The sequence below is a fragment of the Nicotiana sylvestris genome, chromosome 10 (genome assembly GCF_000393655.2).
Source record: "Nicotiana sylvestris chromosome 10, ASM39365v2, whole genome shotgun sequence".
In the NCBI taxonomy this organism is placed as follows: Eukaryota; Viridiplantae; Streptophyta; class Magnoliopsida; order Solanales; family Solanaceae; genus Nicotiana; species Nicotiana sylvestris.
Window position 1 is genome coordinate 92,677,850 of NC_091066.1, and position 72,089 is coordinate 92,749,938.

At 39.9% G+C, this 72,089-nt stretch overlaps 2 protein-coding genes across 4 annotated transcripts; one reads left to right on the top strand and one right to left on the bottom strand.

Annotated features, from left to right (window-relative positions):
• Window positions 1-19,753: 19,753 nt before the first annotated feature.
• LOC104245028 (pentatricopeptide repeat-containing protein At1g74600, chloroplastic) lies at window positions 19,754-25,083 on the top strand. 3 transcript variants are annotated; one of them, XM_009800581.2, is made up of 3 exons: window positions 19,754-23,322; window positions 23,477-23,592; window positions 24,369-25,083. In XM_009800581.2, exon 1 carries the CDS (start codon window positions 20,026-20,028, stop codon window positions 22,678-22,680), a length of 2,655 nt encoding a protein of 884 aa, XP_009798883.1. In that variant the 5' UTR covers window positions 19,754-20,025; the 3' UTR covers window positions 22,681-23,322; window positions 23,477-23,592; window positions 24,369-25,083. The 3 variants fall into 3 exon arrangements, with proteins under 3 accessions (XP_009798883.1, XP_009798882.1, XP_009798881.1); XM_009800580.2 differs by having other exon boundaries at window positions 23,540-23,592; XM_009800579.2 differs by having other exon boundaries at window positions 19,754-23,592.
• A 1,531-nt stretch (window positions 25,084-26,614) lies between these two features.
• Window positions 26,615-39,519, bottom strand: LOC104245026 (putative pentatricopeptide repeat-containing protein At1g74580). Its single transcript, XM_009800574.2, has 3 exons — window positions 37,164-39,519; window positions 35,873-36,223; window positions 26,615-26,993 (listed from the first exon to the last, which is right to left on the bottom strand). The coding sequence occupies exons 1-2, from the start codon at window positions 39,438-39,440 to the stop codon at window positions 36,206-36,208; spliced, it is 2,295 nt and encodes a 764-aa protein (XP_009798876.1). The 5' UTR covers window positions 39,441-39,519; the 3' UTR covers window positions 26,615-26,993; window positions 35,873-36,205.
• Window positions 39,520-72,089: the final 32,570 nt, after the last annotated feature.

Sequence of the window (72,089 nt, forward strand, 5' to 3'; positions counted from 1 at the left end):
GCAATCCAAGCGCACTATTCAGATATTGGAGGACATGTTACGTGCTTGTGTCATTGATTTCGGAGGGTCATGGGATCAGTTTTTACCACTCGCAGAGGTTGCTTATAACAACAGCTACCAGTCGAGTATTCAGATGGCTCTGTATGAGGCTTTGTATGGGAGGCGGTGTAGATCTCCAGTTGGTTGGTTTAAGCTGGGTGAGTCTAGGCTATTGGGTAAAAATTTGGTGCAGGATGCTTTAGACAAGGTGAAGGTGATTTAGGAGAGGCTTCGTACAGCGCAGTCGAGACAAAAGAGTTATGCTAACAGGAAGGTTCGGGATGTGTCCTACATGGTTGGTGAGAAGGTTCTGTTGAAGGTTTCACCCATGAAGGGTGTTATGAGATTTGGGAAGAAGGGTAAATTGAGTCCTCGGTTCATTGGGCCTTTTGAGGTGCTTCGGAGGATTGGGGAGGTGGATAATGAGCTTGCCTTTCCGCCCAGCTTGTCGAGTGTGCATCTGATATTTCATGTTTCTATACTTAGAAAGTATATTGGGGATCCGTCTCATGTTCTGGATTTCAGCACGGTTCAGTTGGATGGTGATTTGACTTATGATGTGGAGCCAGTAGCTATTTTGGAGCGTCAGGTCCGAAAGTTGAGGTTAAAGGATATAGCTTCAGTGAAAATGCAGTGGAGAGGTCGGCCCCGGAGGAGGCTACCTGGGAGACTGAGCCGGAGATGCGGAGCAGATATCCTCACTTATTTGAGGCTTCAGCTATGTTTCTTGACCCGTTCGAGGACGAACGTTTGTTTAAGAGGGGGAGGATGTAACGACCCGGCCGGTCATTTCATGAATTACCACTCAATTTTCCCCATTTTTGCTTCTTATTGTCTTGTTCAGCAGTATTATGTGTTATCGGGTTGGTTGGCTCAGGTTTCGGAGAGGTTTTAGTAAGGTTTGAGACACTTAGTCTCTTTTGAGTAAGCTTAAGTTGGAAAAGTCAACCGGATGTTGACTTATGTGAAAAAGGGCTCAGATGTGAATTCTGATGGTTCGGGTAGCTGCGGGAGATGATTTGGGACTTAAGAATGTGATCAGAACGTGTTTTGGAGGTCCGGAGTAGATTTAGGCTTGAATTAGTGAAATTGGAATTTTGGCATTTTCCGGTTGATAGGTGAGATATTGATATAGGGGTCGAAATGGAATTCTGGGAGTTGCAGTAGGTCTGCTATGTCATTCGGGATGTGTGTGCAAAATTTCAGGTCATTCGGACGTGGTTTGATAGACTTTTTGATCAAAAGCGGAATTTGGAAGTTTTTAGAGTTCTTAGGCTTAAATCCGATTGTGATTTGGTTGTTTCGATATTGTTTGAGGTGTTTTGAAGATTGGTATAAGTTTGGATGGTAATATATGACTTGTTTGTGCTTTTGGTTGAGGTCCCGGGGGCATCGGGGTGATTTCGGATGGTTGACGGAAAGTTAGGAGTTGGGAGTTTGCAGTTGAAGTTTTAGGACTGCTGTCATAATCGCATCTGCGGTTGGGAGGCCGCAGATGCGACCCCCGCAGATGCGGAAGAAAGCTGCAGAAGCGGCCAAGGATGGTATCAACTGGAGCCACAGAAGTGATTAAGGAAGCGCACCTGCGCTGTCTTTGCATCGATGATGCAGAAATTAGGGCATAAGTGAAAACCGCAGATGTGGTGTCTTGGACCGCAGAAGCAGGCCCGCAGATGCGGTGTATGGACGGCAGGTGCGAAAAGCCTGGGTCAGAAAGTATAAAAGATTTCTTTCGCGATTTTTGTGTTATTCTTCACCATTTTCATGCGGGTTTGATCTTGAGGGAGCTATTTGAAGAGGGATTTCAAAGAGATAAGGTTTTCGGACACTAAACACTTTTCTATGGTGTTATTTCACTGATTTGACTTGAAATTAATAGAAATTAAGGGTTAAAAATTTGGAAACTAGGGCTTGTAATTAGAGACCTAAAAATAGGGATTTTAGGGGTCATTTGTGGTTGGTTTTGGTGCTTTTAATATGGATGAACTCGTAGGAGGATAAGGAGTTCATTGATGAAATTTTATCGGATTCTGAGATGTGGGTTTGGGGTCGGGTTTGGTCAATTTCGGGATTTGTGTTGTAATTTGATTTCTTTCGAGTGGGCTTTGTTCCCTTAGCATATTTTGATGGTTATGTACTGATTTTGGCTAGATTTGGAACATCCGGAGGCCGATTCGAGAGGCAAAGTCATTGCGGTCTAGAGTTTGGACCGGATAGAGGTGAGCAATGATAGTAAATGTTGTCTTGAGGGTATGAAACCCTGGATTTCACATCGTTGTGTATTTTGAGGTGACGCACACTCTAGATGACGAGTGTGGGGTCGTGCACTATTGGGGATTGTGACTTAGTCCGTCCCAAATGACCGTTTTACTATGTATTTGATTGAAAACTGTTTGTTATCATCATGTTTTGGGCTGAATGCCATATTTGGGCCTCGAGCCAATTGTTTTGGACCCTTAGGGGACTTTTACTACTATTCCTCACTCTTTTGACTTTATACTTGTACTCAGTCATGCTATATTCCACTGCTTTTATAATTCAACCATGTTAACTTTGTTTTGACATCTTAAGTGATATTTTGAGCTTAGCATCATATTTAACTGTGCCCAAGTGAATTTTAGAGACTTTCTGACTGAGTAGGGCCAAGGGCCTGTGTTGTGAGGTTATTTTGGGATCAGGCTACACGTTGCAGCAGTGTTGTACAGACTTATGATTATGAGGCCGAGGGCCTGAGTTGTTATGCCACAAGGTGGCTTGATATGAGGCCGAGAGCATATTTATTATGCCACGAGATGGCTTGATAGCGCTTGGGTCATAAGGGTCCCCTCCCGGACACCCCCAGTGAGCGCGGGTACCCAATGTGATATGTGATATAGCCCGAGGGCCTGATGTTGTTCCATGTTATTGCCCGATGGGCTAATTTCTGTTGATATTGTGCCCGAGGGGCTAGTTTTAAGTGTTTATCTTTTCTCGCTGCTTTTCATTCACTTTTTTAACTGTTAAAAGAGGTTTTACTAAACTGAGGTGTTTTTACAAGTTTTCACTGTTCTATTGCATTGTATTGATTTTATACTGCCTCTTTATAGCATTTTGCTGTGTTTTACGTGTTTTCTTATCTCTCAGCTTCTTTTACTTTTATTACTCACTGAGTTGGCATACTCACATTACTCCCTACACCCTGTGTGCAGATTCAAGAGCCTCAGGTCCTGCTAGCAAGGGCTGAGATCTTCCAGCGGGCTATTTGGAGTTCACTAGGTAGCTACTCGGCATTCGCAACCTAGTGTTTCTCCCTCTTATCTTTATTTCCCTTGTACTTGATTTTGTTATAGACTGTGTAGTCCTTTTCCATACTATTAGACTTATGTTATATCCTCATGACTAGTGACACCCCGATGTCGGGCTGTTTATTTCTGCGTTGTTCTATTTCACCTTATTTTGGGATTTATCACCTGTTAATGATTTAAATTGAACTATTATAACTGTTAAAATGAATTGGGAGTTGTGTCGACTGGCCTTCTTTCATGATAGGTGCCATCACAATCGGGTCTGAATTTAGGGTCGTGACAGCGGTGTCGGTCGTTGGTTGGGTGGTTTGAGCCGGGTGAGGCTCGGTTGTTGGGTACGGATCTAGTACAGGATGCCTTAAACAAGGTTAAGATCATTCAGGATAGGCTTCGTACAGCTCAGTCCAGGCAAAAGAGTTATGTCGACCATAAGGTTCGTGATGTTGCATTCATGGTCGGCGAGCATGTGTTGCTTCGGGTGTCGCCTATGAAGGGCGTGATGAGATTTGGAAAGAAAGGCAAGCTAAGCCCTAGATTCATTGGTCCTTTTGAGATCTTTGATCGAGTGGGAGAGGTGGCTTATAGACTTCGTTGCTGCCGAGTTTATCAGTCGTGCATCCAGTGTTTCATGTGTCCATGCTTCGGAAGTATCACGGCGATCCATCCCACGTGTTAGACTTTAGCACTGTCCAGCTGGACAAGAACTTGTCCTATGAGGAGGAGCCGGTAGCTATTCTAGACCGGCAAGTTCGTCAGTTGAGATCGAAGAGTTTCCCTTCTGTTTGTGTTCAGTGGAGAGGTCAGCCTACCGAGGTAGCTACCTGGTAATCCGAGTCTGACATGCGGAGCCAATATCCCCATCTTTTCTCCGACTCAGGTACTTTTCTTATGTCCGTTCGAGAAAGAACGGTTGTTTTAGAGGTGGAGAATGTGATGACCTTTTGTCATCACTCGTTTTGAAAGTAAATTCTGTGTTTCGAGGCCTTAAAAATCTCTTTTTGTTTCACCACAAATTGTGTGTGCAATCCGGGCGCGTTTTCGAAAAGCTTTTATGTGAAAACTAAGTAAAATAAGGAAATTGGCTTTTAAAATTGATTAAAGTTGACTTTGGTCAACATTCTTGGTAAAAGGACCCGGACCCATGATCTAACGGTCTCATAGGGTCCGTAGTAAAATATGGGACTTGGGCGTATGGCTGGAATCAAATTCTGAAGTCCCAAGCCCGAGAAATGAACTTTTGAAAGAAATTATTTAACTGAAATTATAAGAGTTTTTAGAAAAGAAAAGATGTTTGAAATTGATGGTATCGGGCCCGTATTTTGGTTCCGGAGCCCGGTACAGGTCTTACATAATAATTAGGTTGAATCTATGAAGTTTGGTAAGAATCGGAGTTCGTTTAGTATAAATCGGACCTTATTTGAGAAAATGGAAATTTTGATGTTCTTGAGTGATTTCATTAATTTGAGGTTTAATTCATAGTTATTAATGTTATTTTGATGATTTGGTTTCACGAGCAAGTCCGTATGATGTTTTTGGACTTGTGTGCATGTTTGGTTTGGAGCCTCGAGGGCTCGGGTAAGTTTTGGATAGGCCAGGGAGTGAATTTGGACTTAGAGAAATGGCTGTTACAGGTTCAGCTGTGTTGCAGGCTCTGATCTTGCAATTACGAGGTCAGGCTTCGCAATTGCGAGCCAAACAGGCTTGGCAATTGTGAGGGCTTGATCGCATTTGCGAACAAAGGCCAGGCATGCCTGTGTTCGCAATTGCGAACCATCCTTCGCAAATGCGAAGTCATCAGGGGAGGGCTAGTATCACAATTGCGACGATTTGTTCGCAATTGCAAGGTTAGCAGACAATGCACAGGTTCGCAAATGCAAGGCCTGGTTTGCATTTGCGAGCTTCGCAATTGCGACATCTGCGACCAGTTAATTGGGATTTTGACGGGATTTCATTCATTTTTACAACTCTTTCGAACCCTAAAACATCTTGGGTGATTTTTCAAAGGCACAACTTCTCCAAATCATTAGTAAGTCATTTCCAACTCATTTTCTTCAATCAATAATATCTTTTCACATGATTTCAATTCAAAATCAAGGGTTTTCCATGGGAAAATGGATGATTTTGGGTAGAACTTAGGATTTTCCAATTTTGGGGATTTGGACCTCGATTTGAGGTCAGATTTCAAAACAAATTATATATTTGAGTTCGTGGGTAAATGGGTAATCGAATTTTGGTTCGAACCTTGAGTTTGACCATGTGGGCTCGGGGTCGATTTTTTACTTTTTGGGGAAATCATTAGAAAACCTATTTTCATGCATTAGAATTGATTCATTTAGTATTTATTGATATCGTTAAATAAATTGTGGCTAGATATAAGCGAATTGGTGGTGGAATCGAGGGGTAAAGCAGTAGTTGAGGCTTGATTGTGTTCGTGGCTTTGAGGTAAGTGTTTGGTCTAACCTTAGCTTGAGGGATTATGAGTTGTATCTTATTTGCTATGTGTTAATTGTTGAGTATGACGTATAGGTGTGGTGACGAGTATCTATACGTCGGTGTCAAGCATGCTCGTGAGTATTGTACTATGATTGATGTGACTCCTTTTTGTATTGTCCATGATCAGTATGATGATTTCTAATGTTAAACAAGGCTTATGGAAGTATTCTTGGTAATTGAACATTGTAGAGCATTGGCTCAAGTTGAGAATTGAATTGCGATGTAATTGTGGAAAAGAGAAGAGATTTATGATATTGTCTCCCTTGCCGGGATATTATTGCTTTGATATTGTTTCCCTTGTCGGGATGTTATTGCTCATGATATTGTTTTCCTTGCCGGGATATTATTGATATTCTATTTCTCCCTTGTCGGGATTCTATTATGATTTTATTGATTCCCTTGCCCGCATTGCTTTGTGATTGTTGCTTGGGTAAGGAAGAGTGTAAAAGCACGAAGGGTGATGTCGTGTGTGATATTTGTGAGAGAGTGTTAATGCACGAAGGGTGATGTCATGCCGATATTGTAAGTGTAAAAGCACGAAGGGTGATGTCGTGCCATGATTATGTGAGGTAAAACCACAAAGGGTGATGTCGTGCCGAATATATTTATTCTTATGGTGAGAACGAGAGTAAAAGCACGAAGGTGATGCCGTGCACTTGTCATTGATTTCCTTATTCTTGTTTATAGTTGAATTTTGGTGTTCCGTATGCTTTTACTGAACTTCTGTTTTTATATGATATTCCCCCGAGCATGTTTCCCATCCCATCTTTAACTGCTAGTTTCTGTCATTATTACTTGTTGTATATGATATAACTGCACAGGTTTATTTGGTAGTCTTGTCCTAGCCTCGTCACTACTTCGCCGAGGTTAGGCTCGACACTTACCAGCATATGGGGTCGGTTGTACTGATACTATACTCTACACTGTGTGCAGATCCCGGTGCTGGAGCTTTTGGACCATAGTGAGGTTGCTGCCTTCAGTCTATCAGGAGACCCGAGGTAGTCCTGTAGGTGTCCACATGTCTTGGTGTCCACTTCTATCTTTTCATTCTATTTTTATGTATTTCATAGACAGATCTGTATTATTTTCCTTCAGACCACTGGTTGTAATATTCGTAGATAGTCCGTGACATGTGATACCAAATTCTAGGTAGAGTTGTATGTTGGATTCTATACTAATATATGGATAAACTATTAGTTTTCGTTTTCTATATTTCTGTTTATTATAATTATTCCGTTGTTGATCACCTGTTATATTGAACTTTTAAAAAGGCTAAGTAAAAGGGTTAATAAATCTATAATACTTGGCTTGCCTAGCTTTCACGAGTAGGCGTCATCGCGACTCCCGAGGGTGAAAAATCCGGGTCGTGACACTAATGGACTTTATTTTAGTTGGAGTATAACATTTTGCTTTGGGTCAACAAAAGCCCCTGGTAATATTTTACTATTGAATTATCACTTGAACTTCAAGTTCACATTTTCTTTTATGAGGATTTAGATGTACTCATAATAATTCATTTCACGCATTACTTTTTTAGCTGCCCATTTTCTCCCCCTAATATTGGAGTCACCAACACATTTTCCAAAATTTTTTGGGAATCTATTTTTGTACATTGTGGTGTGATAATTAAATCATATAGCACATTTATATTTCTAGATATAAATTATTTGATTTCTGACCTTGAACCAATTGGGATAGAGAAAAATTATCATAACTAGTTGGCTAGATGCGTACAAGTGCTGCTGTATATTAAAAAATACATCTCATACCAAATTTTCCTTTTTTGGAAATGTTTATTCTTATAACTAATGGTTTAGCTATAATTGGAGGCATACAGTTTTCTGCTAAACCAACTTGGAGTTAAACCAGCATTATTAAGATAAATCATCATAATTTACATTCTGGAATTGCGCTCTAATAATTTGAGCAAGCAACCTTACAAAAGCCAAACTGCAAGTTGATAACAAACGCACATGTGACCATACAATAGATGCATCTGCTAAAATCATATAATAGTAAACAGTTCACATGGAAAGTGACTGGACCCAGATATATCACCTTTTGTTTGTTCTGGAAATCAAGGGATTCAATCCGAACATTAACTGGTATATCATGAGAATAAGCAACACAAGAGAATTCTTGAAGAATCTTTCATTTCTTCAGTATATGCCAATGTGAATTCTCAATTAATTTTCTCGCATCATAATTGAACCGGGATGGCCAACCGGTCATGCCAACTAATATTTGTTACAGTAAACCTCTAGTTTACTTGTGGCATGTAATTCCAACATCATGCTTATACTTGTGTAGTACAAATAGAATAAAAGATGGGTAACCGTTTATATTTACTCGGTATTATTATAGTAATATAAAGATATTCAATCTTCCTTTTATTTATAGTTTCAATATGCCAACCACTTTGGCTTATACATTTGAAACTCAAAAAATTTATTTTGAGACTTACTACAATATCAATGTCAAGAACAATTTTATTCATCCGGATAGCAACAAATTAGTTCTTCCCGGAGTTCTTAATTGATTTTGTACTACAAGATCTTTTATCATACCATCCATATGGTGAATATTCCTTTACAGAGAAAATCATATTATAATAATTATCATAGTCAAAATCATCATAAGCAAAATCATTTCTTGCTTTAAATTTGCCTTTAATAACCTTTTATAAGGCACGACAAAATATATTTTTTTGGCGTATCACATGTACGCGACCAACGACATATTCATGTAACCATAACATTCATTATCCTTCTTTATGTCAAACCTCCCGTAGAGGTGAGTTATAGTATTTATTCAACCATGCATAAGCATATTCTTATGCATAATTTGTATCAAATATATATTTCCATATTCACTTTCATGAATGAGTCTGTATTTACAACGCTTATCACAAGCCACATTTTCAAGGAATGAACTATAATCATCTGAACGTGCCTCATATTTATAGACCACATTGATAAACATTTCCTTCACCTTTGAAGGATTATTTTGAGAACTCTTATTGTTCTCCATTTTATAATTATCATAATGATGACTATTATCATTTTGGTCTTTGGTACGTCCGTGTTTATTGGTCAATCACTTGTCTTCATTTTGACTAACTATGCACTGATATCACATTCGCTTCAAGAATGGAGCAAATCAAGTGGGACAAGCTTCACGCATTTTTATGAAAACTACATTATTTTTCTTTAGTCATTATTATATCATTAATATGGTGCATTGGGACTCAAACCCAATGCTTTACCCATATAAAGACTGTTAGGCCATAATGAGTTGGGACTTGGACCCAACTCTTACCATCATGGTGTACCAGAACTCAAACCTTATGCTTTATTCTCATACAATGGCATAATAAGCCAAAGTGGACTCACCCTTGAGCCTTTCATGATTTACTACTTTCTAATGAATAGTTATTTTTGCTCGTACTTTAGTAAGAGTTCGCATGGATCTTTTTCACGAACAACTACATGATCAAATATAACGGGAATAGAACTATCTTAGTCCTACAAATTTATTTTGACCACAACACAAAATTGAAATTCTTTTTACTTTTAAGATTAATTAGAAATCTTCTCAATAACTAACAATTCCATAATTTTGGCTTGCAAACTATCGGAGTAGTATATATAGGAGATGATATCAAGGCATCGAAATATGCTTTTGTTTGCAACTCGAAAGTAGAGGTACTCCGTATATGTCACGACCCAGATTTCCCACCCTCGGGAGTCGTGATGGAGCCTACTAGTGAAAGCTAGGCAAGCCAACTATTCCGATTAATTTACCCTTTTCATTTTTAACCTCTTAACAATTGCAAGTTAACATATTATAAACATCGGAAATAATAATGCGGAAGAACGAAATTTAACGATTAAGCTAATACCAATTCGAATCCATAAACATAACCACCCAGAACTGGTGTCACAATCTCACGGACTATCTAAGAATACTACAAATAGGGTCTGAACAAAATAAATACATGTTTGTCTCTAAAATAGAAAGAACAGAGAAACAAGATAGGAAGGGGACGCCAAGTCCTACGGACGCCTGCAGGACTACCTGGGGTCTCCGATGGATTGAAGGCAGCAACCCCTAGCTAAGGTTAGTATGCTCCAGTACCGAGATCTGCACAAAAGAGTGCAAAGTATAGTATCAGTACAACCAACCCCATGTACCGAGTAAGTGTCGAGCCTAACCTCGGCGAAGTAGTGACGAGGCTAGGACACAACAAAAAACATAACCTGCAGTTAAATAATATCTAGTAGAATAACAGTAATAGAAGCAATTCAAAGGTAACGGGGAGGGGTAGCATGCTATGGGGGAAATACCAACATAAAAAATCACAGTAACAATGTCATAACAAACAAGCAAAAAGTGCACGGCATCACCCTTTGTGTTTTTACTCTCAATACTCACCAATGCAATCAATAATGAAAATGTGCACGGCATCACCCTTCGTGATTTATCTCTCTTCCTCACCACATAAATATTAGAAATATGCACGGCATCATCATTCATGCTTTATCACTCTTTCCTCACCAAATGCATAAGTATGAATGTGCACGGCATCACCCTTCCTGCTTTATCTCTCTTTCCTCCCAAACAATAGCAACAACAACATCCCGGCAAGAGAATCAACAATAAGAATAATCACATCCCGGCAAGGGAATCAACAATAAGAATTAAATACGTCCCGACAAAGGAATCAGCTATAACCAAACTTGTACCAATAATTAACTTCACAAATGAACCTCAACTGGAGCCAATGCTCAATAATAAACAAATACCAAGAAGATAATCATAAGTCTTGCTCAACATGGATAATCAACAATTTATGCATTTGTAGTACTTATTAAGAAACACAACGATCACAATTTAAGACTCACGGGCATGCTTGAAACCAATGTATAGATACTCGTCACCACACCTATACGTCGTACACTACAGTAGCACATATCAAATAAGGCACAATACCTATTCCCTCAAGCTAAGGTTAGACCAAACAGTTACCTCGAACTTCCAAGGCCAAACTCAAGCCTCAAACACCGCTTTCCCTTTAGAATTCTCCTCTAATTTACTTGTATCTAACCCAAATTAATTTAACAATATCAATAAATACTAAAGAATTCATACTCAACGCTTAATTATAGGTTTTCTATCATTTTTCCCAAAAAGCCAAAAATCGACCCCGGGTCCGTTTGGTCAAAACTCGAGGTTCGGACCAAAACCCGATCATCTATTCACCCATGAGCCCGAATATGCAATTAGTTTTGAAATCCGACCCCAAAACGAGGTTTAAATTCCAATTATTCAAAAAGCCCTAACTCTACCCAAATTCACAGTTTTTACCATAAAAGCCCTAGATTTTTGGATAAAGATTGATGAAATGCAATGGAAAATTGAAAGAAAAAGGTTTAGAATCATATACCAATACTTTGGGGAAGAACTTGCCTCTTGAAAATCTCCTCAATGCTCTCTAGTTTTGAAAATATGAAAATGTGGGCTAAATCTCGTTTCTACTACTGTTTTAAGAGGACTGGGCAGGCCTTCTTCGCGTTCGTGAAGGGCCTGCCGCGTTCGCGAAGGGCCGCCTTCCTCAGGCTTACGCGATTGTGAGTTCTCCTACACGTTCGTGAGGGTTAAGCCCCCCCCCTCCGACCTTCGCATTCGCGGACCAAGGTACGCGTTCGTGTAAAAGAAATGATGAATCCCAGCCCACCTCCAATTTACTATACGCGTTCGCGTGACACAGGTCGTGTTCGCGTAGAGCAGCCCCCCAGTGCTCCACGTTCGCAATCCAGGTTACGCGTTCGCGTAGAAAAAATCCACCCCCAGTCCCAGTTTCCCTTTCGCGGTCGTGAGAGTGACTACGCGATCGCGAAGCATGGTGCATCAGACACCAGATACAGCAAAACCTACAACTTTTTCTAAGTTAAAACCACCCCGAAGCCTACCCAAAACTCACCCAAGCCCTCGGGGCTCCAAACCAAACATGCACATAATCTTAAAAACATCATACGGACTTGTTCATGCAATCAAATCGCCAAAATAATATCTCGAACTACAAGTTTAGCATCAAAATCAAAGAAAAATCTCAATAACTCTTAAGTTCAAATTTTCACAACCGAGGGTCCGATTCACATCATATGAAGTTCGTTTCTTTCCAAATTTTACAGGCTCAACTTAAATACCATATAAGACCTGTACCAGGTTCCGGAACCAAAATACGGGCCTAATACCATCAAATTCAAATATTTTTAAATTTTCAAAAACTCTTATAATTTCAGTTAAATAATTTTCTTCAAAAATTCATTTCTGGGGCTTGGGATCTCGGAATTCAATTCCGAGCATACGCCCAAGTCCTATATTTTCCTACGGACCCTCCAGGATTGTCAAATCACGGGTCTGGGTCCGTTTACCCAAAATATTGACCGAAGTCAACTTAAATTTAATTTTAAAGGCAAAATTAGCATTTTTATCAAATTTTCCCATAAAAGCATTCTGGATATACGTTCGGACCGTGCACGCAAATCGAGGTGAGATAAAAGGAGATTTTTAAGGCCTTGAAATACAGAATTGACTTGTAAAACAAGTGATGACCTTTTGGGTCATCATATCCTCCACCTCTAAAATAACTCTTCGTCCTCGAACAGATATAAAAAAGAAGTACCTCAGTCGGTGAAAAAATGGGGATATCAGCCCCGCATATCGGACTCGGACTCCCAGGTAGCTGACACGGCAAGCTGACCTCTCCACTGAACACGAACAGAAGGGTTACTCTTCGATCTCAACTGACGAACCTGCCGGTCCAGAATGGCCACCGGCTCCTCCTCATAGGTCAGATCCTTGTCCAACTGGACAGTGCTGAAATCTAACATGTGGGATGGATCGCCATGATACTTCTGAAGCATGGACACATGAAACACTGGGTGCACAGCTAATAAACTTGGCGGCAACGCAAGTCTGTAAGCCACCTCTCCCACTCGATCCAGAATCTCAAAAGGACCAATGAATCTAGGGCTTCGCTTGCCCATCTTCCCAAATCTCATCACGCCCTTCATGGGCGACACCCGAAGCAACACTCGATCTCCGACCATGAATTCCACATCACGAACCTTGCGGTCGTTATAACTCTTCTTCCAGGACTGAGCGGTACGAAGCCTATCCTGAATGATCTTCACCTTATCCAAGGCATCTTGAACTAAATCTATACCCAACAACCAAGCCTCTCCCGACTCAAACTACCCAACTGGCGACCGACACTGCCTACCATATAATGCCTCATAGGGAGCCATCTGAATGCTTGACTAGTAGCTGTTGTTGTAGGCAAACTCTGCTAAAGGCAAGAACTGATCCCAAGAACCTCAAAAGTCAACAACACATGCTTGGAGCATGTCCTCCAAAATCTGAATAGTACGCTCGGACTGTCCGTCCGTCTGAGGATGAAATGATGTGCTCAACTCGACCCGCGTACCCAAATCACACTATACTGCCCTTTAGAAATGCGAGGTAAACTGCGTACCCCGATCAAAAATGATAGATACGGACACACCATAAAGACGAACGATCTCCTAGATATAAATCTCTGCCAACCTCTTAGAAGAATAGGAAATTGCCACAGGAATGAAATGCACTGACTTGGTCAGCCTATACACTATAACCCACATTGCATCGAACTTTCTCTGAGTCTGTGGGAGTCCAACAACGAAATCCATAGTGATCCGCTCCCACTTTCACTCAGGAATCTTAAACTTCTAAAACAAACCACCAGGTCTTTGATGCTCATACTTTACCTGCTGATAATTCAAATACCGAGCTACATACGCAACAATATCCTTCTTCATTCTCCTCCACCAATAATGCTACCTCAAGTACTGATACATATTAGTAGCGCCCGGATGAATAGAGTACCGGGAACTATGGGGCCCCTCTAGAATCAACTCATGAAGTCCATCCACATTAGGCACACAAATACGACCCTGTATCCTCAAAACTCCATCATCTCCAACTGTAACCTGCTTGGCACCTCCATGCTGCACTATGTCTCTAAGGATAAGTAAATGAGGATCATCATACTGTTGATCTCAGATACGCTCGAATAATGAAGAACGAGCGACTGTGCAAGCTAGAACACGGCTAGGCTCAGAAATATCCAACCTCACGAACTGATTGGCTAAAGTCTAAACATCCAAATCAAGCAACCTCTCACCGACCGGAATATATGCAAGGCTGCCTGTACTGGATGACTTCCTACTCAAAGCATCGGCCACTATATTGGCCTTCCCCGGATGATACAAGATGGTGATATCATAGTCTTTCAATAGTTCCAACCACCTCCTCTGCCTCAAATTTAGCTCCTTCTGCTTGAACAAGTATTGCAAACTCTTGTGATCCATGAACACCTCATATTACATGCCATATAAATAATGCCTCCAAATCTTCAACGCGTGAACAATGGTTGTTAGCTCCAAATCATGAACTGGATAATTCTTCTCGTGAATCTTCAGCTGCCACGAAGCATATGCAATAACCTTGTCATTCTATATCAATACCGCACCAAGTCCAATACGAGATGCATCACAATATACTGTATATGGCCCTGAACCTGTGGGCAAAACCAACACAGGCGACGTAGTCAAAACTGTCTTGAGCTTCTGAAAGCTCGCCTCACACTCGTCCGACCACCTGAACTGGGCACCCTTCTGGGTCAGCGTGGTCATGGGGGATGCAATAGATGAAAACCCCTCTACAAACCGACGGTAATAACCCGCCAAACCCAAGAAACTCCGGATCTCTGTAGCTGATGTATGTCTAGACCAGTCCTTGACTACCGCAATCTTCTTAGGATCCACCTGAATACCCTCTACTGATACAACATGACCCAAGAATGCAACCAAACTCAACCAAAACTCACACTTCGAAAACTTAGCATACAACTGACTATCCCTCAAAGTCTGAAGTACGACTCGAAGTTGCTGCTCGTGCTCCTCCCGGCTGCAGGAATAAATCAAAATATCATCAATGAAGACAATCACGAAGGAATCCAAATAAGGCTTGAACACTCGGTTCATCAAATCCATGAAAGCTGCTGGGGGCATTTGTCAACCCGAATGACATCACTAAGAACTCATAATGCCCGTACTGAGTACGAAAAGCTGTCTTAGGGACATCGGATGCCCTAATCCTCAACTGATGGTAGCCAAATCTCAAATCAATCTTCGAAAATACCTTGGCACCCTGAAGCTGATCAAACAAATCATCAATCCTCGGCAATGGATACTTGTTCTTGATGGTGACTTTGTTCAACTGCCGATAATCTATGCACATCCTCATCGACCCATCCTTCTTCTTAACAAACAACATAGGCGCACCCCAAGGCAAGACACTCGGTCTAATAAAGACTTTATCTAGCAAGTCCTGCAACTGTTCTTTTAATTCTTTCAACTCTGGTGGGGCCGTACGATATGGCGAAATAGCAATAGGCTGAGTGTCCGGAGCCAAATCAATGCAAAAGTCAACGTCCCTGTCGGGTGGCATCCCCGGCAGGTCTGAAGGAAATACCTATAGAAACTCAAGAACAACGGACACAGAATCCATAGAAGGAACCTCAGCACTAGAATCACGAATATACGCCAAATAAGCCAAACATCTCTTATCAACCATACGCCGAGTTTTCATTTATGAGACAACCCTACTAGTAGAATGACCAGGAGTCCCTCTCCACTCCAAAGAGGCAACCCCGATAGTGCTAAGGTCATGATCTTGGCATGACAATCCAATATAGCATGATAAGGGGATAACTAATCCATCCCCAGAATGACATCGAAATCTACCATATCGAGAAGTACGAGATCTACATGGGTCTTAAGACCCCCAATAACGACCACGCAAGCACGATAAACATGATCTACCACAATAGAATTACCCAGCGGTGTAGACACATATACAGGAGCACTCAAAGAATCACGAGGCACAACCAGATAAGGGGCAAAATAAGATGATACATAAGAATATGTGGACCTTATATTAAATAGAACTGAGACATCTCTAATGCACACCAAAATCGTACCTGTAACAACTGCATCGGAGGCCTCAGCCTCAGGTCTGGCTAGAATAGCATAACATCGGGGTTGGGCCCCACCACTATGAACTGCATCCCTAGGACGGCCTCCTGCTGGCTGGCCTCCACCTCTAACACCTCTACCCCTACCTCTAGCTGGCTGAGCGGGCGGTGGAACACCTAGTGCTGGAACCATAGCACGAGAACCATGGTGTTGAGAACTGCTTGAGGCTCAAGGGCAACACCTAGAAATGTGCCTCGTATCGCCGTGAGTATAGTAAGACTTCGGCTTCTAAGACTGTTGACCCTGAAACTGACCCTAACAGCTTGGATAACCACCCTAAAAACTTTGGAGTGGAGGTGCACTAATAGGAGCTAGTGATGCATTGTAGGGCAACTGATCAGAATATTGCATATGAGAACCACGGCCATCTGGAGCATCGTGAGAAGCCTGAAGTGCTGACTGAAATGTCCTAGGAGGATGGCCTCTACCAAAAGAATCACTGCCTCCAGACGAGGTACCACTGAATCTGCTAGAATGACAAGGCCTCTTATCAGATCCCTGACCGCTCCCCTGAGCTAAATCCATCTCAACCCGCCTGTCCACATTGGCCGCATCTAGGAAAGAAATCTCTCTACCTGTCTCCTTAGCCATCTGCAGTCTAATAGGCTAAACAAATCCCTCAATAAACCTTCTCGCCCTCTCTCTCTCAGTGGGGAGTATCAGAAGAGCATGACGAACCAAATCAATAACCTCATCTCATATTGGGTGACAGTCATAGAACCCTGCTGGAGACGCTCGAACTGCCTGCGGTACTCCTCTCTCTAAGTGACGGGAAGAAACTTCTCGAGAAATAGCTACAAGAACTGGTCCCAAGTGAGAGCTGGTGATCCAGCTGGTCTGGCCAAACAATAATCTCTCCACCATTTCTTGGTGGAACCTGATAGGCGAAAAGTAGCAAAGTCGACCCCATTAGTCTCCACTATCCTCATGTTCCGAAGAACCTCATGACAGCTGTCTAAGTAATCTTGGGGATCCTCTGAAGGTGTACCACCATAAGTAGTAGTGAACAGCTTGGTGAACCTGTCTAAACTCCACAAAGCATCGGCAGGCATAGCTGCTTCATCACCGGTCTGAGCTACTACACCCAGCTGAACTGCTCCAACTAGCTGAGCTGCTAGAGTTTGAAACTGGGGAGCCATCTGCTCCGAAGTACGGGTAGCAGGGGTCTGTGCTCCTCCCCCAGCCTGAGAGATGGCTGGTGCTACAGGAAGTAAGCTTGCCTGGGTAACACTCTCCATAAGGCCCACTAGACGGACCAGAGCATCCTGGAGTACTCGGGTAGCGATGAACCCCTCTAGGACCTGATCTGGGCCCACTAGAACTGTTTGGGCCGGAACCTCATCATCAAACTCAACCTGAGGCTCCGACGCTAGAGCTGCTGCTCTAGGCTGAGCTCTGCCCCTGCCTCGGCCCCTAGCACAGCCTCGGCCTTATCCTCTGCCCCTCATAGAAGTTGCCACTGGGGGCTCGGGCTACTGATCAGCGGATGAAGAATCACGTGTTCTCGCCATCTGTGAAAGAACAAAGTAGAAGTTCAATTAGCATTGAGAAACCAAATCGCACGACAAAGAAGAATAGAAGTGAAATTGTTCCTAACTCTGTAGCCTCTGGGGGATAAGCACAGACGTCTCCGTACCGATCCCTCAGACTCTACCAAGCTTGTCCGTGAATTATGAGACCTAAGCAACCTAGGGCTCTAATACCAACTTGTTACGATCCGGATTTTTTACCCTCGGGAGTCGTGATGGTGCCTACTAGTGAAAGCTAGGAAAGCCAATTATTCCAATTAATTTACCCTTTTCGTTTTTAACCTCTTAACAATTGCAAGTTAACATATTATAAACAGCGGAAATAATAATGCGGAAGAACAAAATTTAGCGATTAAGCTAATACCAATTCGAATCCATAAACATAAACCACCCAGAACTGGTGTCACAATCTCATGGACTATCTAAGAATACTACAAATAGGGTATGAACAAAATAAATACATATCTCTCTTTGAAATAGAAAAGAACAGAGAAACAAGATAGGAAGGGGACGTCAAGGCCTGCAGACGCCTGCAGGACTACCTCGGGTCTCTGATGGACTGAAGGCAGCAACCCCTAACTAAGGTCCCTATGCTCCAGTACTGGGATCTGCACAAAAGAGTGCAGAGTGTAGTATCAGTACAACCGACCCCATGTACTGAGTAAGTGTCGAGCCTAACCTCGGCGAAGTAGTGACGAGTCTAGGACACAACAAACAACATAACCTGCAGTTAAACTATACGCGTAGAAGAAATGATGAATCCCAACCCACCTCCAATTTACTATACGCGTTTGCATGACACAGGTCGCGTTCGCGTAGAGCAGCCCCCTAGTGCTCCGCATTCCCGATCCAGGTTACGTGGTCGCGTAGAACAAATCCACTCCCAGTTTCCTTTTCGCGATCGCGAGAGTGACTACACGATCGCGAAGCATGGTGCATCAGACACCAGATACAGCAAAGCCTGCAACTTTTTCTAGGTTAAAACCACCCCGAAGCCTACCCCAAAACTCACCCGAGCCCTCGGGGATCCAAACCAAACATGCACACAACCCTAAGAATATCATACGGACTTGTTCGTAAGATCAAATCGCCAAAATAATACCTCGAACTACAAGTTTAGCATCAAAATCAAAGAAAAATCTCAATAACTCTTAAGTTCAAATTTTCACAACCGAGGGTCCGATTCACGTCATATGAAGTCCGTTTCTTTCCAAATTTTACAGGCTCAACTTAAATACCATATAAGACCTGTACCGGGCTCCGAAACTAAAATACGGTCCTGATACCATCAAATTCAAATATTTTTAAATTTTCAGAAACTCTTATAATTTCAATTAAACAATTTTCTTTAAAAATTCATTTCTCGGGCTTGGGACCTCGGAATTCAATTTCGGGCATACACCCAAGTCCCATATTTTCCTACGGACCCTCCGGGACCGTCAAATCATGGGTTTGGGTCCGTTTACCTAAAATGTTGATCGAAGTCAACTTAAATTCAATTTTAAAGGTAAAATTAGCATTTTATCAAATTTTCACATAAAAGCGTTCCAGATATACATCCGGAGTGTGCACGCAAATCGAGATGAGATAAAAGGAGGTTTTTAAGGCCTCGAAACACAGAATTAACTTGTAAATCAAGTAAAAGGTCATCACAATATATATACATATGCACAAATAAAATTAAATTGTTAAGTAACACAAATTAGACCAAGTCTTAAATACTAACGTTAGTTAATTGTAGAATTCATGGCAACTGAAAAATGATACTCCCTGTATAATAGAAGCAGACATAGCATTGATGTGGCATATGAGATGCCCAGATTTCCATAGGCTCAACCAAATTGAATCAAGGTTGTCGGCCATTCATAATTCCATCATCAAAGAAGTTATCCTCTAACTTGATTAGTGCTTCGTGTTGATAACTTGTTAAGAAACTAAGCTCAAAGCAACAATATAAAACAAGAAAATAGATAAGAGATATAGAGAGAAACTGAGGAGAGACTCTTATTTTTTCCATGTATTCAAGTGTGTTACAAAATGACTTATCATCCTCTATTTATAGTACTGCATAGAAGTATACCAAAATAATTCTATAAATATGTCATTAAGCATTTGAGATGATGGATGAAGATCATGGGAGAGATTATGGAGGTATGGGAGTTACAACCATAAATATTAGAGTAGTGGAAGTTACGGAGATAATGAATAATAGTAATGGGTGTTATTCATTTAGGAGATATGGACATCCACCGTAATCTAATGTTTCATAACACCATATTAAACTGATTGTTACAATGACTTATTCATTATTAGTAACAACAGATTTAACAAATACAATTTTGCACTTAAAAGTAACAATACAATCGAAATTGAAAGTTTGAAACCCACAGTCCAAATTTAATACTATCAGCAATGGGATTTTGAACCAATGCCTTAATTCTCCTTCACATCTCATTACCGCGCTTTTCAATATTCAGTTTAACAGTTCACAGGCCACCCCTCCACTCCCTGCATATTTCCCATGATCCAATTTCATTAATGAGCTCTGTCAGCTGCCACCAACTAGAGCAGAAATTCTCAGCTTTTGGACGCAAATTCATCTCTTCCATTGCCTTAGCTGATAGCACATCTAATTTCTCAGACCAGCACCCTATTCAGTTCCTCAATGCACGCACCAACCCCAGAAATATTATTCACTCAAAACCCGAAATTGCGCATGCCCATCTCATAAAGACCCAGAATCTTGAATCCAATGTATATGCTGCAAACTCTTTGCTTGATGCTTACTGTAAATTAAGATTGGACAATGTGGCGAAGCTGCTTGATGAAATGCCTAACCCAAATACATTTTCGTGGAATCTTATGATTTCAAATTCTAATAAAGCGTTATTGTACGAGGATGCTTGGAGGTTATTTTGTAGGATGCACATGTTGGGGTTTGAGATGAATATGTTTACATATGGCAGTGTTCTCTCTGCTTGTGGTGCTTTAACATCTACATTGTGGGGCGAGCAGGTTTATGGGCTTGTGATGAAAAATGGGTTCTTCTCTGATGGATATGTAAGATGTGGGATGATTGAGTTGTTTTCAAAAAGTTGTAGGTTTCGTGATGCTTTAAGGGTGTTTTATGATTGTTTGTGTGATAATGTGGTTTGTTGGAATGCTATTATAGCAGGGGCAATAAAAAATAGGGAGTATTGGGTTGGTTTGGATATTTATAAGCGATTGTGGGGTGGGCTTTTAAAGCCTAACGAATTTACAATTCCTAGTGTATTGAATGCTTGTGTTGCACTCTTGGAACTTCGGTTTGGCAAAACGGTTCATGGAGCGGTGATAAAATGCGGCCTGGAAAAAGATGTTTTCGTGGGGACTGCTATTGTTGATTTTTATGCAAAATGTGGGGTTATGGAGGAAGCATTTAAGGAATTCATGCAGATGCCAGTCAGCAATGTTGTTTCTTGGACTGCCATGCTAAATGGTTTCGTCCAGAATGGTGATCCTCTTTCTGCAGTTGGAATCTTTGCGGAAATGAGGAATAAAGAGGTCGAGATAAACAGCTACACCGTCACTAGTGTGCTTACTGCATGTGCTAATCCTGCTATGGCAAAGGAAGCAATCCAAATCCATTCTTGGATCTATAAAACTGGGCTTTATCAGGATCCAGTTGTGCAAAATTCTTTGATCAATATGTACTCGAAGATAGGGGAAGTTTCCCTATCTGAGGCAGTTTTTGCAGAGGCTGAAAATCTGCAGCACCTAGGTTTATGGTCTAACATGATTTCTGTTCTTGCCCAGAATAGTGATTCTGATAAGGTAATTCATCTATTTCAAAGAATATTTCAGGAGGACCTGAAACCTGATAAGTTCTGTTGTTCTAGTGTCTTGGGAGTTGTAGACTGTCTAGACTTGGGTAGACAGATACATAGCTACACTCTTAAATCGGGGTTAATCTCTAATGTTAATGTGAGCAGCTCTCTTTTCACAATGTACTCGAAATGTGGTAGTATAGGGGAATCATATATCATATTTGAGCTGATTGAGGATAAGGATAATGTCTCATGGGCCTCAATGATTGCTGGTCTTGTAGAACACGGTTTTTCAGATAGAGCTGTTGAATTGTTCAGAGAGATGTCCGTGGAGGACGTCACTCCTGATGAAATGACATTAACTGCTATCCTAAACGCATGTAGTTCTCTTCAGACCGTGAAAACTGGCAAAGAAATTCATGGCTTCATTTTTCGGCACGGTGTTGGTGAGCTCGGCATTGCCAATGGTGCCATTGTGAATATGTATACAAAGTGTAGTGATCTAGTTTCGGCGAGAAGGTTCTTTGATATGTTACCCCTTAAAGATAAGTTTTCTTGTACTTCCATGGTCACCGGGTATGCTCAAAGGGGTTATGTGGAAGATGCGCTTCAGCTATTCAAGCAAATGCTGATGGCTGATTTAGATATTTGTTCCTTTACAATTTCTTCTATTCTTGGGGTTCTTGCTCTTTCTAACAGATCTGGCATTGGCATCCAAGTGCATGCATATTGTATAAAAATGGGATCACAATCAGAAGCATCGACAGGAGGTTCACTGGTTATGATGTACTCAAAAGGTGGAAGTGTTGATGATTGCTGCAAAGCATTTGAAGAAATCTTGGCACCTGATTTGGTGAGCTGGACTGCTATGATTGTAAGCTATGCTCAAAACGGAAAAGGGGATGATGCTTTGCATGTTTATGAGTTAATGAGGAATTCAGGAATCAAGCCTGATTCAGTGACTTTTGTTGGTGTTCTTTCTGCTTGTAGCCATGCTGGTTTGGTTGAAGAAGGGTATTTCTTTCTAACTTCAATGATGAAAGACTACGGAATTGAGCCTGGTTACCGTCATTATGCCTGTATGGTGGATCTTCTCGGTCGCTCTGGTAGATTAACTGAGGCTGAGAGGTTCATAAGTGAGATGCCAATGAAACCTGATGCTTTGGTCTGGGGAACACTACTTGCTGCTTGTAAAGTGCATGGCGACGTTGAGCTAGGAAAACTGGCAGCAAATAAGATTATAGAGCTGGAGCCAAGTGAAGTTGGTGCATATATCTCATTGTCAAATATCTGGGCCAGTGTGGGCCAATGGGAAGAAGTCTTGAAAATAAGGGGTTCAATGCAAGGAACTGGGATAGCGAAGGAGCCCGGATGGAGTTCTTTGTGAAATACATTCAGTACAATAAGTCTTTGCATGTCGCTCTTTACTGGTTAGCATATTTTTGTCAAGGTGGAGAACTTTCAAAGTATCTGGGGGAGCTACCGACACAGAAACAAAATGGATGAAGACTTGTACTGTGAATATCTTTAGAGATATAGCATCATATCTACCAATCTTTGGACCTCTTCTACACGGTGACTCTACCATCCAGTTGGATAATTTACCAAAAATTTGGTCATAGGTTGCCGAACCTTTGGTTTGCCTCTCCTAGAAAGGTTTCCTTGCATCATATGCTGTAGATTAGGAGTTGAAGAAGAGGAAAATGTTTGACCACACTTACCATTGGATATGTGGAGTACTGTAACCGACTCCCACCCAACCCTCCACTTTCCCTTATGTATTCCTGTTTCAATCATGCAAACTCCAGTTCAACCCAATGGCTATCTCATTGGTGTGCAAGAGTGGAAGGTTGCTGCAAAGAGTAATTGCCCTGTCTCTGGCATAGTCCTAGCTATGAGCTTGTCCTAGTGCTGATACACTGATAGACTTTGGTGTTCCAGATGGTCTCTAAACAGCCCCGTTCTCTCCTTTCATCATCTAGCTGCTCACCCCTAAAGTCAAAGCCGAAGAAGAGTCTCCATACAAATGGTGAGACAAGTGCCTCCACCCACCCCCTTCCCTCGTGCAAAGAATGTTATTTTCTCTTTCACATTATGATGTATCTTTCAGTTTCCTTTCTATTTAGTTTAAGATAGTAGTGTATGTTTCATGCTCTGTTCCTTTAATTTTCTTGGTTGCATAGCTTCCCCTGTGATTTATGCCATACCAAGAGATGTATTAACTTCAGGAGAAATTTATGCTCCAGATCACGGAACTGAAGCGATCCTGGACTGGACAATTTACTTTACTCAACTCCAGGTTTCATTGCTTGCCTCTCTACTTCTTTTCAGTTTTATCATGGTTACTTCATTTTTCATTCTGAACAAATATTGGAGCTTATTTTTCCCTAACGGGGATGGATTTGAGGAGCAATGGGCATTTAAATGCAAGATCAATCTTCAATTTCCTTATCTTATCTGGAATCTACCTTCTTATTTCCCAACCTTGCCATTTCTCACACCATTCCTAGCACTAACCGGAAGGTCCAAAACATTCAGTGGACTGTAATAAACCTGCCTTTCTTGCCTCTTTTACTTAGATCACAGATTGATCATTGAAGAAACCACTGAAAGTATGCCTTTACGTCCTCTCCACGGAGTATCCTTCTTTTTTTCCTTTTGTCTTTTCTCCTTCTTTTAGGTGGAGGAATCAAAGTTCGGTTTACCAATTATCAGGGAGGACCCAAAAGAAAACACAAATAATTAAGTTACCCGTGTGCCAGCTCAGAAGCTTGCAAGTATATATTGATTATATCAAATAAAACGTCTGTTTCATTTTGCATTGGTGCTCCAGCACATACATGGAAAGACAACTTCTCAATCACTTCTTTCTCGTTGCAAAGTGAATGAACATAAGGAGATTTAGATTTTAGTTCTGAACAATGTCAAAATTCTTATGATCTATAATTAGATAGTATAATGAATTTTATGGCTTCACTTTTAGTTAAGTATTGAAGGTAACAAGTTTCAGTTAATGAATGGTGTATACCAACTTTTAGGGTCACCTCAATTAATGTGACTTGTTTTTTTTTTCAGATGTCGCTCATTAGTTTCTCTTGAGGACAGTACTGACAGAACTTACAAGAAGAACATTAGGGAATGCCTCTATAAAGATTGTGGTAGTCGTTCTTGTGTACACACAACAACAACAACTACACCTCAATTACAAGCAAGTTGGGGTCTGCTATGGGACGCCTCACAGTCCATGTCACTCCATTAAAGCCCGTCTCAGTCCAGTAACTCTTATGTACGCATAGTAACTAAATTACTACCTCGACACTCAGCTAATGGGCTGTGGAAAGTGCAGGTGTTTCTCAGAAACGTGGATGCCTGCTTTTTGCAGTTCCATCAACAATCAACCAAATACGTCTGTGTCGATTCCCAGTTTCACTTTAGTATAGATACTCCTGTCATCCCATGCACTGTGTTGCTGTACGTATTTCCAGAGAAATTTTTTTATCTACTTTTCTTTATTTGGGTTTTCTACTTATGTCTTCGAGCAATGGGGTTAACTATTGTCTACACAAGCAACCTGGCGTGGATACCCCTTTAGATTTGTGAATTGAAGTTTCATTTGCCTGAACCTTCACATTATTACTTCGGATGCTCAAGAAGAAGGGCCTGTATCACCTTGACTGCAGATTGTCTGATAATATTCCTCATTTCCTATTTAGCAATAGGAAAGAAATAGATGAAACACTTGGAATTGGCAAAGCATTTTCTGTTTATGGAGGGATGGTTAACTGCCTATATAAGCTGGCATCATTATAATATTTCTCCAGATTCGAGAATATCTGTATTATATTTTGATTCTTTTATCTTAGTCAACGACTATTATCTCACAAATTTTTACAACCATTTCCAAAATAACTTGTATATAAACCCGTTATATCCAAATTACTGTCATCTCAGATGATACCAAGACATGATAACAATTGGTATATGGTCTAGAATTGGTTTCACATCTAACTTTCATACAATTTCTCACTTAGGCTAGCTAATATTTGAGCTTGATGTTACAGCTCTAAATAGAGGTAGCAAACAAAACGGGAAAAGACAGGTTAAGACTACCCCACTATACTTTTCCCTCACCCTGTGCTATGTTTTCCTTTTGTTCTTGTAAGCCGTCCCATCCCCTCAGCCTAAACTTCTTTTTCTTCAGATTTAGTGTATTAACTTTTTCTTTTTTTGGCAGAGCATTCAAGCACCTGAGCAGAATTAATATCAAACTGCCAACGAGACTTTGCATCAGAGATTTGTGGATTCGCAGCCTTACATAATAATTTTCGTACTACTGTATCTATTAAGAAGCACGTACTCAAGTATTTGACCTTAGTGGCCAATGAAGTGGGTGTCCGAATGCCACCATTATAAATACATAATCTATTAAGCCAACAGATGTACATATTTCTCTACAACTCTTTCCTTGGACAAGAAAGAGCTCCAAGTACATCATGCACCGCCACTCAGTATGCAACTATAGTGAGAAACGAATACCGTTTTGCTGCTTCTACCCCAACTACAATGCAAAGGAATCAGTAACTGCGCCACTACAGTGGCCAAACAGCACAACGTTCCAGTACCTACTAAAGAACTACACTGAAAATTCTTCAAATTTTGAATTTATTAGGCTACTAAACACTGCTCTCCTACTGGTCATATCACACTACACATGCTAAATCCTTGAGCAGCTACAGGAAAGTAAAGTCTACGAACTAAATAGTAGCCAAGGACAAAAGTTACTCAAACTCCTTTTTCTCTCAAGTACTCTATACACAGAAAGGCATAACAAATGATAAATTTTAAAGTACAATCTTGCAGCTATGGCCAATCTTCACCAAAATCAAATGCAAATTAAACTGCTCTAGTCTCACAAAAGCCAAATCTTTAATATCACAATGTGATAATTGTTAAACAAGCAATAGTTGACCAAGTTCACAAACCGAAGACCAAAATACTAATGAAGTGAAACTATTTTGTGAAGGATAGAGAAACTAGGTGATTAATCTACAGCTTAATGGGATCTGTGTATGTTCATTATGTGATGCCAATGACTTGGAGACTATCTTACAGAGCTGGAACTACGTCCCACTTTGTACTTTTTTAGTCATTTATAATAAACGTACTATAGATGTTTTGGAGCAATTAGAAAGCCCCTAATAGCTTGAAGTCTGCATGTTCACACCTTTTTGGTGTAATATTAGTATTGTGTGCGAGTCGTGATGGGACGATATGATGGATTCTATCAGTTCCCTACACTACTGAACAGGGGACTATGGCTATATTGCACACAAACACTTTTTATGTTCACTTATCAAGAAACAATAGAAGAACAGTTCCACAAGAAGACAACATTTACGATATACCAAATACTAGCTGATTAGATCTAACCATTTTCAACTGTCAAAATTCTGTTTGATAGCTCCAGAAAAGATGGCTTTAGGCTCTATTAAGCAATGACCCAAGTCATTATGCTCTGCATGTCCCATAAAGGAGATCTACGCCTTGCCTCAGAGAGAGTTATCAGTTCACAACATCAGTTAAGGGGTAAAAGATTTCACTGCATCTAAGATTCCACTCTTGATATTCAGATCAACTTCTACCATCCACGCCCCATGCATTTCAGTCATGGCGATATTCTCTCACCAACTCTCACACATGCTGCCCATCAAAGACAAAATCAGATTCTAACCTCAGCAGTAAAAAACAAGGGAAACAGAGAATCGTAAATATACCATTAAACTTGGGTTCAAACAAAGCTTGATTAAAGTTAAAAAAGGCATAAAACAAATTCAGAGAAAACAAAGGAAAAACAGAACTTGGCGTTGTTAAAGAACAATAATAAACCAGGGAGAGTACTTTTTTCGTCAAGCATGGCTTTGAGGAAGCGGTAGAGAATGGTAGGACTAGGCAGCATCATCGCTTCTAATAATGGCTTTCCAAAACTGAGTTATTTTCTTTTTTTCCGTAGATATCTGATAAATCCCCGATGGCCAGCTTACAAAGCCCCATAAATTTTGGACCTTATTTTGGGTTATTTAAAACCTAAAAGATGCATTTAAAGTGATCCTGAGGTGTATCTGGGCATACACGAGGGTGGTGATGTCATTGGGATACATAAGCATGCCTATGGAACTAGTTGGAAGGGATTGGAAGTAGCAAGGTCTAGCCAAGAGTTGGGGGAAAAATGGAAAAGGAAAAATCAAAAAATTAAATCTTGATTAGTCATTGTGGGGAGAACGTGTGCTTTAAATAAGAATAATCCTTTTGGTAGCATACGTTTGTATAATAAGAGATACTTTGATATGATAAATATAAAGTAATCAAAGTTGGCTACCCACTTAAAAGCTTTACACTAAGTAAGGCTCAAAGATTATATAATCATCTTATGCAGTAACTTGCGGAGAGAGAAGCAAAAAATGGGGCATTTTCCCATTTCTTGATTTCTACCCGAAGGTAGCGAAGAGGAAACGCCCATCTCCATTTTTGCAAATAACGAGCAGCTCTAAATGGAGAAGCTTAGAGCTTGCTTGAGATTATTCAAATCAAAAGTGGTAATAATCTCAAGAAGTTTTCAAGAACACTTAAATCTTCTGAAGCTAGAATTTCACTACAACAAGGTAATTTCACCATTCTCTCTTCAATTATAAAGTCCAAATGATATTATTAAGTGTATTTGGGTAGAATGTGATTGAAATTTACTATTAAAGTAAATCCAAAAATGACTTTTCATGATATTAAAGAGTTCAAAAAAGAAGAAGATGAATAGTATTTGTGGTTAATAATTGAGTTAATTAATGACTCTAATAATTTCATTGAGCTGATGTATGCTTTGTAATGGCATTTTGGACCTAAATTATGAGAGCAATCGGGAAGAAAAGTATTGGATGGCTTGATGCAAATTGTGAATCCGGAAATAGGTTATGATGAATTGATTGAACTTAAATTGATGAAATTCAATTGTAAGTGTTGTAGATTGATAATTGTTGAACATATTGGACATGTTGAATGTATCAAGTCCGTTATTGGGAGCGAAATAGAGGTAAGCTAAGACATATCTTACTTTAAGGAGTTATGCTAAAAGTGCATGAAAGTGAGTCTATGATAAAGTCTAAAATGTTTGTATAGTTTTGTATGATCGAGCGAGCTATACATTCGATGTTTGAAATGAAATGGGCTACATATGCTTAAATATCTAGATTGATATGTTGGTTATACTATTTCCTTGAAATAAATGATAGCACCATGATGAGTTTATAACGACTTGACAATCGTCCGTCATGATATTACACATGGCACAGTGATGATGATGATGATCTCAATTGGTTATATTCCTTTTGCGAGGAACAATTGTTGAGTGAATGTTTTATTATTTTTCCGAGGAACAATTGTTGAGTGAACATTCGTCCGTCATGATATTACACATGGCACAATGATGATGATGATCTCAATTGGTTATATTCCTTTTGCGAGGAACAATTGTTGAGTGAATGTTTTACTTCTGCCTAATAGACCCCCTTATCCTTATCCAGAACTCCCTAACCTAAATAAGAAATTGCTAAAATAATGCTTTGACTTAAATTATTGCATTTTATCACATAAAATGCATTTCATTGTTTAAAGCTTTATTAATTGCATTGTCAAAATGTCACGTTATATTTTTACCTTTCTCAAAAAAAAAGGTCATGATATACTATTTTATCCTGTATCCCGGAGTTCCAAAGCCAGTGCTCAAGAATCTTTTCGGGAGGAGTTAATGATACTCAAGGGTATGATTTCATAGAAATTATACTCAGTCTCATTTGTGGGACAACTTACTTGACGTTTCAGATATATTGTAGCATCTGAAGTTGACAGCACGAAACTAGGCGTCTCCTTTATTTTCTACTATACTTTGGTGACCCTGCTTCTTTTATCAGTGGGTGCATCTAGAGATTATATTAACTTTGTATGTCTATAGAGGTCCCAATGACACTGTGCGTCGGTCTAATCATGTAGATGGGCTTTATATTTTTATTTCTCATAATTCATTCCGCACTCATGTACTTTGGCCACATGCCTAATTATGTTTTGAGCTAAAAAGGAGACTTTGAAACTAAATGATTTAAAATGGTTTCTAAATGTTTAAGTTGTAATTAAAACTTTGAAATAATCAAGAAGGGGTCGACAGGTTTATGTGGTTCACTCGGTGTGACTTGATGGCATTGGGTGTCGGCTGCGTTTGTCTTTTTGGGATGTGAAAAACATGGTATCAGAGTGCTAGGTTGGATATGTCCTAGGGTGTGACAGTGTCTAGTAGAGTTCACTCTTATTGGTATGTTGCGCTTCCACACTTATAATTGGGATGCAACATAACATTTAGAAACGTTTTCGCTTTTTTCATTCTTGATCATGCATTAAAGCGTAAAATGAGAATCAAACTCCTATTTTTGTCTCTCTCACAAATGGGTGACAAACGGCATGATTGAAGGGCGCAAGATTCGACACTCAAGCGATGGCACTAGCTACTTGAAGTGTAGTGCATAAGGTAATTGTCACTCTCATATTGGGAATGAAATTAAAGGAAAGAAAGAATGCCCCGGATAAGTTAAAAACACCTGTTAAAATACCAATGGTTTGTTTGAAGGAAGACAGAGTAACGATATAATCAAACGCTGTCAAAGTCAGGACTCATGAAAAAGATATGGTAATGAATAGGGATTCTGATGGTAGTGACATGAAAGTAAGAGCGACAGTGTCATCATGGTGCTATCGTTTAGATTGAGGCAATAGTATAACCAACATAACAATATGGATATCTAAGCACACGATAGCCCATTCATTTCAAACATGGAATGCATAGCTCGTTCTTTACAAAACTATACAAACAGTTTAGACAATTTCATAGACTCACTTTCATGTATTTTTTGCAAAACTCCTTAAAGGAAGGTACATCTTAACTTACCTTTATTTCGCTCCCAATAATGGTCTCGATACGTCCAATACATTCAACAATTATCAATCTACAATATTTACAATTGAACTTCATCCATTCAAGTTCAAACAAATTATCATAACCCATTTTTGGACTCACAATCGGTATCAAGGCATCCAATACCCTTCTTCTCAATTACTCCCATAATTTAGGTCCAAAATGTCATTACAAAGCATATGTTAACTCAATAGAATTATTTAGAGTCATTAATTAACTCAATTTAATACCCCAAGTTACTATTCATCTTCTTCTTCCTTCAACTCTTTAACGTCAAGAAAATCTATTTTTTGTTTACTTTAATACCAAGTTCCAATCATATTTTTCATACACAAATACTATATAACATCAGTTGAACTTCATAATTAAAGAGAGTGGTGAAATTACTATGTCATGGTAAAACGATGGCTTCGGAAAATTTAGGTGTTCTTGGAAATTTCTTGATATTGTACCGGTTATGATTTGAAAAATCTCTGTGAACGCAAGCTCTAAACTTCTCCACTTAGAGATGCTCGTTATTCACAAAAATGGATACCGCGTTAATCTTTAATTACCTAAACTCTGTTAATCTTTACCGCGTTTTTTATTTTATGAAAAAAAACTGAATTTTGACCTACCCACCCTGTGCCACCTAAGAACTCACCTCTCTGCCCCATTTTTTCTTTGCCACGCCATGGCCCATCTGGTTTCCACCCTTAGCTCTAACATAAGGAGTCTATATTTATTTTGCATGCGTATTTTCCAGCACAAACATGAAAACTCATCTACTGAAACACTTGTTTCTCAAGCTTGTAAAATGATCAAACATGCATTTCTACGAAACCACTATAGAGGACGACAACAACGAGATTCCCATTGCTTACATAACTAGTACCTAAAAGAGAAAAGTTCTCTCTGTCCGGGTAAAAACATACCAACAGCACAACACGTGGGATGGCCAAGAAAATTTGTTATAGTAAAATGAAAATTGGTAACAGTGTGAGAACGCACGGGAGAAAAATCTATTATTGATATTCCGTTTAATTATAATACAATGAACCCTATTTATACAATACACATCATACTCCTATTCTATGTGGGACTAGGACTAATTCATATTTATGTACATAACTATCTAACACTCCCCTCAAGCCGATGCATACAAATCGTATGTATCGAACTTGTTACATATATAACTAATACGAGGACTAGTAAGGGACTTGGTGAAAATATCTGCAAGTTGATCATTCGACTTCACAAACTTTGTAGCAATATCTCCTGAGAGTATCTTTTCTCTGACGAAGTGACGGTCAATCTCAATGTGTTTAGTTCTCTCATGGAACACCGGATTTGATGCAATATGAATGGCAGCTTGATTATCACATACAAGTTCCAACTTGCTGACCTCACCAAATTTCAACTCATTAAACAAATATTTTTATCCAAACTAGCTCACATGTTGCCACAGCCATTGCTCGATATTCTGCTTCTGCACTAGAACGAGCAACCACATTCTGTTTCTTACTCTTTTAAGACACCAAATTACCTCCTACTAAAATACATATTCAGGCATAGAACGTCTATCAAAATATGATCTTGCCCGGTCAGCATCTGAGTACCCAACAAATTGCTCATGGCCTCGATCTTCAAATAATAATCCCAGCATCTGAGTACCCAACAAATTGCTCATGGCCAAATAATAATCCCTTGCCTGGAGCTGATTTTATATATCGAAGAATGCAGGAACTGACTTACCACACTCACAAGAAAGGAAATGTCATGTCTAGTCACTGTGAGGTAATTTAATTTACCAACCAGCCGCATATATCTTGCAGGATTGCTAAGAGAGTCCCCCTGTCCTGGTAGAAGTTTAGAATTTGGATCCATAGGAGTGTCAACAAGTCTACAGCCAATCATTCTTGTCTCCTCAAGAATGTCTAAGGCATACTTCCGTTGTGAGATTACAATAACTGAGCTAGACTGAGCGACCTCAATATCTAGAAAATACTTTAATCTGCCCAGATCCTTAGTCTGAAAGTGCTAAAAGAGATGTTGCTTCAACTTAGTAATATCATCCTAATCATTGCCAGTAATAACAATATCATCAACATAAACCATCAGATAATTTGAAGCAAAATGCCGATAAAACACAAAGTGATTAGCTTCACTACGAGTCATGACAAACTCTTGAATAATTGTGCTGAACTTACCAAACCAGGCTCGAAAAGACTGATTTAGACCATAGAGGGACCGGCGCAACCGACATATAAGGCCACTAGACTTCCCATGAGCAACAAAAACAGGTGGTTGCTCCATATAAACCTTATCCTCAAGGTCACCGTGAAGAAAAACATTCTTAATGTCCAACTGATAGAGCGGCCAATGGTGAACAACATCCATGGATAGAAAAAGGCGGACTAATGCTATATTAGCCATGGGAGAGAAAGTATCACTGTAATCGAGCCCAAAAATCTGAGTATACCCTTTGGCAACAAGACGAGCCTTAAGTCGATCAACCTAGCCATCTGGACCAACTTTAACTACATACACCCAACGACAGCTAACAGTCGATTTACTCGAAAGAAGTGGAACAAGCTCCCAAGTACCACTCGTATGTAAAGTAGACATCTTGCCAATCATAGCTTGTCGCCACCTTGGATGAGACAGTGCTTCACTTGTAGACTTAGGGACGGAAATAGAGGACAAAAATAATACAAATGCACAATAGGGTGATGACAGACGATGGTAACTTAAACCGACATAATGGGGATTAGTATTAAGTGAGATCGTATACCTTTCCGTAGTGCAATCGGTTGACTAAGAGGAGACAAGTGCAGTATTAGCAGGGTCAGGTGCAAGACGTGAATCAGCTAGCCATATGCTGGGCGTGAACGACGATAATAAGTTAAGAGTGGTGGAGTTGTAGAAGGTTGAACTGGACTAGGTGGTGGAGCTGCAACTGGAGCTGTAGCTCGTGAAGCTGGAGTTATAGAGGAAGATGAATGAGAGATAGTAACTGAATCTCCAAAAAATGGAACTGGTAGCACCTCAGAAATATCTAAGTCATTACCTGGACTTGTAAAGTATGATTGGGTTTCAAAAAATGCAACATCAGCATACATAAGATACCGGTGGAGGTCAGGAGAATAGCATCGATATCCCTTTTGCATTCTCGAGTAACCCAAAAATACGCACTTAAGAACACGAGGAGCAAACTTATCTTTTCCTGGAATAAGATCATGAACAAAACACGTGCTCCCAAAGACACGGGGTGGAAGAGAGAACAAAGGTAAGTGGGAAAATAGGATAAAGAATGGAACTTGATTCTGGATAGCTGAAGATGGCATACGATTAATAAGATAGCAAGATTAAGAACTGCATCCCTAAAAATGCAAGGGGACATGAGATTGTATGAGTAGGGTACAAGCATTTTCAATAAGATGTATAGGGAAATGGGGAAGATAAATACTTTAGGGCATTATCACTACGAAATGTGTGGATAGAAACCCCAAACTGATTTTGGATTTCAATGTAGAAGGTCTAGAAAATAGAAAACAACTCAGATCGATTTTTCATCAAAAATATCCAACTGCACGTGGAATAATCATCAATAAAACTGACAAAGTAGCGGAATCCCAAGGTAGAACTGACCCGACTAGGACCCCAAACATCTGAATAGACTAAAGTAAAAGGTAGTTCTGCTCGATTATCAAGACGCCAAGGGAAATAGGAGTGAGTATGCTTACCGAGCTGACATGACTCACACTCTAGAGTGGACAAGTGAGATAAATCAGGTACCATTTTCTGAAGTTTTTAGAAACTTGAATGTCCCAACCATTTATGTAATAAATCTGGTGAATCATTAACATGACAAGTTATTGAAGGAAGACAAGATGTGAGACCATGTGATTTTGCAAGGATAAGGTAATAAAGTCCATTTGATTCACGCCCGGTACCAATGATCCGCCCTGTAGTGCGTTCCCGCATAAAAACAAGGTCATCAACAAATAAACCAGAGCATTTAAGTGATTTAGCTAAGCGACTACCGGCTATGAGATTAAAAGGACTACCGGGAACATAAAGAACTTAATCTAAAGGTAAGGAAAGAAGTGGACTTGCATGACCTATTCCAGTTGCCATGGTGGTTTTTGGCCATTTTGACTGTTGGGAAAGATTGAGAACATGAAAGAGTAGTGAAAAGCAATTTGTTACTAGAAATATGATCAGATACACCTGAATCAATGACCCAAGACTCAAAGGCTGAAGATTGGGAGACACAAGTCACGCTACTATCTGTTTGTACAGCGGAAGCTATCCCTAAAGATGTTTGTTTACATGCTTTGTACTGAAGGAACTCAATATAATTTGGTAAAGAAACCATCTAAATTGGATTCTAATATGAATGCCATTATAATATGAATGCCATTATAATGTTTGCGCCGGAATAATCACTGTTCACGTCAAAAAAATATAAAAGTGGTCGGAATTTGATTTAAATTGGATGGGTAGGCTCGAAATTGCGAGGAGAACAGGCTCTCCTGAAGAAGTTTTGCCAAAATCTGGCCGGAAACAACCTCAAGCCCCGGCGCATGGACGTCGGAACTTCGCTAGAGAAATTCTTCTGCCGCGCGTGAGCGTGTGAATCCTTTTCTGTCGGAGATTTTTTAAAAGTTTGGCCGCCGAGCCCTAATCTACTTCCTAGTAGTGTTGGTTTTTGCACAACACTGATGGATACTATTGTTCTTGCGGACAAACCTGTTTTTGCCGGATAAAGGGCTTCCGATTGAGATTTCTCTTCCTAGAGTCGCTGGAATTTATGCACAGCGATAAACTTCTCACGGTTGCTCTGGTACCATGTGAGAACACACAGGAGAAAAATCTATTATTGATATTTTGTTTAATTACAATACAATGAACCTTATTTATACAATACATATCATATTCCTATTCTATGTGGGACTAGGACTAATTCATATTATATACATAACTATCTAACAATCGGTATAGGGATCAAGCAGTTTTTTCAACCTTTTTGATGCACAACTGGGCTTAGGTCCTTAGTGGTACAATATCTATAGAAGCATCGATGTACTCCTTGCTAAGACCTTTGTCAAAGTCCTTACATCAACAGGGGAAAATCATGAGCCACATCAGATAAAACAAACAATTGTCATCAGTTTTTTTTTTGTAGTCAGACGAGAAATGTCTTTTACTCTGATCACTTCCTCCATATATGTATGATATTTTCATTACAAGCCCCGGGGTGGGGGGAGGGACATCCATAACATTTCGGGAAGTAAATCCTGAAAATGGTCTGAAACTCATCATGAGATTCTCTACAACATGTAATTATAGAAAAGAACTTGATATTGTTTCAAAATTTTCGGTCTTCTTTTTACAGTATCTAACTATAGACCACAAATTTATTTATTTGTTTGAAACTTTCGTCAAATTTCCAACAAATCTACATAAGAAGCCGGGCTTGGATTCTCCTTTCTATCAGCTTACACTTGCAAATATACGGTTTCTTTTAGCTGAGTTTATTATTATTTTGGATGCTGAAGAAGAAAGAACAATGCTGTAAAATTACCTGATCTAAGAGTGCTGAGAGGTGTAACCAGGAGATGTCCCATGGAGAGACTTGGGAAACATCATTGGATAATTAAGCATTGAATCAACATGATTGAGTTAGCCAAGAAGCATTGAGGCTAAACCCACTCTCTCTTCAAAGGTCCGCTGTTTTCAGCTACTGTCACAGGCTTTCGCCATCATGTTTTTGCACCACTGTCTTCTTCATGAGACTACAGCTATATCGCTCTTGTAAGATGGATTTGAAACAGCATAGCTTCAATCATGTTTTGCTACTTCTCACAAATCGTGACTCAATATTACCTTAGTTTGATTGCCATCAATGCTCAAGTGACTAGTGGTAGAATATTTTCTGTGTACAGAAGAAAGAAGCAAAAATACTTAGAACAACTAGCTCTAGACTTCTGAGTTGTGGGCAAGCTCTCTTGTCATTGCAAGTAGTCTCAATCCAAGAAGTTCGTTTACATGTCAAATTTATAGTTCATTCAGCTTTAATTGATCTTCTGAATAAAACGTAATCTTAATCCAGTTGATTAGAGTTTCATTTGTTCGTGCATTTTTTTCTTTTAGGTGATCTATCAGCAGGCTGGTGAGTGCAATTGCTTCTTGATTCTCTGGGGAAAGGGCTGAACATAACCTGTGTTCTTATATTTCTTCATTTTGAGCATTCTTACTTTGCATCTGGAGAAAAAGTAAAATGTCCCCGATTTGCAAAATGCATGTTCATGTGGTATTCTGTCTCATGCATTTCCATTTCTCCTCCCTCAAGCCAAATATAAGAGAAAAGTAAGTTTCTTTCATTTTATCCTCCATCTTCCAATCCATTGTTGCATGCGGAATATGCTAGGTGGTGTTTTGAAAATAATCCGGAGAGGTTTCTGAAGGTTTTCTGGAAGAATTAATTACACTAAAATGTGTTTAGATAGCTTAACTTTTTGTAGTGACTTTCCAGAAAAAGAATTTATAAAACTGTCTCAGAGCAAAGTTTATTCAAGTAATGTTATAAAAACAATTTGCAGCTGAAACCGGTCAAACACACACAATCATTTCACCTGCCAGATTATCTCCGAAACAAGTCCCCTTTTATTTTTCATATATTCAACTTTCAACAAGAATAACCATTTGACTGGATAGCTAGTTGAATCACTTAACTTTTACCATCTTGGCTTAAATATTTATACATTATAAATACAATTATTAGAGTTGTTGTATCCAGGCAAAAGACTTTTGAGTGGGTCATTGTTATGTGTACTCCAGTAAATGAGAAAAGTAATTACTTGAATAGGACGAACCTGCACGGATAATTTCTTCAAAACCTTTTTGTCTCTTATCCCGTCGTATAAAAGCTCATAGGCATAATAGGTTATGTGATTCTTCTTCAGCAAGTCTTCCACAACGATCTTGGGAGCTGCCACATCCTTTTTATCTGCTTCAAAAATTGTGTGGACCACATCAGGTACAACACCCTTCTGCACCATGAGATGAATGATACCAACTGCTTCGAGCAACCTGTTCTTCACGCATAGGCAATTGATCACTCGCCCTACTGTTTCTTTTGATGGAAGAAACTCTTTCGTCATGTTGTCAAGCAAAAACTTGTACCCCAATTCGCTGTTGTCTGCCTTGCAGAAACCATCTATCATACAACGGTAGGTGTAATTGTCAGGAGAACAGCCACATTCACTCATCTCAAGAAATAGCTTCTCTGCTATGTCCATTTTCAGCTTTTTAGCAAATGCACTAATCAAAATATTGTACGTTGCAGTAGTATGAGAGCAATTATATTGTGTTTTCATTCTTCTGAATAGCTCATAGGCTCCTTCCAAATCCTCATTCTCACAAAACCCATTTATCAAAGTGCCAAAAGTCACTGTATCAGGAATAAGACCCTTGCTTTGAATATCCTCAAGTAAGTCTAAAGCTTTCATAAACTTTCTTGATTTACAAAGGCTCTCAATGAGAATATTATATGTGATTATGTTTGGGACACACCCCTTTTCCACCATGACTTTGAAGGTTTCCATCACATCATAAGAAGTTTTAAGCTTGCAAAGTCCATCCAACATTGTGTTATACGTTATCACATCTGGAACAACGTCATGATCCCACATGGTATTTAGAATCTCGATTGCATCAGCCAATTTCGACTGTTTGCAATAACCATCAATCAAGGTATTGAAGGTAAAAATATCAGGAAGGGTCCCTTTGGCCACGGCAACATTCAGGATATTACTAGCATCAGATACACAGCCCATCTTGCACAAACCCTTTATGATCAGATTATAAGTCCATGTATCAGGCCTGCAACCATTCTCAGGCATTTCAGTCATCAACTTCAACGCTTCTAATATAAGTCCCTGCTGACACATTCCCTTAATTAAGGTATTATATAGGATTACATTACACTTCATACCTTTACCTGCGGCTTCATTAAATAAACTCTTGGCTCTGTTAAAGTCACCATCCTGACATAATCCATAAATAAGGGAGCAGAAAGTAAACTCATCAGGAACAAAACCTTTAAAAACTGCATTATTAAGAATTCTGTCTGCTTTCTGTATCATACCCAATTTGCAATATGCACCAATGATTGTGTTATAGGTGAATGCATCAGGCTCAAACCCACTGTTCACCATTTTATGCAAATAAGACTCAGCTTCAGCAACCTTTGAGTGCTTGCATAAACCACATATAAGAGTGTTATAAGTGACTACATCAGCATTTAAACCTTCTTTGTTCAAAGTCTCTAACATCCTAGCAGCTTCATTTAGTTGGCCTCTCTCAGAAAGACCTTGCATCAAGACATTACATGTAAAAAGATTTGGAAACACTCCTCTTTTCATAATCTTATTAAGAAGCCTTTCACTTTCTTGGACATCCCCCTTCTTACAAAGCATACATATAAGCTTATTAAACGTAGTAACATCAGGAGTTATTCCGAGCCTAAGCATTTCATCGAACAATTCGCAAGCCTCAACTCGACAATTCACTTCATAAAATCCACCAACTACTGTACAGTAAGCAACTGCATTAAATTTGCATCCTTGATCGGGCATGTTATTCAAAAGCCTCAAAGCAACATGAGGCCGGTTCGTCCTACAAAACGACTTTATTCTAATAGTAAAGGTATATACATCAGGAGAAATCCCCTTTTCCAGCATTCTCATATAAACCTTATGAGATTGTTTAAAAAACCCATGTTCAACCAATACATTCATGATCGTGTTATACGAATGAACAGACGGCTGACAATTGAAAAACTCCATCTTCTCAAACACGTCAACCGCCTCTTGAACTTTCCCTTTCTTCCCATAACTTCTAATAGCAGTAATGTACACCCCTTCTAACATCTTATTATCAATCTTCTGCCTCGCTTTTTCGATGACGCCTTCCATTTCATTGAACTCCCCATAACAACCAAGCTTTTCGACCATACATTTATAGGTAGACAAATTATGGTTAAACCCATCTTCCTTTTTCACTGAATTGAATATTTCTAGTGCCCTTAATGGGTTCTTTTGACATTTTAATACAGCAGCCACATGTTTAGGAAGCACAGCAGCACTCATTCGTATAATATCTGTAAATCAATCCAAGGAAATCAATCCAGGGCGGCTCTAGGGTAAGGCACCCAAATAGTTATTGATAAAATATTTTAAATTCTAATATTTATTTGAATTTGGTAGATTAGGATTGAATCAGGATAAAGCTTCTCTCTCACTAAATTAAATAATATATTTATCTTCTCATCAATTTTATTTTTCTTTTTTTCTTTCTTTTTTCATATTTTTAACTATTTTACTTTCTAATTTAAAATCGAATTCTCTAAATTAGCTATTCCTTTTTGTCACATTTGATAGACCCTCATATTAATAATCAAGTTCTTTTGTATCTCGTTTTTTTAAACTAAGAAATCCTAGAGACAATTATCGTAAGGTTCAAAACACGATCGATAATGGGCTCAATCCTTTTACCATTTTCATTTAATGCTATATTATTTTATAGGGAGTTCAATACCATATGATTTACACCTAACCCACATATTATATATTGTTCTCTCACCATTTTTTTGCCTCAATATTATATGGATATTATGAAAAAAATTCAGGGTCTTTTAATATATTTTAGTTTTAAGCCAGCAGTTCCGTTGAGCCGCCCTCATTAATGATCAACAATTATTTATAGACTACTGCCCATGAACGTGTTATTCAACAGCTTCATTCACATTTGATAACTAAATAACACATTCATTGATTGTTGTCTTATCTTAATTGAAACTCTATAAATTTTGATTGAGAATTGTAAGGGATGGACATGTGGCTCGATTAGGAGACTAGTAAAGCTTTAATTTAGTTCCCCAAAATATTTTAATAATGGATTTCATGATTATATTTCAAATTAGACAATATTAAAGTTTGCAAAAAAAAAATACAATAAACCATGGACAAAAAAACGAAAGACTATCTACTCTTTAACACTAAAAATATTAGAACTTTGAATTAAATTACTTAGATCTTCATATTAGTAAATATATTTTTTACAACAAAATCAAAGGTAACAAATTGAAAATACATGTCTTATGGAAGAACAAGATTACCTGAAAGTGTTGTAGGATTTTGCAGTTAAAACTTCTTATTCTTTTGAAGAGGAAAAAAACTGATTTTTGAAGCCGTTAAGCTGACTGGGAGTTAGTTCGGCAAAGGTGGCGGCTGAGTGGAGAAGCAGGTGAGGAAGAATCGGGTTTAGTTTCAATGATGTCTACGACTGTAGTTTGAGCACATTGTATGTATTTCTCTATCTAGTTTAGAGTTTAATTTTGAAGAAGAGGAGATACAAGAGGCTGACGGCCAAAAGAAATTGTAGTGTATGTTGGGACTTTTCCTTTGTCTTTTTATCGTATCTCCGGTTTCTAACAAGTTGTGAGTCATGTTGTGAAAAATATTATGGGTATTATGAGTTGGTTGTGCGAAGGATCCTCTATGTCTTCCCGAAAAGGTTTCAAAAGGTTGACATAGAAGATTGGATGAATCTTCGACCAGGCTAGGGTATCCACCTGGTATGCAACTTTCCCAGGGGCCAATGTACTTTTGCAATAGGCGAGGATGATGGACCCCTGCAAATAAGTATCACTTTGGAATTTCCACCATCACTTTGTCTCCTGCTTGACAATGCCAATAGACTCATTTGTGATGATTGCATTATAATAGGTGTTATTTGTCTAAGGAACATGAAGAATTTAAATTAGCAGTGGAGCAAAAGTTAGTGTATGATAGAATTATCACAACAATGCATGAGGACAAAGGTAGATTATTCTTCTTATATGGTCATGAGGAACTGGGAATACATTTATTTGGAGGACTTTGTTTTCAACCATAAGATCTAAAGGAGACATTGTGCTAACAGTTGCGTCAAGCGGGATTGCATCTCTTTTGTTACCAGGAAGTCGAACATCTCATTCGAGATTTGCAATCCCACTCAATGTAACTGAAGATTCAATATGTAATATAAAATAAAGTACTCCTCTATCAAAATTGATTGTCAAGACAAAGTTAATATTTGGGATGAAGCACCAATAATGCATAGATATTGTTTTGAAGCTCTAGATAGAACTCTAAGAGATACTCTTAGATATAAAGATGCATCCAATTTGGATCGACCATTTGGAGGAAAACGGTTGTTCTTGGTGGTGACTTCAAAAAAATACTTCCAGTCATTCCAAAAGGTACTAGGCAAGATATTTAATGCTATCCTTAGTTCTTCATATTTGTGGAATCACTATCATGTCCTAAAGCTAACAAAAAATATTAGGCTGGAAGAAAGTAATGTGGATTCACATTTGAATGATCTAAGACAATTTTCTGATAGGAATTTAGCAATTGGTGATGGTATGATTGGAAATTCCGTTGATGGTATTGAAAATGCCAATAGACTCATTTGTGATGAATTGCATTATATTAGGTGTTATTTGTCTAAGGAACATGAAGAATTTAAATTAGCAGTGGAGCAAAAGTTAGTGTATGACAAAATTATCACAACAATGCATGAGGACAAAGGTGGATTATTCTTCTTATATGGTCATGAGGAACTGGGAATACATTTATTTGGAGGACTTTGTTTTCAACCATAAGATCTAAAGGAGACATTGTGTTAACAGTTGCGTCCAGCGGAACTGCATCTCTTTTGTTATCAGGAGGTCGAACAGCTCATTTGAGATTTGCAATCCCACTCAATGTAACTGAAGATTCAATATGTAATATAAAATAAAGTACTCCTCTATCAAAATTGATTGTCAAGACAAAGTTAATATTTGGGATGAAGCACCAATAATGCATAGATATTGTTTTGAAGCTCTAGATAGAACTCTAAGAGATACTCTTAGATATAAAGATGCATCCAATTTGGATCGACCATTTGGAGGAAAACGGTTGTTCTTGGTGGTGACTTCAAAAAAATACTTCCAGTCATTCCAAAAGGTACTAGGCAAGATATTTAATGCTATCCTTAGTTCTTCATATTTGTGGAATCACTATCATGTCCTAAAGCTAACAAAAAATATTAGGCTGGAAGAAAGTAATGTGGATTCACATTTGAATGATCTAAGACAATTTTCTGATAGGAATTTAGCAATTGGTGATGGTATGATTGGAAATTCCGTTGATGGTATTGAAAATGCCAATAGACTCATTTGTGATGAATTGCATTATATTAGGTGTTATTTGTCTAAGGAACATGAAGAATTTAAATTAGCAGTGGAGCAAAAGTTAGTGTATGACAAAATTATCACAACAATGCATGAGGACAAAGGTGGATTATTCTTCTTATATGGTCATGAGGAACTGGGAATACATTTATTTGGAGGACTTTGTTTTCAACCATAAGATCTAAAGGAGACATTGTGTTAACAGTTGCGTCCAGCGGAACTGCATCTCTTTTGTTATCAGGAGGTCGAACAGCTCATTTGAGATTTGCAATCCCACTCAATGTAACTGAAGATTCAATATGTAATATAAAATAAAGTACTCCTCTATCAAAATTGATTGTCAAGATAAAGTTAATATTTGGGAATCAGCACCAATGATGCATAGATATTGTTTTGAAGCTCTAGATAGAACTCTAAGAGATATTTTTAGATATAAAGATGCATCCAATTTGGATCGACCATTTGGAGGAAAAACGGTTGCTCTTGGTGGTTGATAACTAGGGATTTTAACGCATTTTATACTCCTTCTTGCTTATGCTTTGATTAGAAATTCATACAAAATAGTCCCAAAAGGCTCACAAGTTGTGCTTGATTGCAGGTTTGATCAACAAAGTGACAAAATATCAAAGATCAACTCAAAAAGGAGTAAAACTTGCATAAATCCCAAGACAAGACAAAGCTCAAGCAAAACAGGCCCAGTGCGGCCGCACAACATTTTGTACGGTCCACACTAGGGGATTTAGAGAGGTTGACATTCAGGCAGAAAGGCAATGCAGCCGCACCACGTTTTGTGCATTCCGCACTGAAGTTAATGCGGCTACACTAGACTTAGTACGGTCCGCAGACCCAAGAATCAGAGAGATGCCAGTTTTGAAGTTTCAAGCCAATACGGTCTGCAGTCCATTCTGTGCGGACCGCACTAGAAGCCTCCGCAACCGCAGTCCGTTCTGTGCGGTCCGCATTGCCTAAGTTAAGAGAGTTGGATTTTGAATTCAAGAGCCCTAGTGCGGTCGCACTCCATTTTGTGCGGTCCGCACTAACTTTGCAGGGGCATTTTTGTCCAGAATTTTTAGCTTATTGTAAATAGCTTCTTTTCTCATTTTTAGGGTATCAGATATTGTAATTAAGCAGTTGCGCTCGTGGGTTCGAGATTCTTAGCTATTTTGGGCAATTTTATCTACTTTAATCATTGAATCTTGTTATTTAGCTTAGCAATTAATTAATATGAGTTGTTCTTCATCTATTTCTTGATTTTCTTCTTTAATTATGAGTAGCTAGACTCATAAGCTAGGGTTGTGGCTCAATCCTAGTATGGGTAATTGATGGGTCTTGTATTTTAGGGCTAGATTGACTATGGGTGTTTGATATTTGGGCCAATTTCATGGTTAATGGCTGAATTAGTGGTTGCAAACACTAGTTTGTGTTTAGTTGACTAGGGCTCTTCTTGAGAAAGAGAGCCTAAGTCTCCGAAATTGGTCCAACAAGGAATTGGGGAGTACTCAAGATATTGATAGCCCCAATTAAAGGGTTAAACCTCGAGAGAGTAATACCCGACTTGACACATAGTTGCTTGTGCAAATTTGCATACCCAATTGGTCTTAAGAAAGTCAATTCGGGCAAAATCACTCGAACCACCGAGAGGTGTAGAGTGAGTAATATTATCATACTCCCCAATTATGTCAATCGTGTCTTAGATTCAGTTACCCGTCAATTAACCACCTAGGTGAAAGTCATTACCCTAGTGCCTTTTAAATCATTTGAACAACCCTTTTTAGATTAACTCTTAGCTTAATCTAGTTGCATTTACCATTTGTAGTTGATAATAGTAGAAGTAAAATGAAAACCCCAAAAATGATTAGAAGTGTAATTTGGAACACATACGCAATCCTAAATTAGATAGATACTCAATTCCAAATTCTAGCTCTCTGTGGAAATCGATCCCGACCGTAAATCGGGTAAAAGCTGCTCTGACCCTCTCTCGCTACTCAATAGTAGTGCGGAGTAGGCCGCGATAACCTTTTTGGTGCCATTGCCGGGATCTAACGGTTTTGGCTATCTATTTAGTTAGTCTTGTGTATTGTTCTTCTTTCCTTCTTTGTTACTAATTTGTTTGTGTCACAACTCAGGTACCAAATGGCAGCGAACAACGCTAATGACCCTCTTGGAAATATGATTGCGAGGAAGGAGGTATATGATGTCGGAGATGATGAGGTCCCTCTTGTACCTCAAGGACAACGTAGGCCGCAATGCCAATGCTAATCCCAATGACAATGTTCCAGACCCTCCTCCGCCACCTCCAAGAGTGGCTCCCAGGGTACTTCCGAACCAAGGCTATGCGAGTGCTATTGTCCCACCCCGAATCCGGGCGGGCAATTTTTAGATAACCAATATGATGTTGACCTTACTTGAGCAGCATGGGTATTTCATGGCCGATGCAAATCAAAATGCCTACAAACATCTCAAGGGGTTCGTAGATACATGTTGGGGGAGCAAGCAAATGAATGTGTTCGAGGATGCTCTTAGGTTGAGACTCTTCCCATTCTCACTTCGGGGGAAGGCATTAGATTGGCTCGAGAGACTTCCCAACCATTCTATCACAACTTGGGATGAGTTGGTAGATAAATTCATTACTAAATTTTTCTCGTCGGGGCATATGGCGGCATTGCGTGATGAGATATTGGCTTTCAAGCAAGAGCCCACGGAACCTTTGCATGAGATTTTGGAGTGTTATAGAACAATGGTAAAAGAATGCCCCAACAATGATATGACCGAGGCTATGATACAACAAACCTTCTACCGGGGCATCAATATAACAAACAATGCATAGTAAACCAACTTGTTGGGGGCAACTTTATGAAGCTATCGTATGATGAGGCATGTGATATACTTGATGAGATGGCTGACACTTCTTCTGCATGGCAAAGTAGAGCCAATTTGCCTCAAGATGACCCCGCGGTTATTCATTTGCACAAGGAACTACATGATCATGGGCAAGCTATAGCTGAACTTACAACTACTATGAACCAATTGGCAAAGGCACAGTTGCAAAAAGTTCAAAATCCTAACCAAGTGAATGCCGTGGAGGGTATTAATATGCTTGTCAGCAAAAGAAGGCAAAGAAGGCAACAAAACCAAGGGAATTCTGAGCAATTTGATGATGACTGTGATGGGTTTCAAAATGATGGCTATGATGAACAAAGTGAAGATGTTCAATATGTAAACAATTATCTAGGCCAACGGGGCAACTCTTCTAACCAACAATAGTGGAGACCTCAAGGCAATTGGGGCAATCAACAACAAGGCAATAGCAATTGGGTCAATCAACAACAAAACAATAGTAATTAGGGGAACAACAACCAAAACAACAACTGGGGCAATCAGAACAACAATCAAGGCAACCAAGGGTATTGGAACGGTAATAACAACAATTGGGGTGGCAATAACAATCAAGGTGGATAGAACAATGGAAGCCAAGGAAACCGGGGGCAAGGCTTTCAAAGGCCCCCAATGTACCAACAACCGAACAATCCACCCCCTTTTCCTTCTCAAGGTCCTAGTTCTTCTAGCAATGATTTGGGTAGAATTAAAATGATGTTCGAATAGTGATGAAGAAGAATGCGGATTCTGATGCACAGTTGGCTTCCCACAATACCTCTATCAGAAATTTGGAGGTGCAATTAGGCCAAATCTCTCAGTCTTTAAATACTCGCCCCAAGGGTGCTCTACCAAGTGATACGGTGGTGAACCCGAAGGGTGGGAACAATCATGTTATGGCGGTTACAACAAGAAGTGGGAGAGGCGGTGATGTGAATGCCTCTAAGCAAAAGCAAGTTTTGAATGATGGTGTTGAGTTGCAAGAAGAGGAAATCCCTTTGGTAGTTGAAGATATGGTTGATGAAAATGTGAACAATGAAGTGAGTATTGATATTCAAGATGTCGAGGTGGAAACTCAAAATGATGTGAACCCGTCTAGGGAATACATAATAGACATGCCGGAGCCAGTTGTGCCAAAAGCCAAGGCACCTTTGCCAAGGCCACCTCCACCTTATCCTCAAAGGCTCGCAAAGCAAAAGAATGAGAATCAGTTTAAAAATTTCATTGACATGATGAAGAGCTTATCTATTAATGTGCCTTTGTGGAGGCACTTGAACAAATGTCGGGCTATGCAAAATTCATGAAAGACTTGGTCACAAAAAAGCGTTCTATGAATTGTGAAACTATAAAGATGACTCACCAAGTTAGTGCTATAGTGAATTCAATGGCCCCGAACCTTGAAGATCCCGATGCTTTCACCATTCTTTGCACCATTGGGAGTGTGGATTTTGCCAAGGCTCTATGTGATTTAGAAGCTAGTATCAATTTGATGCCTTACTCAGTTTTCAAAACTTTGGGTATTGGGCAACCTAGGCCGACTTTCATGAGGTTACAAATGGCGGATAGATCGATGAAGAGACCCTTGGGTATTATTGATGATGTGCTTATCCGGGTGGACAAATTTATCTTGCCAGCTGATTTTGTGATTTTGGACTGTGAGGTGGACTACGAAGTTCCTATCATATTGGGAAGACCTTTCCTAGCTACGGGGAAGGTATTGGTCGATGTGGAAACAAGGGAACTCACCTTCCGGGTGGGTGATGATAAGGTGGTCTTTCATATGTGCAAGTCTATGAAGCAACCCAACAGTACCGAGGTGTGCTCTTTTGTTGACCTCGTCACAGTAGTGATAATTGATGACACCAGTGCAATAATCAATATGGAGGATCCATTGGAGGCCGTATTGTTGAATCTTGATGTCAACGAGGATGCAAGCCGAGTGGAGTGCGTGAATGCTTTACATGGAATGTGCTCTTATTCTTATGAGCCTAGGAAATTGTCTTTGGATCTCGAGAATAGAAAGACTCTACCAACCAAACCATCAATTGAGGAGCCTCCGGTGTTGGAGTTGAAACCACTTCCTCCACACCTCAGGTATGAGTTCTTAGGCTCAAATTCTACTTTGCTAGTTATTCTTTCTTCTTGCCTTACTAACATGCAGGTTGATGCTACATTGGCGGTGCTTCAAAAGCGGAAAAAGGCAATTGGATGGACTTTAACTGATATTCGGGGAATAAGCCTCGCATTCTGTATGCACAAGATTATTCTGGAAGATGATGCAAAGCCCTCCTTAGAGCATCAAAGGAGGTTGAACGAGGCAATGCAAGAAGTTGTAAAAAAGGAGGTGATCAAGTGGTTGGATGTCGGGGTTGTGTACCCCATCTCTGATAGCTCTTGGACTTCACCGGTGCAATGTGTACCGAAGAAGGGTGGCATGACTGTGGTGACAAATTCTAAAAATGAGTTGATTCCGACAAAAACAGTTATCGGTTGGAGGGTATGCATGGACTACCGCAAGTTGAATAAAGTGACCCGCAAGGATCACTTTCCTTTGCCATTTCTGGATCAGATGTTAGATCGACTTGCTGGGTGTGCCTTCTATTGCTTCTTGGATAGGTATTCTGGGTACAACCAAATCTTGATTGCTCCGGAATATCAGGAGAAGACCACATTCACTTGTCCGTATGACATATTTGCTTTCTCTAGGATGCCTTTTGGGTTGAGTAATGCACCGACTACATTTCAGCAGTGTTTGATGGCCATTTTAACCGATATGGTGGAAGAAATTTTGGAGGTGTTTATGGATGATTTTAGTGTTGTGGGGGACTCATTTGATGAACGCTTGAAGAATCTTGATAGGGTGTTGGCCCGTTTTGAATAAACCAGTCTTGTTCTAATTGGGAGAAATGCCACTTTATGGTAGAAGAAGGAATTGTTCTTGGGCATAAAATTTTGAAGCATGGTATTGAGGTAGATAAAGCAAAGATCGATGTGATTTCAAGGCTCCCTCCCCCTACATCCGTCAAGGGAGTCCGAAGTTTTCTTGGGCATGCGGGGTTCTACCGGAGATTTATCAAAGACTTTTCGAAGGTAGTGAATCCTTTGTGCAAGTTGTTGGAAAAAGATGCTAAGTTCGTGTTTTGATGAAAAGTGTATGCAAGCCTTTGAACTTCTCAAGCATAAGTTGACCACTACTCCTATCATTAACACGCCTAATTGGAGCTTGCCCTTTGAGCTCATGTGTGATGCGAGCGATGTTGCGGTTGGGGCGATTTTGGGTCAAAGAGTGAATAAAATGTTTCATCTAGTGTGCTATGCGAGCAAGATAATGAATGATGCTCAAGTGAACTACACGGTGACCAAGAAAGAACTTTTGGCTATTGTGTTTGCTATGGAAAAATTTCGGCCGTATCTTATGGGTGCTAAGGTTATTATTCATACCGACCATAGCGCACTCTGGTACTTGATGACAAAGAAGGACTCCAAAGCTATACTGATGCGATGGGTCTTGTTACTTCAAGAGTTTGATTTGGAGATTGTGGATCGGAAGGGTAGTGAAAACCAAGTGGCAGACCACTTGTCCCGCTTGGAGGAGGAGGGAGGCCTCGTGATGGCCTAGAGATCAATGATTCATTTCCTGATGAACAACTCCTTTCGGTGTCGATGAATGATATGCCATGGTTTGCCGATGTTGCTAATTTTCTTGTGACTGGTATAATCTCGTGTGAGCTTTATTCTAACCAAAGGAAGAAGCTCAAGCGGGACAGTTTGGATTTCTATTGGGATGAGCCGTACTTGTTCAAGATTTGCACGGATGGTGCGATCCGAAGGTGTATCACGGAGGAGGAGCAATTGAATATCTTGGAGGCTTGCCATTCCTCTCCCTATGGTGGCCATCATGGCAGGGCGAGAACGGCTTCTAAAGTTCTTAGTTGTGGGTTTTATTGGCCAACCTTGTTCAAAGATGCAGGTGATTTTGTGAAGAGATGCGACGAATGCCAAAGAACGGGTGGAATTTCAAAGAAAGATGAGATGCCTCTCAATACCATCCTTGAGGTTGATATTTTTGATGTATGGGGCATTGATTTCATGGGCCCATTTGTTAGCTCTTGTGGGAACACTTACTTTCTTGTGGCGGTTGACTATGTTTCAAAGTGGGTTGAAATCGGGGCCTTGCCTAACAATGAAGCCCGTAGTGTTATTGCATTCCTCAAGAAAAGCATTTTTACAAGGTTTGGTACTCTGCGTGCAATCATCAGTAATGGGGGGTCTCATTTTTTGCAATAGAGCTTTCGATACTTTGCTTTCAAAGTATGGTATCAATCACAAAGTTTCTACTCCCTATCATCCTCAAGCAAGTGGTCAAGTTGAAGTCTCCAACAGGGAAATCAAAAGCATATTGTCAAAGACGGTCAATGCAAATAGGACCGATTGGTTGAAGAAGTTGGATGACGCTCTATGGGCTTATAGGACTGTTTACAAGACTCTGATTGTTATGTCTCTATATCGGTTGGTGTTTGGGAAAGCTTGCCATTTACCGGTTGAGTTAGAGCACAAGGCCATGTGGGCTTTGAGGAAGCTAAATCTTGAGTGGGATGCTGCAGCCAATCTTCGTGTGGAGCAGCTCAATGAACTTGATGAATTCAGATTTCATGCCTACTCCAGTTCATCCTTGTATAAGGACAAGATGAAGTACCTTCATGATAAATATGCTCATGGAAAGGAGTTCAAAGTAGGTGATTTGGTTCTCTTGTTCAACTCCCGGTTATGTCTGTTTCCAGGAAAGCTCAAATCAAAATAGAGTGGACCTTTTGAAGTGGTGTGTGTGACCCCGTTTGGTGCTCTTGATTTAAAGAACAAAAATGGTGAAGTTTTCAGAGCAAATGGGCACCGGGTCAAGCATTATCTTGGAAATATTGATGACAGCCACGTAGTGGCACTTCTCCATTTCAAATGATATGATGGTAACATGCGTCGTGCCGCGACGTTAAATCAGGTGCTTCTTGAGAGGCAACCCATGTATTTTTCTTCTTGTTTTTCTTTGATTTTCATTGTAGGATAGGATTTATTTTTGGGCTAACTGGTTGTGAGATGTTACAGGATTGTGTTGGCGCAGTGCAGGACATAGTGAAAAAAAATGTCAGGTCTCTGAAGTTGTTAGTGCGGCCACACTACATTTAGTGCGGACCGCACTAGTGAAGGGTAAAATATAGACCTCTTTGAAGTTTGCCACTACGGCCGCCTACATTTTGTGCGGTCCGCAGTGGACCACTGCGGCCGCAGTCCATTTTGTGTGGACCGGAGTGGGTTACATGGTCGAACTTGGCAAAAGCAATATAGTACGGACTGTGGTCTATTTTGTGCAGTTTGCACTGGTTGGTGAGACTTGGACCCAAGTCATTTTCTATAAATAGGGCCTGAGGCCCTCCTATTCAAACTTTTCGATCTCTTTACTCTTAGACTCACTAAAACACTGTTCATCCTCGTCTCTGCTCGTAACTAACTGCTTAGAACCGTCATTCTTCATTTCATCTGATAGCTGGTAACATTACACTCCTTTTTACTTGTTCAATTTTGTTAATTTCATTTAATTTTTGTTTTTCTTGCTTTCCTTCCTATGCTTCCCGTAGTTTCTTCAATTATTTAGGTTAGGGTAGTTAAATTGTTTATTAAGGTAGACTTAGGTAGTTCAATACAATGGTCAAACATGTAGGGACACTAATTAGGTGCATAATTGAGCTTAAAATATTAAAAAAACCCTAACTTAGTGCCATAACTGGGCACTCAGTGCAGACCGCAGTTGTTTCTGTGCGGTCCGTGGTGACCCTGTGTGGTCCGCAGTACCATTTTCTGCGGACCGCCTTGATAAAATACTTGGAAGCTGAACTTTGGGCAGTGCGGCCACACTACATTTTTGTGCAGACCGCATTAGCCCCTGTGCAGTCCGCACTGCCTAGATACAGAGGGTGGGTAGTCTGAACCCCACCCTTGTGCGGACCGCATGGCCATTTTGTGCGGTCTACATTGACCCTTGTGCGGCCGTACACCATTTTGTGTGGTCCGCACTGGGTGATTTCTGAGAACTATCTGCAATTCTTCTTTTCTGTTCTGCAACTTTGGTTCTTAACTGATTACACTGATACTAAAAAGCTGATTGAATTATGGTTGCATACAATGGTAAAACAATGAGGCAAAGGAACTAAACAACCTGGCAAAGGTGGATTTTCCCGGGGAGGGAAGCAGAAAATGATAAAACTCACTCCCCAAGCTAGGCAAAACATCAAGAATATGAGGAAAGCGATAAAAAACTGCTGACAGAGCCATTGACATGTCGGGGAGTGAGTATGAGCCTTCCCGGGAGATCTCTTCGGACTCTGTGCCAGAATATATCCCTGACTGGCCGGAGAGGCATAAACTGAGAGATACACCTCCAACATCCCCTACTGCCCAAGCATCAGTGAACATCCCTTCTGGGTCGTTTGAGGGCTTAGGTGATGGTAGTAGGAAATACTCCACCTCCCCCATAGCTTCATTATCTGGAGAGGATGCAATAGGTGATGAGGAGGAAGTAGGGGGAGACAAAGAAGTAGGAGAAGGAGGTGAACCACACGTGGGGGGTATTGCCCGAACAGGAAGCTGGAGGTGTGGCAAGACCGATTTGTTAGTGAGGTAGCGTACCACAAGTTCGGGGAATGGTGGCCGTTGAGGAAGTTAATCCCAGAGCAGAATTTTATTGATAAAGACTTGCTACCTCACAACCCCAACGTGAGGAGGCAGTTTAGGACAAGAGTGGGATGGGAACATTTTCTATATGAGTGTGTGGATGCCAACGAACACTTGGTCAAGGAATTTTACAGCAACGTAGCCCACATCAAAAAGGGCTCCAAAGTGACCAAGGTTCGAAATCTGAAGATGTTGTTCGACGGGAAGACAATCAATAACTATCTTGGGTTTAATGAGGAAGATGAGACCCTGTACATGGCAAAGATGGAAATGACGAGGAGGTTCGTCCCTGGCTAGCACAGTACCCGGCAATCCCAGGTACTACCCCCGACTGGTTGACTGCTGGAGTCAAGATCTTGAGACGGAGTTTGAACTTTGAGGCACGGGGGTGGGAGACCTTTGTATGTAGCAGGTTGGACCCCACGACACATGACAACTCCCTCCCTCTCCACTAGGCTGTGTTAGTGGCTTCAATCATGGCGGGGTACCCAATCAATATGGGGAATGTGATGTCGCAGATTATTACTATTGTGGGTGCCGAGCATGACAGAAACTACCCGGTCCCCAGTTTCCTCGCTATGTACTTCCGGGACCTGAAAGTGGAGAAGAGGCCCTTCGACATCAAAGTCAAAGTGAATGCCCCTTTCTCCTGGTACATCATGCAGGGGGATGACAACCCCAAGAGCAAGAACTTCAAGAGTACAGTTACTGCTCCAATTGGCCAGTTTGAAGAGTCAGTTGTGGTAGTGACTCCAGTTGAGCCTGCATATACTTCCATTGCTGCCCCTCCTGGTCTATCCACCTCAGCGGACCCGGCGATTCTATCTTCCCGAGCCCATCCTATTACTGCCCACCGACTGAGCCAGACACTTCTAAGTATCAACAACTGGATGCAGACTACCTCATCCAAGTTGTCCATCCTGACTACCATGGTAGAGGCTCAGTCAGCACCTCCAGCCTCATAGGTTTCCTAGTCGATAGAGGATGCTTTGAAAGAGATTTTAGACAACCAGAAGAAAATCCTCGACACTCAGAAGGTACTAACTGAGGCAGTTGATTCACATAGAAAGGCTCTTAAGGAGCTTGCTCGGGAGCACAAGAAGTTGAGGAAGACACGGGCATCCAAGGAGTCCGTGAAGGTGTTGAGAGATGATGTTGACAGACTGAAGGTGGATCAGCTGCCTTTAGACTTACTACTCTAGGACCCAGTACCCGCAGCTCATTCCCATCCAGAGCAATCACAGAGGCCTCCCAAGATGAAGAGGATGATTCCTAGAGCAGATGATGCAGTCATCCAGTTGGCCCACCCACCGGAGGCTTCCTCCAGTCAGCCTCAAGATGCACTTCAAGAGCCTGTCCAGGCCCAGGTCTCAGCAACAGCAGAGCAGCAGGCCACCGAGAACCAGTCTGAGGTTCCCGAGCACAGTAAGGACCCTGGGACCACTCAGGAGCCTATGCAGACAGACAGGCCATAGGGAGTCCCTATATCCTTTTTCCTTTCTCTTTTGATGCTTTATTTGGTTTAGTTAGCATTGGGGACAATGCCAGCTTTCATTTGAGGGGGTAGGCCCTACATTCGGATGATTGTATATATTTAATATTTTTTTATGCTTTCTTGATTTTTCATCTTTGGGTTGTATATAATTTTAATATTTCGTTACATTTATCACACTTTTATTTTACTTTGGGTCTGTATATAAAGTTATGTTACATTGTACATATCCATCCCATCTATTGTATATTCGACAAATCCCCTCTTGTATATCTTCATTTTACTTTCCGCAATTTTTCTTTCCATAGCTTCTTATTTGTGATTTGTAGCTTCTTGTTTTGAAAGTTTGCAATAAGCCTTTGGTTTTTCTTAATACCACTGTTCTTTCCAAAGGTGGAGTGTTGTGTGAACCGGGTGGCTCTTCCCAATGATGGATGGCGTGACAACCTTATTAAGGGTTTGAGTCTGTTTCTCTTTTTGTTTTTAGTAGTTAATAGTTAAGGGTGCCTCAAGCAAAGCCTCACTTGGGCCTAGCACATTTGCCTTTGATCTTAAAAACAAATTGTTGTGTTTAGGATGATAAAAGTAGTGACCTTGAGACTCTTGTGTTGACCGATAATCATCAAGTGGTTTTTCGGGACTATTGTGTGCTCAAATCTTATCTAAAGTTGTTGTGGGCCTCCGACTCTACGTCTTTAGCAATCCCATAGCTTGTGTGGTGAGTAATCGCATTGCAAGTCCAAGTCCCGAGCCATTGGTCTAGAGAACTTACCTTGAATGTTTGTTGAGGCGAAATTCTAAGTGAATTCTGACTTGAGACATGATTATAGGCTCTCCTTGGTCCAAATGATAGTTGAACACACCCATAACCATTAACCCTTTTGAGCCTTAGACCTCTTTCCTTCAAGAACCATGATACAAGCCTATACCCATTCTAAAAGATACCCTCTCTTGGCACCCGATCTTTCCTTTAGCACATGGAAAAAGTATAAGTTTGGGGGGAGAGACGAGGACAAAAATAGAGAAAAGGAAAGGCAATGAAAAAGAAAGAAAAAGCAAAAAGACAAAAAGAATGTTCAATGTGAAAAAGAATAAAAAGGGATTTAAGAAAAGCAAAGAATGAAAGGTGTGAAAAGTTGAAAAGGGAGAAAAGGTTTGAAATGCATAAGAAAGAGTGACAGTGTGTCTCTCTAACCCCTTAGAAAGAAGTGAAATGACTCAAAGAGTCAAGTGAATGGATGCCAAATGAATCAAAAGAAGTGCTTAAGGGAAGATGGAACCTACTTAGACCAAAACATTTCCTACCCTGAAACAAAAGCCTTCACAATGTCTCCACAAAAGCCCTATATGATCTTGAGTTGAATGAAGCTTACATTAGTGGATACTCACATAAGGGGCAAGCATATGGTACCTAGAGCCAGACTTGTGACTTTTTCTTGAGAGAGATGAGTGAACTTCCATTAACCTCATTTTGATTGCCACTATTCTAAAGGTGAGGTTTGCTTAGGGAGAGTTTAGGATGTGTAAGTTTGGGTTCCACAATGACCGAAGTAATAGAAAAGAGTTCTTTGATGTGTTGAGTCAATTCTTAATGCTCTTGTGTCGCACTTAACCCATGGTATTTCAAGGAGTAAAAGTTGTTAATGATTCATTTGTATTGAGGGCAATTGTTAGTCCCAACTGATGCTAGATGAGGTTACTTTAGGTCAACTGAAAATTTCTTGGATTTTCCCTTAAGGGGTGGGTCTTATTTTGTTTGCTTGAGGACAACAAAAGCTTAAGTTTGGGGGAGTTGATAACTAGAGATTTTAACGCATTTTATACTCCTTCTTGCTTATGTTTTGATTAGAAATTCATATAAAATAGTCCCAAAAGGCTCACAAGTTGTGCTTGATTGCAGGTTTGATCAACAAAGTGACAAAATGTCAAAGATCAGCTCAAAAAGGAGTGAAACTTGCACATGTCCCAAGACAAGTCAAAGCTCAGGCAAAATAGGCCCAGTGCGGCCACACACCATTCTATGCAGTTCGCACTAGGGGATTCAGAAAGGTTGACATTCAGGCACAAAGGCAATGCGGCCGCACTACATTTTGTGCGGTCCGCACTACGTTTTGTGCGGGCCGCACTACGTTTTGTGCGGTCCGCACTAAAGTTAATGTGGCCGCACTCGACTTAGTGCGGTCCGCAGACCCAAGAATCAGAGAGATGCCAGTTTTGAAGTTTCAAGCCAATGCGGTCCGCAGTCCATTCTGTGTGGACCGCACTAGAAGCCTCCGCAGTCGCAGTGCATTCTATGCGGTCCACATTGCCTGAGTTAAGAGAGTTGGATTTTGAAGTCAAGAGCCCTAGTGCGGCCGCACTCCATTTTGTGCGGTCCGCACTAACTCTGCAGGGGCATTTTTGTCCAGAATTTTTAGCTTAGTATAAATAGCTTCTTTTCCCATTTTTAGAGTATCATATATTGTAATTAAGCAGTTGCGCTCGTGGGTTCGAGATTCTTAGCTATTTTGGGCAATTTTATCTACTTTTCATCATTGAATCTTGTTATTTAGCTTAACAATTAATTAATATGAGTTGTTCTTCATCTATTTCTTGCTTTCTTCTTTAATTATGAGTAGCTAGACCCATAAGTTAGGGTTGTGGCTCAACCCTAGTTGTGGGTAATTGATGGGTCTTGTATTTTAGGGCTAGATTGACTATGAGTGTTTGATATTTGGGCCAATTTCATGGTTAATGGCTGAATTAGTGGTTGCAAACATTAGTTTGTGTTTAGTAGACTAGAGCTTTTCTTGAGAAAGAGAGCCTAAGTCTCCGAAATTGGTCCAACAAGGAATTGGGGCGTACTCAAGAGATTGATAGCCCCAATTAAAGGGTTAAACCTCAAGAGCGTGATACCCGACTTGAACCCTAGTTGCTTCTGCAAATTTGCATACCCAATTGGTCTTGAGAAAGTTAATTCGGGAAAAATCACTCAAACTACCGAGAGGTGTAGAGTGAGTAATATCGTGCAACGGTTATATCATACTCCCCAATTATGTCAATCGTGTCTTAGATTCAATTACCCGTCAATTAACCAGCTAGGTGAAAGTCATTACCCTAGTGCCTTTTAAATCATTTGAACAACCCTTTTTAGATTAACTCTTAGCTTAATCTGGTTGTATTTACCATTTGTAGTTGATAATAGCAGAAGTAAAACGAAAACCCCAAAAATGATTAGAAGTGTAATTTGGAACACATACGCAATCCTAAACTAGATAGATACTTGATTCCAAATTCTAGCTCTCTATGGAAATCGATCCCGACCTTAAATCGGGTAAAAGCTGCTCCGACCCTCTCTCGCTACTCATAGTAGTGCAGAGTAGGCCGCGATCAGTGGTGACTTCAAAAAAATACTTCCAGTCATTCCAAAAGGTACTAGGCAAGATATTTAATGCTATCCTTAGTTCTTCATATTTGTGGAATCACTATCATGTCCTAAAGCTAACAAAAATTATGAGGTTGGAAAAAAGTAATGTGGATTCACATCTGAATGATCTAAGATAGTTTTCTGATAGGAATTTAGCAATTGGTGATGGTATGATTGGAAATTCTGTTGATGGTATTGAAAAAATTCATATCCCTAATAATTTTTTCATAAATAATTGTGGTGATTCAATTTCTGTAATTGTGGAAAGTACATATCCAGATTTTTAAGTCATTACAGTGATATAACATACTTACAACAAAGAGGAATTCTTGCTCCCACTCCTGACATGGTTGAATCTATTAACGAACACATGATTTCACTAAACCAAAGTCAACCAAAAATATTATTGAGTTCCGATACAATTTGTATGTCAGACGATGCTTTTACAGGTTTGGAACACGTACATACACCTGAATTCCTAAACACTATTAAATGTTCTGGAATTTTAAATCATGCTATCACTTTGAAAGTGGGTGTCCCAGTGATGTTATTGAGAAATATAGACCAATCTTTAGGGCTATATAATGAAACAAGATTAATCATCACTAGACTTGGAAATCGGGTTATCGAAACAAAATATTTATCGGGAAATATGGCTAGACAAAAGTGTTTATTCCAAGAATGTCGTTGACTCCATCTGATGCAAGAATACTTTTAAGTTCCAGTGAAGGCAAGTTTTCAATAGTTGTATCTTTTACCATGACTATAAACAAAAGTCAAGAACAATCCTTATCTCATATTGGGTCATGTTTGAAAAAATCAGTCTTTACACATGGGAAACTTTATGTTTCTCTATCACGGGTTACAAATAAAAAGGGATTAAAGATTTTGATTTATGATAATGATAGAGAAATTTCAAATGAAGCAACAAATGTAGTTTACAAAGAAATTTTTCGTAATTTACTTGGAGAAGGAAAGAAATCTTATATGAATACCGAGTAAGCCAAGCGATGCTCCAAGAATGCCATCATGCGTGCATCGACCTCCAAACGACTCAAAACTAGCCAAAAGCAACTCAAAATAAATCCCAAGGAAGCAATTACAAATGATAAAGATCGAATCCTTAGTCAAAACCCAAAATCAGCCAAAATACACCCGGGACGCGTCTTGGAACCCGACAAAACTCTCAAAATCCGACAATCCATTCAATTATGAGTCCAACAATACTAGTTCCACTCAATTCCGACTCCAAATCAATATTCAAAACTCAAAAATTCATATTATGAAACTTTAGGCCAAAATCCCTAATTTTCTCTTTAAAATTCATCAACCAAAAGCTAAAATTGAAGATAGATTCATGGAATATAAGTAAAACTAAGATAGATTCAATGAATATAACCAAACTGAGTATAGAACACTTACCACAAATTCATATGGTGGAAACTGCTTCAAGAATCGCTTCAATCCGAGCTCCATAGCTCCCAAAATGCAAAAATGGGCGAAACCCTCGAAATAGAGTACTTTATAATCATTAGGCGAATCAATGAATCGCGATCATGGAAATACCCTCGCAATCGCGAAGAAGAAAATGCACTACCCCTGAAAATACACTACGCGATCGCGCAATAAGCTGTGCGATCGCGAAGCACAAACTACTCAATCTCAAAAAGAACCTACGCGAACGCGACTCCAGGCTCGCGAATGCAATGAAGAAGCCATGAAGACCTGCCCAGCTCAACTCTATAATGCGATGCTCAATCTGTAGTAACCTACGCAAACGCGAACCCATACTTGCGAACGCGATGAAGAAATACTCAGCCTCAAATTTTTCTTTACGTGATCGCATCGCTCAGTTCATGATCGCGAAGAACACTGGGTGCACCAGACATCAGCAGAACCCGCAGTGAAGAATGAAGGAAAAATGATCCAAAATTAATCCGAAATACGCCCGAGCCCCTCAGGACCCTGTCCAAACATACCAACAAGTCCCATAACATAACGCAGACCTATTCGAGGCCTCAAAACACACATAACAATATTGAAATGATGAATCACACCTTAACTAGAAACCAATGAACTTTGAAACTTCAAACTTCCACAACCGATGCCGAAACCTACCAAACCACGTCCGATTGACCTCAAATTTTGCACACAAGTCACATTTGACATTACTGTGATGACCTGACCCGTCGTCTCATGAGTTACTGCCCCGTTTTACCCATTTCCTATTTCTTTATGCTTCATTATCAGTGTTGGTTGTGAACGAGTTGATTTGGATTTGTTTTAGTAGGAAATGAGACACTTAGTCTCTTTAAGAAATGTTTGTTTTGGAAAAGTCAACCGAACATTGACTTATGTGTTAGAGGGCTCAGATTTGAATCCCGATGATTTGGTTAGCTTCGGGGGATGATTTGTGACTTAGGAGTGTGATCGGAAGTAATTTTGGAGTTCTAGTGTAGAATTAGGCTTGAATTGGCGAAGTTAGTATTTTGGCGAATTCCGGTTGATAGGTGAGATTTTGATCTGAGAGTCGTAATGGAATTCCGAGAGTTGTTGTAGATTCATTAGGTGATTTGGGATATGTGTACAAAATTTTAGGTCATTCGGACGTGGTTTGGTCGGGTTTTTGATCGAAAGTGTATTTCGGAAGTTTTTAGAAAATTAGGCTTGAATTCGATGAGTTTTGGGTAATTTGATGTTGTTTGAGGTGTTTTGATGATTGGAAGAGGTTTGAATATGTTATGAATTATGTTGGCATGTTTGGTCGGGGTCCCATAAGGCTCGGATAAGTTTTGGAAGAGTTTTTGGAAGATTTTTGCCGTTTGAGCATAAGCATGTAATGATCCAAAGGTCCATTTTTAGTTCTATAGATCGAAATTTTATTTCGAGATTTCCAGAATTTAAATAATGAATTATAGGAGTGATCTGGAAAGTTTGGTCTAATTTCATCAAGTCGCGATTGGGCTTTTGACACGAAACATGAGTTAATTGTTTAACGAGCGAAATGGATATCGTACTGAGCAAACGAGCTCCGAATTCAGTTTCGATTGAAGGACTATGTTCGTATCATTATTTGTGACTCATAGGAACAAGAATCATTGAATTCCAAGTTTGTATAATGGAGTTAGAGTCATTTTAGAAAAAAGAAAAGTGCTGCAATTTCTTTGGCTGCTGCTGCATTTTTTTAGCAGCGTGAACAGTAACCGCGCATGATCGGTAACCGCGCGTGAATAGTGACCACTCGCATGAACAATAACAGTACGGGTGAACAGTACTTCCGAAAAATTCTGGGGTGCAGTGAGTTTATAAAACACTTCATCCGCGATTTTGGGTCATTTTTCCTCCATGGTTGATCATTTTGAGAGCTTCTTGGTGGAGATTAAAGAGGGATTCAAGGGGGAACGACTTGAGGTAAGTTTCTTGGACTTAGAACTCGTTTTTATTGTGAATTCCACCTAGAGATTCATGAAATATAAGCCTACAAATCAAGAACTAGGGCTTGAATTTTGAAACCAAACAATTAGGATTTGATGGGTCATTTGAACTCGGATTTGGGAGTTCTTGGTATGTATAGACTCGTGGCGATACAAGGAATCCAGTGATGTTAATTTTCTGATTTTTCGAGACGTGGGCCCGGGCTCGGGTTTTGTTAAATTCGTGAATTTTGATATTTTTCGATTGCTTTCGATTGGGTATTGTCTCTTTAGCATAATGCGACATATTCGTTGTGATTTTGGGCAGATTCGTCGCACGAGGAGGGTAATTTGAGAGGCAAGGGCATAGCGAGCTAGACTTTGACCGTCTTGAGGTGAGTAATTGATGTAAATGATGTCCTGAGGGTTTGAAACCCCGGAATTTCACATCGTAACGCTATATTGAGGTGACTTGCACGCCGGATAACGGGCGTGGGGTAGAGCACCGTTGGGGATTGTGATTTGGTCCGTCCCGAGAGATGTTTTTACCGTGTTTTCTACTTGAACTAAATTGAGAATCATCCTTACTTAGATTTAATTGTTACATTTGGGCTTCTTTCCAATTATTTGAATCCTTCAGGGATTGATATCACTGCTTTCGCATATTTTGCATATCATTTGACCTCAGTCCAAGGTTTTAAATACTGTTTTGCAAACTCAACCATCTTTCTAAGATTTGAAAACTTAAATGATATTTCTAAATGATATTTCGGGCTGAAAACTACTGTTTTACAAATGCCCAAGGGGCTTATGATGATTTCTGGACTGAGCATGGATCGGGCTGCACGCCGCAGCAGTGTTATATTGATATTGAGGCCGAGAGCCTAGTTGATTACATTGATATTGAGGCCGAGAGCTCGGGTGATTATACTGAGATTGATATGAGGCTGAGGGCCTAGATTTGATGCCACGAGATGGCTTGATATTGTGCTTGGGCTATAGGAGCCCCTCCGGAGTTTGCACACACCCCAATGAGCGCCGTCGATGATAAATAAATGGATGGCTCGGGCTGCACGCCGCAGTAGGTACTAGAGTGTACCATCATATGCATTGCATTGCACTCATGCATTTGTTTTTTTATCTGTTATACTTGTCTTAGTATTTGGTACTCTGACTTAATTAACTTGTTGCTTCACTATTTGTTGTTCTAAACTGCCAGTTATAGTTTACTTTGTATTTTTCCATGATTTCTTATTCTCAGCCTTTATTTATGTTTATTACTCACTGGGTCGGAGTACTCACATTACTCCCTGCACCTTGCGTGCAGATCCAGTTACACCACAGGCTAAGTGAGGAATTGTTTAGCTGAGCAAGCAGTATCCGAGAGTATTGAGGTAGCTACATGGTGTTCGCAGCCTTGATCTCTCCCCTCTGTTCTATCTTTTATTCCGTATTTTTCCTAGACAGACTTGTAATAGGTGGATATTCTGTATTAGAGGCTCATATTCGTGACACCGGATTCTGTTGGGCTATGGTAGTATTTTAATTGAACTTCCGCAGATTTTATTATTAATTATACACTTGATGAAATGACTTAGTAAATTCTCTGTGATATTTATCTATAATCTAAATAAGAATTTGGGATAATGTTGTTGAATGGTCGGGCTTGCCTAGCAGTGTGTTGGGCGCCATCATGACCGGAGTTGGGGTCGTGACAAGTTGGTATCAAAGCCTAGGTTAATTGGTCTCGCGAGTTATGAGCCGGTTTAGTAGAGTCTCGTTGATCGGTACGGAGACGTCTGTATTTAGTAGAGTCTCGTGCGTCCTTGATTCATCTTGAAAAGAAACTTTTGAAATTCCTTCCACGTGTTCGTATGCGCGCATGGGCGCTTAGTATCAGATGTGCCTCGATGGCTTGTGATTCCCTGATCGAGGGGCGAGGTGTTGTCTCTGTGAGTTTGTGGTGGGCCAGTTTGGAGGACTTGAGGTTGGATCTTTGCCTATGGCGGGAGCGCCGAGGTGCTGATTGTCTGAACAAGTATTTTTTAACTTATATGTTCGGTAGTGTCCCTGTTAGTGGAAATGATGGTTGTGGCTATGTGATGAGTATGTTAGTACTGCGAGGCGTATCTATATGATTTGGAAGCGACGAGAAGGGTCTGCTGAATGATGGAAGAACTAATAGATGCTTGAAGTCCATCGTGATTCAAGTTATAGCCTGAGTTATGGGCGTATGAAGAATCTTTTCATGTCTCCTAGTTGGGAGTGAAGTAAATTTCATGTTGTGGTATGATTACAGACTCAGGAAGATCAAGTGACTACGTAATGCTTATGGCGGTGGAAGGTATGCAGAAATGTTAGTTGGGGGCAAAGCAGGTGGGTCATCTCCTGCGGGGTGTTCTAAAGTTGTGTTATCCTTATGTTATCTATTAGAAGACCTCAATTGCAAGTGAATAAAATGTGTTGAAATCTAAATTGGATCGCCTAGAGAGTGGGCTTAACTTTTGTGTGAGTGAATGCGAGATTTGCAGAAGAGTTAAAAATTCTAAATGATTTGTGTTTCCACAAGCTTATGAAGGATCGAGTTTAATCTCACTATGGTATTAAGGCAACAATGGATTATATGCGTTATGAGTATAGTATGTTGTGATCTATGGCTTCGAGCCAAGTTAGGGAGCTTGCTATTGGTTAGCAGATTGTGCGGTTATGTACTATGTTAGTTCCGATTTGATGCATGCTGGTGAATCAGTTCTGGTTGTGGAAATTGGGCCGAGAATGGCACGAGTGAAGGAAATTTTTTGACAAGATGTCATGAGCTCGGATGAGCAGGAGATAAGTTTCGATGTTTACGGTAAGTTGGTATTGTCTTCAGCGTCACCTAAGATCGGTGTTTTGTAAAAAGGGTTTTGCGTCCTGGTTAATAATTCTTGATCACTTTTTAGCGTTAGTGCGATCGGTGGTTTGGATGTACGCTCCAGATATTGTTATGGTAGGTTGTGGGAGTGTGTCCCACGGGAAGATTATATAAGTGTGGCATGTGGTCACTTGATTGATTAAAGATGTAAACCAAGTATGAAGTTTGCAACAGTGTGATGTTGAGTATAGTTTTCTATATGCTATTTTGTATGCCTTGCTTCCTGTTTTCTAAGGAAAGTCCGTATTAGTGCATGGGATTTGTAATTCCTTCCAGAGTTTGTTTTCTTTTTTTGTATCGCGTTCGAATTGGTAGCTTGTTGGCTTATTGGGGCATCATATGCGACTTTTGATTATGTCTGGGGTGGCTTATTGCCTGAGCAGTTCGTAATGGGTGAGACGAGATCATTGAATTCGAGATCAATGCAATCTAAGTAAATTACGGGGTTAAGACCATTGTTTGGTTCAGAATGAGGTGATAGTTCTTCCCAGAAGTATAGAACCAATGAATTGTTGATTCGGCGGTGTTATGAATTTATACAGATCTCATCCGTCGTATAGGTATTGTAATAATTCGAACAAGACCTATGTATGTCATGCAAAGAATGGGATGTGTAATGATTTTCTTCTAGATGGGATCAATGGAAGTTCTTGACTAGTTGAGTACGTAAACGTTCATGGTTCGGAAAGGAGGTGAAGTCCTCATGTTACCTTAGGATGGTATGGTATATGTGATATGTTGTGAAGGGTTGAGATTTGCATGTGTAAGGTTACAGTTCAGTTCTAAATAGAAATTCATAACATTCTTAGGCGGTACGGGTAGCTTTAGGTGATTAGAGAAATGAGCTTCAGATGATTAGGGTGAATGATCTTCAAATGATTAAGGAAATGGTATTGCTAATTGGAAGTGATTTGATGAGAGTATATGTCTCAGAAAAAGGTAATGTGATTAAATTGATGATATTTCGGTAGTATTGCAGCATGTTCTTGGTGGGTCCACTGGTGGTATTCGGGTTTGCTTGGTAGCACAGGGAAATTTTGAGTATCTATCGTGGAATGATTGGGTATCAAAGGTGTGCATGTATTCGCACGGTGGAAACTGGAATCAGGTATGATGATTTGTGTGCCATATGGAGTTGGAGACTGGGAGTTCTCATGTACAGGCTAGGTTGTGTTGGTGGATCGTATGTATTCGGCACCGTTTAGCGGCAATGGGATTTGGAGGCTCGAGTGGATCTTTGTTTGCTGGTATGTTAGATTTTGGATATGATGTCAGAATTCAGACTGGTTGTTTAGTGTTGAGTGATTTTGAACTATTGCGCTACGGGCAATACCGAAAATGCCACGGGTTGAGTGATGAAGTGCATTGGATTATGTTCTAGTAGAGTGATTTATATTTCAAAGGACCAATGGACGGTTGGGAGGGATTGCTTTCTTAATTGGCCATTCGTGATGGATGTTAGTGCAAAGGTTGCTATCATTAATTCAGTTCCGGTGTTGGGGGACTTTTCAGATGAGTTTCATATGGCTAGGCATGTCACCGAGCGAGGTTGTTGATTTCGGTATTAATTTGGTGCCGGGCACCGGATCGTCTGGATCCGATAGGAGTTGTAGTAGTGGAAGTCGAGCGGGATGAGTAATTAGGTGTTGCTCGGTGAATAACGTACCAGTTATGTTCTATCAGGTTTGCGTGGTATGTGTTATTTATTTCACCATGGGTGTAATGATTTGCTTTGGCTCCAGACATCAATTGAGCATGGTTGTCGATTTCAAGCATAGTGACTTGAGGGGTTTCCTGTGGAGTAGTATTTGGATAGGAACGCGCGTTGCAGCAAAGCTGTGTGGAAACATGACATTGCGGGTCAAACTTGTGTGTCCTGTTTCTATGATGTGAGACAGGGTCTCAGCCTTGTGTTGTGGCAGTACTGGTGAGTTTGAGATACAGCTCTCTCAGTTGAGTCATTTTCATGAATTGAGTATGTTCGGACCGTTTCTTATTGGTGCACGTATTATGCAAGTTGTGGCTTAGGCATGTATTGTTGTGTCATGTCACCTGAGTAGTGTGTTTGGTCAGAAGAGATCGTTGAAATCATTAATGAATGCGAACGGATTCGATTTCAGTATGTGTGATGGGTAAATATTGAGGTTCGGTTCAAAATTTGCTATGGTAATTACCAGGAGAGAAATGACTTCATGAATGGTTGACATAGGAAATGGTTATGATTTATTGCGTGTTTCGTTTATCATTGGCAGTATGTGAAAGTGTTGGAATGAGGCTTTAGTTGTTAAGAGGTTTCCTATCGATATTCGATTATTATGTATAGCTACTGTGAATAGAAATTATCGTTCCGAGTGTTTGAGTTATGTGGTATATCAGATAATTGCACCTGATGTTGCAGGTATGCGTTATTACAGCTGGTTCAGGATTATTCTGAGTATGGATGTGAAGTTCTAATCTTGTGTATGATTTCGGAAGGAGCAGTGTGGTTCTATGGTTTATGGACTAGATGGATTGTAAAATTTCAGCTATGTTGTGTTATCGAACCTATGCGAGATAGGGTAGTGTGGGATCACCCATGGGTATATTCTTGGTAAAGTCGTTCAGCTATTGGTTGGCTTCTAGGACAACTCTGGGTTCGCTCGAGGACGAGCGTTTGTTTAAGTTGCGAAGGATGTGACGACCCGACCCGTCGTCTCGTGAGTTACCACCCCGTTTTCCCCATTTCCTATTTCTTTATACTTCATTATCAGTGTTGGGTGTGAACGAGTTGATTTGGATTGGTTTTAGTAGGAAATGAGACACTTAGTCTCTTTAAGGAAGGTTTGTTTTGGAAAAGTCAACCAGACGCTGACTTATGTGTTAGAGGGCTCGGATTTGAATCCCGATGATTCGGTTAGCTTCGGGGGATGATTTGTGACTTAGGAGTGTGAACGGAAGTAATTTTGGAGGTCCGGTGTAGAATTAGGCTTGAATTGGCGAACTTAGTATTTTGGCGAATTTTGGTTGATAGGTGAGATTTTGATCCGAGAGTCAGAATGGAATTCCAAGAGTTGTTGTAGCTTCGTTAGGTGATTTGGGATATGCGTACAAAATTTCAGGTCATTCGGACGTGGTTTGGTCAGGTTTTTGATCGAAAGTCTATTTCGGAAGTTTTTAGAAAATTAGGCTTGAATTCGATGAGTTTTGGGTAATTTGATGTTGTTTGAGGTGTTTTGATGATTGGAAGAGGTTTGAATAATGTTATGAATTATGTTGGCATGTTTGGTCGGGGTCCCATGAGGCTCGGATAAGTTTTGGAAGAGTTTTTGGAAGATTTTTGTCGTTTGAGCATAAGCATGTAATGATCCAAAGGTCCATTTTTAGTTCTAGAGATCGAAATTTTATTTCGAGATTTCCAGAATTTAAATAATGAATTATAGGAGTGATCTGGAAAGTTTGGTCTAATTTCATCAAGTCGCGATTAGGTTTTTGACACGAAACATGAGTTAATTGTTTAACGAGCGAAATGGATATCGCACTGAGCAAACGAGCTCCGAATTGAGTTTCGATTGAAGGACTATGTTCGTATCATTATTTGTGACTCATAAGAATAAGAATCATCGAATTCCGAGTTTGTATAATGGAGTTAGAGTCATTTTAGTAAAAAGAAAAGGGCTGCAATTTCTTTGGCTGTTGCTGCAATTTTTAGCAGCGTGAACAATAACAGTGCATGAACAGTGACCACGCGCATGAACAGTAACAGCGCGGGTTAACAGTACTTCCGAAAAATTCTGTGCAGTGAGTTTATAAAACACTTCATCCGCGATTTTGGGTCATTTTTCCTCCATGGTTGATCATTTTGAGAGCTTCTTGGTGGAGATTATAGAGGGATTCAAGGGGGAACGACTTGAGGTAAGTTTCTTGGACTTAGAACTCGTTTTTATTATGAATTCCACCTAGAGATTCATGAAATATAAGCTACAAATCAAGAACTAGGGCTTGAATTTTGAAACTAAACAATTAGGATTTGATGGGTCATTTGAACTCGGATTTGGGAGTTCTTGGTATGTATAGACTCGTGGCGAGACAAAGAATCCGGTGATGTTAATTTTTTGATTTTTCGAGACGTGGGCCCGGGCTCGGGTTTTGTTAAATTCGTGAATTTTGATATTTTTCGATTGCTTTCGATTGGGTATTGTCTCTTTAGCATAATGCGACATATTCGTTGTGGTTTTGGACAGATTCGTTGCACGAGGAGGGTAATTTGAGAGGCAAGGGCATAGCGAGCTAGACTTTGACCGTCTTGAGGTGAGTAATTGATGTAAATGATGTCCCGATGGTTTTGAAACCCCGGAATTTCACATCGTAGCGCTATATTGAGGTGACTTGCACACCGGATAACGGGCATGAGGTAGAGCACCGTTGGGGATTGTGACTTGGTCCGTCCCGAGAGATGCTTTTACCGTATTTTCTACTTGAACTAAATTGAGAATCATCCTTACTTGGATTTAATTGTTACATTTGGGCTTCTTGCCAATTATTTGAATCCCTCAGGGATTGATATCACTGCTTTCACATATTTTGCATATCATTTGACCTCAGTCCAAGGTTTTAAATACTGTTTTGCAAACTCAACCATCTTTCTAAGATTTGAAAACTTAAATGATATTTCTAAATGATATTTCGGGCTGAGAACTACTGTTTTACAAATGCCCAAGGGGTTTATGATGATTTCTGGACTGAGCATGGATCGGGTTGCGCACCGCAGCAGTGTTATATTGATATTGAGGCCGAGAGCCTGGTTGATTACATTGATATTGAGGTCGAGAGCCTGGGTGATTACATTGATATTGAGGCCGAGAGCCTGGGTGATTATACTGAGATTGATATGAGGCCGAGGGCCTAGATTTGATGCCACGAGATGGCTTGATATTGCGCTTGGGCTGTAGGAGCCCCTCCGGAGTCTGTACACACCCCCAGTGAGCGTCGTCGACGATAAATAAATGGATGGCTCGGGCTGCATACCGCAGTGGGTACTAGAGTGTACCATCATATGCATTGCATTGCACTCATGCATTTAATTTTTTATCTGTTATACCTGTCTCAGTATTTGGTACTCTGACTTAATTGACTTGTTGCTTCACTATTTGTTGTTCTAAACTGCCAGTTATAGTTTACTTTGTATTTTTCCATGATTTCTTATTCTCAGCCTTTATTTATGTTTATTACTCACTGGGTCGGAGTACTCACATTACTCCCTGCACCTTGCGTGCAGATCCAGGTACACCACAGGCTGAGTGAGGAATTGTTTAGCTGAGCAGGCAGTATCCGGGAGTATTGAGGTAGCTGCATGGCGTTCGCAGCCTTGATCTCTCCCCTCTATCTCTATCTTTTATTCCGTATTTTTCCTAGACAGACTTGTAATAGGTGGATATTCTGTATTAGAGGCTCATATTCGTGACACCAGATTCTGTTGGGCTATGGTATGGTATTTTAATTGAACTTCCGCAGATTTTATTATTAATTATACACTTGAATGAAATGACTTAGTAAATTCTCTGTGATATTTATCTATAATCTGAATAAGAATTTGGTATAATGTTGTTGAATGGTCGGGCTTGCCTAGCAGCGTGTTGGGTGCCATCATGACCGGGGTTAGGGTCGTGACAATTACGGACCTGTTCCAACTTCTGGAATCAGAATCCGACCTTGATATCAAAAAGTCCACTCCCGGTCAAACTTTTCAAAATTCCAATTTTCGCCATTTCGAGCCAAGTTCAACTACGGACCTCCAAATCACAATCCGGACGCGCTCCTAAGTCCAAAATCACCTAACGAAGCTGACGAAACCATCAAAATTTTAATCCGAGGTCAAATACTAAAAAGCCAAACTTGATCTACTCTTTCAAATTTAAAGCTTTCTAGTGGAGAATCATTCTTCTAAATCAATCCCCGATAACCTGAAACCAAAACCAACTATTCATATAGGTCATAATACATCATACAAAGCTACTCATGCCCGTAAACAGACGAGCGGAGTGCAAATACTCAAAACGACCGATCAGGTCGTTACAACCAAGGATATGTAGGCAAAAAATCAAGAACCCTGTTTTGGCCACCATTTATTTCAAAACATATCATTCCTCACTCGCTTCAGACGAAATTGGTCATCATTTTTCTTTATCCGACAACTCTTTCATCATTTTTGGGTAAAGAAGGGTAGCTGTTGATACCCAATTTTGCCCTCATATTTTTATAAATGTCATATATGCTTTTAAAAATATCATTCCTGCATCTTCGCCAATTTACAAGAGTCATACAATTATTTCTTGTAATTTTTCATAATTTTTAAAGCTATAAAATTAATATTCTTGCATTTAAATTATATGAATATGTATTAATTACCCCTCAAAATTATTTTGTGATGGCCTAATCATCTAAATTTATTATTTGCATCCACATATATATTTTATAATATCTTACCTCGTTTTTATATAATTATATTTGTAATTTTAAAGCTATTTATACAATTTTACAGTAATAGCATATATGATGTGCATACTTATATTTTATTATGTTATTTGTGTCCAAATAGCATTTTTATATTCTTATAGTGTTAAACTATTATCTTTAAGCATCTTACTACATAAATAATATTTTTATTATTTGTTAATTACCTCTTATAAATTATTTTTTATAATTTTTGTGTATTTAAAACTTTAGCCCAATTTTTGAGTTATTTTCGGATCCAAAACCTAGCCCAATAACCCCAAGCCCAAACCAGACAACCCTTTTAATGAACCGGTCGTCACCCATGTAAATGACCTGCCTCGTTTCCCTTTGGTCTTGGCGTTGATGTCAAATGATCAATGGTCCATATAAATCCCCCACCTTTCCTTATATCCACTCGCCCAAACCCTAGCCCCATTCTTCTAAGACGGTCGCCCTTGAATCCTCTTTACTCTCTTCTTCTCTAAGGAAACCCTAGTCATCATATCCCTTAATACTCTCCAATTCCGACTTTAATATGGAATCCCTCTATGATTTCGTTTCCTTATGTGTTATGTCATCTTGTTACTTATATGATTATGGTATCACCTAGTACTTGCCTATTTTTGGCAAGTACCATGCCTTGAGTTATGTGCAGTCGTCTTCAATCTTCAAGATCTAGACGGTATTTCGTCTATATACGTTCATGACAAGGTAATATGAGGTTGATCCACCAAGATCTTTGGTCGATTCTTTGATTTCTGTTGAACTAGGGTTTGAAATTAAAATTTTCCTTTATCAATTGCATGTGATAATTTCTTTACTTATTTGTGTCTGATTAATTGTTTTCCATGTTTGCTTGTTTGATTTCTACCACTATATAGCCCCCTCCCTAATTTTCCCTTTGGACAAACTTTGAATCACTGAAATTACTACTACTCTCTTATTCTTACTCGTCTTATACTACACTGAGGCTGAATTTCTTGGTCGGCTAAAAGCCAAGCCTACCCGAATTCGATTATCGAACCTTTCTCAGTGCAAGCACTGCCCGGGGTTCATTCGAAACCCTTGGTAACTCTGACATACCGAGATTCCTAGGTTCTACTATTTGTTTTGCTATTGATATTGAAGTGTTGCTGAAATTATTCCTCTTGTTTACTTGTTCATTAATCTGTAACTGGTAAGCACCTATGACTCTTGCAATTTTATTTCTTTTCGTTTGAATTCCTGCTCTGTATATCTATGTCTCTTAGATTTTTTTTTATGAACCAACATGCCATTATATACTTTGAAGCTCTTATTGAGGCTCTATACCTTCTAGTAGTCAAACTTGCCTATTTGTTGCCTTGATTCTATTTTCTTAAGCCTGTTTGTTAATGTATGTGCTCGAATACTTAGTACTGTTGTGTATTCTGAGTTTGACTTCTTGCCTGGTTCTGTACTCTTGTGATTAATTGGGTCATGCCCAAAATACGTTCTAATTCTTGTTGAGGCATTCTTGTGCAACTTAATACTTTTCTATAGTTAACTCCTGATCATGTTATTAGCCCAAAAATGTTTTCCCTGCTACTTGTGAATTAATGTGTGTTCCCTGCCTTGTCCTATATCTTTGTAATAAATCAATGCATGTGTTTCAGACCTTGTTAAGTCATTCTTGTCCAACATGCTAAGTTCTTGATGTTGTACTGATTAGCAAGGGCCTGCTTTCTATATCATTTAAGTTCTAATATATGCTTTGACTTATGCAATCGTGTACCCTTCAGTATTGTTTGAGACTTTAGGGTAAACCTCATTTATGGCCTCTTCCCTCATATGTGATTAAGCCTAGAGCAAGCTAGTTTTGTTAACCTATATTTGACATATCCTTGCACATTATGAGTCCTGGTACTACTTAAACCTTAGTGTATGATTGATAATGTTAAAGTCCTCATGCCCAGTTGAGTATATTATTACAGACTATGTTCATCAGCCTGTTTGTTATTGATCATATTTGCACTAGACTCTCATGCTAGAAATCTTACTTGTTTCTGTTTGTGACTCTGCAAGATTCCTTTGTCAAGATTGTATTTAAGTTAATCTTAGATCATATTATATCCTAAAACTCTACTTGGGATTCTCTGTTAGTTTGTGATGTTCCATCCGGTCTTTTGAACTTCTAGCATCTTATGTATATAACTCCGTGTGATCTTGTTTACCTGCTCTGGTTTAAACTACTGTTAGTTGCAGTC

Excerpts from the sequence above, each read along its gene's own strand:
- LOC104245026 (XM_009800574.2), bottom strand. The coding sequence starts at position 39,440 with ATGAGTGCTGCTGTGCTTCCTAAACATGTGGCTGCTGTATTAAAATGT.
- LOC104245028 (XM_009800579.2), top strand. The coding sequence starts at position 20,026 with ATGAGCTCTGTCAGCTGCCACCAACTAGAGCAGAAATTCTCAGCTTTT.